This window comes from Schistocerca nitens, chromosome 1, assembly GCF_023898315.1.
Source record: "Schistocerca nitens isolate TAMUIC-IGC-003100 chromosome 1, iqSchNite1.1, whole genome shotgun sequence".
NCBI classification, from domain to species: domain Eukaryota; kingdom Metazoa; phylum Arthropoda; class Insecta; order Orthoptera; family Acrididae; genus Schistocerca; species Schistocerca nitens.
The window spans coordinates 422,656,144-422,728,232 of NC_064614.1; the positions used below are offsets into that span (position 1 = coordinate 422,656,144).

Sequence of the window (72,089 nt, forward strand, 5' to 3'; positions counted from 1 at the left end):
AATTAGAGCTGTTTGTGTTAAAAATAAACCATCATCATTTTCCGGACATTATTTGCTGAAATTCCCCCACGCGTGTGTTCATTTAGAGCTATGCTTTCTAGCCCAGTTATCGACCAAATGTCCTCCGTATTATAATAGTCTCTTTCAGTGATGAAATTGTGTAAAACACCACAAGCCTTGACAATATTAATCGCAAAGTCGGGATCCAACTTTATTTCTCTGTGGAAAAGCCTCCATTTATTGCTCATTATTCCAACTGTACATTCTACGTACCTTCGAGTGGCCATTGTTATAAATCCTCTTTGCAATCGTCAGCTGACGTCCAAGAACCGGTCGGAGAAAGTGCCCGAACGCCTCACCACCAGCAAAAAACTTGAGCACCTTGTTACTTTTTGCACTAGGAAGGCATTTTATCTTCTGGAAGTCAGTCAGCCACAGTCATTAATAATTCACACGGAAACCCGTTGTAGTTGTAATAGGTACAATGAACTATTCGGATAGACAATGCGAAGATGTTTTCCTTGGCAGCTAGTACGCAGTGAGGTAAATCGGCTCTTTGTTCTAATTTTTCAAAAGTTTCCTTCCACTGATCTGATGTGGGTACCGAGAGACACACGTGCCGTACAAACAAGAGCCCTTGATATACATCTGTGACAGTTTTGCTGAAAGTGGAAATATTGAGTCTGTAACTGTGTTGAAGATCTTTGACTGTACAACCGCTGGCCATACATCTGAAACAAACGCTCCTAATCCATGTGAAATGATTTTTTTCTAACTTTGTCAATCATGTAACGTACAATTCCTGTGTAGTAATATTATTGCAAATTACTTTTGAATTTAAAAAGTTATTATCGCCACTGTCACGAGGATGCCTAATAACGAGTAATTTTTTCACAGGGAAAGCTGTCATGAAGAAGTGGGTGAATATTCGCAGCTCACTTCAAAAGACTGAGAGGTAGCAAAGGACTGCAAGCAGCTAGAATTTTTGGGAAAAAAAATAAAAAGAAACTATTGACCACCGTCCTACTGAAGACATACCTCCAGATGATTCTCTGCCACCTACCGCACATTCTGAAAAAGACAGCGAAGAAATACACCATCCTACTTCAAGCAAGAAGTTGAAACATTTAGAAAATCGACACTACTTGAACCAATAAATGAAACCAGACCCATATGAACTAATTAGTGTCTTGAAACAAAAGCAAGATCGACATAAGCCATTTTTCAATTGGATAATTGCGTCTATGGTGGAAATCCAGCTGAGAGCGTTAAAAAACGTTTCTGAAATTAAAAACAACAAAAAAGTATCAGTAAACGCTATAAATTCTGGTGTGTCACTTGATGGTAGCAGGCACCATGGATGTCATACAGCACAGTGTAACCAGCGCCATACTCTACAGTCCCATTGGCAAGACCTCACAGGAACGTTTTGCACATCCACCTCTATCTCATACCACTCCGCATCACTCGATTCATTCAATTTATAAATTAAATATTTAAAGCTTTTCTTAAATGTCGTTTTGCTTCTGAGATCGTCAAAAGTTTGCATACTCAACCTAAAATAACTGAAAATTTTATCACCATCATTTCTCAAGTCCTCAAAGAGTATAAAGAGTGTCCCAACATCGTGTCTTCTCATGTTGATTGTATGAAACCATTCCATCCTGTTTCTTCTTCTTTTCTTCGGGCGTCTATAAAAGACCACCCACGCTAGGAATTTATTGTGATCCATTCGCTTAATTCTATGTCAAGCTTTGGAAATTGCCGCGCGGAGTAGCCGAGCGGTCTGTGGCGTCTTGTCACGGTCCGCGCGGCTCTTCCCGTCATAGGTTCGAGTCCTCCATCGGGCATGGGTGTGTGTGTCGTCCTTAGCGTAAGTTAGTTTAAGTTAGATTAAGTACTGTGTAAGCTTAGGAACCGATGACCTCAGCAGTTTGGTCCCATAAGACCTTACCACAAATTTCCTAATTTTTCTTTGGAAATTTTTGGTAAGTTCCTGTGGGACCCAACTGCTGAGGTCATCGGTCCCTAGGCTTACACTCTACTTTAATCTAACTTTAACTTTCTTACGCTAAGGACAACACACACACCCATGCCCGATGGAGGACTCGAACCTCCGACGAGGAGAGCCGCGCGAACCGTGGCAAGGCGCCACAGACCGCTCGGCTACCCTGCGCGGCTGTCAAACTTTACGAATATGTGTACAAGCACGAATATCTGACATGCAACCGTCGCTACAGCCCGTCCGATACTGTCGCCACAAGTTACAGCGCTATTTACAAGGTAGCTGGACATGTGTGAAACGATGCTCATTTAATTCTTACTGTGTTTCTGTTATGTGCAGCAAAATCAAAAGTGGAAACTTCGTTACCGACATGAACTTACTATCCGTCTCCGGTATAAGCTAACCGACTTCTCAGGTTAACGATTTCTGTATTCTCTTTCGTGTGACTTACGGCGCTGCTGTGTCGTTTAAAGTTGTAACGAGAGTGTTGTACAGTCAATGTGTGCCTCGATTATTGGCCACGTTACTCACTTGTAACACACGGTAATACGGCAGCGCTGCTCAGCGGATGCCTGCTACAATAGCGTCACAGAAACAAGAGCGGCGCGCCAGCTACCCAACGATCAATAATGTCAGACCATGTGAGTGAGGGGATATTTGTCTTCGCCGCACGATATCAAACCACGTCTACAATTGTGAAAGGCGTTCAGTTTCGATGTTGAACACGCATTTAAGTCGTTTTAGTTACAACTAGAATCAGTGCAAGTAAGAGTGCCGATTGTCGTACCGGAACACATGTCGCATTGCTGACGTGAAGTCGAGGTGTACCAAGGTAGGTGCCTGGTGCAGATCAGACGAGAATAAAATTTACAACGGCAGGTATATTGTTTGTATTTAATGGCTTGTTTTTCTTGACGTTGGCAGAAATCCAGGAAGCAAAAGTCAGTTTTGTTTTAAGTGTTGTTGGCAAAGAATAGTAGGCCTATCCGTAGCTCATAACATTTTGCCATTACTTCGTTTCAAGTCTGGCGTCAGTATTTACTGTTCGCCCTTCAAAGATGTTCCTTATGAAGCGCAAGTAAACTTCGTATGTAAACCAGAACCATCTCCCATTCCTGTTTTCCTGTGTCTCAAATTCACATAAACTGGAAATTCTACACCATCACAATTAAACCGCTAGACAGTTCTGTATTGGTAACACGTTAATTGTAGAGGTAGTAAAAGAGAGAAAAAATGCAACAGTATAAATATGCTAAAACCCTGTACACGTACACGAGTTTTAATAAGTGACAACAAAGATTTATACAGCTGCACTTCCACTGCAATGTAAGCTGTATCAAACTCACTTTAATGAAGAACTTTTTATTTATTTATATTGTTTATGAATTTCTACATTGTTCAAAAAACAACCATACACATAGGCCTATTATAAATAAGCGGCATGGAGCACTTTAAACAGATGGATTGGCAGCTCTGAATGTAAACCTGTTTGGTATTAAGTACCAAAAAATATTTTAGTTCAAGAACGATTCACCCATTGAATTGTTATTTCTGAAATAAACAATGTTCTGGAGAAAATAGAAAATAATCTTACAAAAATTTTCGTGGACATTGTTATGCATTGATCACTTCATTATGAAATTAGAGCATAGAAGTTCTCTCTGCAGAAGGAACTGCTTCATAGCTTCAGCACAGAGAAATTAGCTTACATTGTTACACAAGTGCTGAGAACTGATTGTTGGCAGCCATTTTGAATAATTTTGGCAATATTGCTGGATAAGAGTCACAGATGCTAGGTGCAACTATCAATCGTACCAACTTTGGAAAATACTTTCCTCTTACTCTGGAAAGAAAAAATGTAATGTCACATGCCTAATAAGAATTTTAAAATTTTCATGTTTGACAAGAATTTTAAAATTTTCATGTTTGCTGTTCCACCAGTCTTGGTAGTACATGAATTTCTGGTGGTTAATTTTGTTGTATTTGGCAAATACATATAATCACCTTTCATTTCATATTTCACATTCATTAGCTTCTTGAATAGTGAAATACACCTACCTTGTCCAAAGTATTGTGAAATGCCCCTACAATGTCATTTACGAACTGCAACGTTTTTATTGTAACTACTATGCATTTTGTATAACTTGTTCCTTTTGTATGCAGGCATTGCTGATACTTCAAGAACTGAGACTCTTGTAGAATGTTGTCATGGATACATCAACGATTCAAGAGTTCACTAACTGTCACAGATTTGGACCAATGTTTTGGATTGCATTGCATATTGCTTTTCTGTTACTGTTCAGTAATGTGCTGACAAAAGGTAGGTTTGTTACAAACTGCAGTATGCCTCATATATTCATTAATATGCTTATGAGAAACTGAATCAGGCACACTTACCTATTGGTGTGTGGGAAGTCTTCAGTCTCGTAATGGTGGCATTGTGTTATGATATGGTCTCAACAAGACAGCGACTAAAGCATTAGTGAACAGTCCTTATTTATGACTACTCAGCTGCTGATCACAAGACAATATTTATCATTATTTGGTGTCACCCAATACCATTATATTTGTGGAGTGTTCCTCTAACTATTCTGACATAATGTGGGAGTGACGGGTTGGTAATGCATCTTGCCAAAGGTACAGATCACACGCACAGTATCACAAACAGGATCACATGATCAGGCAGTAATTTTCTATAAATCAATTGCCATTGTGAAATGATGGCAGGAGTATTAGGGACCTGTTTCATGCTTCGTAAATGCCCCCAAATAAGAATACATCCAGAACCTGCGTGAATGTTGCTCTGTGGGATACATCACCTCATGGTTTTCTGTGAACTCATACCTTACCACTGGCATTCAGCAACATGTTTGGCAATTTGTCAGTACTGGTAATTTTTACTTATGCTTTAAGTGCCCAATGGCAGTGTGAGACCACATGCTAATTAATCACTGTGACACATGGTAATTGTATAGGACAGTGGCTTCTGTATCCTTCCAATAACATGGTTCAGGGTAATGTAGCTGCTCACTAGTTGTTATTCACTATTGAATTGATGAGTGATTTCGTGCATCACATAATCATTGCAATTTGCAGTTCTCATCACCAGCCACTACATCAACATGCTGTCATATGTAGCACATTACACAGTGGTGCATAAAAAGCTCAGTTCTGTTACATGCTTGGAGATATAGTATCTCATGCACTGAACTCCATGGAACTGACTGGTAAAATGCACTGGCGTTTTTCATCTTATTCCTCTCTATACTATTTATGCTGATGACTATTATGATATCTGAAAACACCCCACTCACTTGAGTGCCAAAGTCTTTCATTTGTCATGATGTCTGGAAGCCACTCTTACGCAACCAGAGATCAACCTTTAGACCCTCAAAGGGCCCTAATCTTATACTGTGGTCAAGAAACATGTTTCTTCTTCAAGATAGGCTAACTCAGCTGTCAAACTTTCAGGGTCTGAGATGACAAGGGCCCTACGATTCAATGTACAAATTACGCCTTGTTTCAGCAGCTCCATCCTGAAATGAGTGTTTAGGTGGATTGGATATATTTATATGTTTGGAAAATCTATTTATGTTCTCTCTTCCATGACATTAAACAACAAAAATGTTGACTACTTGTCTAAAAAAGCCTCCTGATGTCAATGCCGCCGGCTACAGTCCTGAATATTTTCTATAAGCATATTGGCAATAATAGGTGACAAAGGACTCCCCATCGCAACTCCATAAGTGTCTCTTCATAGAACTGGTCATTCAATAAAAAGTAGGCTAAGTGGAAGTCTACAAATGTCAACATTGGCTAATTCAACACCAAACCTAATGTCAGCTAACTGTAACAAATCAGGCAGAGGAGTGCAAGAGAATAAAGAGACCATATCACAACTTACTAAAAATCAGTCATGCAAATGCTCAAGGTTATCTAACCCATGAAGGGCAGTTCTACTGTTTGATCGGACAAGCAGCTTTATTTGAAAAGATGCAGTGTTTGCTGTCTGATCCAGCATATTGCAGACTCAGTGCTGACCTGACAAAAAGAGTTGATGAGAAGACTTAAACTACCTGAAGAATAGTTCATTGTCGCACCAGACTATCAAGAGACTCAACCTCTTCATATAAGAGTAGCACTTGCTATCTACATCCTCTCTTATTTGCTGGATGTATTCCCTCTCTGTCTTCTTCTACAGTTTTTACCCTCTACAGCTCCCTCTAGTACCCTAGAAGTTATTCCCTGGTGTCTTAACAGATGTCCTATCATCCTGTCCCTTCTCCTTGTCAGTGTTTTCCACATATTCCTTGCAGCACCTCCTCATTTCTTACCCTATCAGTCCACCTAATTTTCAACATTCTTCTGTAGCACAACATCTCAAATGCTTAAATTCTCTTATGTTCTTGATGCCCACAGTCCATGTTTCAATACCACACAGTGCTGTGCTCCAAATATACTTTCTCATAAATTTACTCCTCAAATCAAGACCTAGGTTATATACTAATAGACTTTTCCTGGCCAGGAATGCCTTTTTGGCATTGATAGTCTGCTTTTGATGTTCGCATTGCTCCGTCCATCGCTAGTTATTTTGCTGCCTAGGCAGTAGAATTCCTTAACTTTATCTACTTCATGACCATAAATCCTGATGTTAATGTTCTTGCTGTTCTTGGTTTTGGTACTTCTCATGACTTTTGTCTTTCTTCGATTCACTCTCTGTCCATGTTCTGTACTTGTTACACTGTTCATTCCATTCAGCAGGTCATGTAATTTTCTTCACTTTCATTGAGAAGAGCAGTGTCATCAGCGAATCGTATCATTGATATTCTTTCACCTCAAATTTTAATTCCAATCCTGAACCTTTCTTTTATGCCCATCATTGCTTCATCTGTGTATAGATAGAACAGTAGTGGGAAAAGAATACATCCTTGTCTTACACCCTTTTTAATCCGAGCATATCGTTCTTGGTCTTCCACACTTATTACTCCTTCTTGGCTCTTGTACATGTTGTATATTACCCATCACTCCCTATAGCTTACCCCTATTTTCCTCATAATTTTGAACATCTTGCACCATTCGACATTGTCAAATGTTTTTCCAGGTTGACAAATCTTATGGTGTCTTGATTTTTCTTTATTCTTCTTCCACAGTCACAGGCTTTTTTGGAGTCGCATTGCAACCCCCACCAGTAATAATAATAATAATAATAATAAATGGTTTATTTGTCCATAACAACTTTTACGGTCAGAGTCATAGTCTGTTTATAAACACATGAATATTAATAAGAGTATAGAAATAAAGATAAATTATACACAACAACATTAAAAATCCTTGATGGCATACAAACATTTATCAATTAACATTTGCTGTAATTTTGTCTTAAATATGTTTCCACTTAACAGTTTTATGTTATTTGGCAGTTTGTTACGTAAGTGTCTTCCAACAGAAAACGGACTATGATCTGTTGTTCTTTTATTACTAAATTTTATGTGGGAATCCTCTCTTTTTGTTGTATTATGATGATGGATTTCACAATTGATTATACTATGCTCCATATTTTCTTTTCAAAACAGTATAGTCCTGAGTCCATATGATGAATATACTGTTAATATGTTATGTCTAATGAAGTATTCTCAACAGTACTGATGTTTATTGATATTAGCTATTACCATAATTGCTCTTTTCTGAGCTCTGAAAGTCCTGTCCATGTATACCATTTGTACCCCATCCCAAATCTTAATGCCATATTATAGGTGGGAGTGTATAATTCCAAAATAGATTTGTCTTAAGATGGGTGCCACTATTACGCTAGAAAGGCATTTTAGGAGGTAGGTGTTACAGGAGATTTTTTTTACACATGTAGCTTATGTGCTCCTTCCGTATAAGATGTTCATCTACTATAATATTCAGGAATTTATATTAATCAATTGTTTCAACTGGTGACTCTGGCTGAGCGTCCAGTTTTCTCAATTTATAATTTAGTAGGAATTCCATCAGAATAGTATTGTCCTTATTTAGTGCCAATTTGTTTTTTGTGAGATATTCTGTGGTGAGGCTAATGGTCTCTGTATTATTTTGCACTGCTAACTGTTTTGTAGAGCCCCAACTTATGAAGGAGGTATTGTCAGCATAATGTACTAGGTTTGAATTTTGTGGAATTATTGTACCATTTTGCTGTACACAATAAACAAAAGAGGCCCGATAATACTTCCCTGAGGGACTCCACAGTTAAGAATTTTATTAGACAATTTTACTGTGTGCATGCATCCCCCAGTTGTATGATACAGCTTAACACATTGTCGCCTGTCTGCATGGCAGACTCTTAACAAATCTAATTCCACTCCTCTGACTCCATAAGTTTCTGATTTATATAGAAGAATACAATGATTTACAGAGTCAAAAGCCTTGGATAGGTCTAAAAAGCTGCCAATAACTATGTTTACATCATCAAGTTTATTCAATACCACCTGAAAAAATGTAGCTAGAGCTGTTATTGTAGACTTGCCCTTCCTGAAACTATGCTGACAGCTGTTTAATAGATTGTAACTGCAGAAAAATGATTCAAATTGATCATGAAGTAGCCTTTCCAACAACTTACTAAGTATTGATGTCAACAAAATAGGCCTATAATTTTGTATATCAGTATTTATTCCCTTTCTATGCACCAGTCTTATGTCAGTGAAGATAGGAAATGACCACTGACTGAAAGAGCTGTTTATTAAATGTTGTAGTGGCCTTATTAATTCATTACTGCATTCTATCAGGAATTTGTCTGAGATGTCATCCCAGCCAATGGATATATTTGCTTTTAAGTTGGAAATGGTTTTCAGGATTTCCAATTCTATAACACACCTCAGTAAGAATGAACTACTGGCATTATTAGGATTTAGCACATGTGGTGGGTTGATTGCATCCTCCCTACTCATCTTTCTAAGAACCTCTCACATTCTTCCTTTGGGTCACTCAGCAATTTTTCATTGTCTCTTATTATTATGTTATTGCACAATGCATTGTTGCTTCCCCTGCCTTCCTTATTTACCATACTCCATGCTGTTCCACTAACATTACTGTATTGCCTCATCTGTTCTGCATACATCTGTGCTCTAATGTCTTAAGTGCTTCCCTGTACATTTTTCTACAGACTTTGTATTTAGATTGAAGGTACTGCGGTTTGGTGCATCCAAAAAAGAATATATAAATCCTTTATATTTTCCTTTATTTTTATCTCGTTAGGGGGAAGTTTAAGGTTCTTGGAACTGTCAGTTGTCTTTAGTATTTTGACCACTGGGCATGCTTGATTAAGACAATGGGTTAATGTTGTACAAAATTTGTCCAGCTATTCATTAATGTCTTCTGTTTCATATAAGACTATCTGATACCAGTCTATGTGTGGCACAGTTTTCTTTAAAGTATGGTAGTCTAACTTTCTTTCATATGTAAATAGGTCCCCATAAGATACTATTTCCTTGCCTGTATGAAGCTTAGGGGTAATGCACTATAGTGTGAAATATAGTTCTCAACAGTTCTAACTACAAGGTTAAGTTTGTAATAACATGGTCAATACATGTCTGAGAGTCCCATGTCATTGTTGTTGGTGTTGAATTCAGAAGGGCTTAATTATAGTACTGTAAGACATCAATATATCTAAAGCAATTTATGCTATTAGTTAAGAAGTCAATGTTCACATCCCCTAATATTATATTCTGTTTTGTTATGACATGAGAGTTCATCAACAACTTCCTCTAGATGACAAAAGTATTCTTCCATGTTACTGTCGAGGAATCTGTACAGGCTAGCTATTATTAACCTACTATTTCTGAGCTTTATTCTTATTCCAACATACCAATATACATCAAGAGCTCCTTGTGACAATGGTTGGTGTCCATCCCTGGAGGTGAGTGGTGAGCAAATCAAGCTGACAATCCCCAGCGAGTATTGCTGATGTAATGGTGGAACTGTGTTTTGGTGGCACTAAATGGTGTACTAAGCAGGTAGAGAATGGTATGCAGTTGGTTTTCATGGAGACTTATGACACAGCACTGCCCGTTGAATGAGATTGACTCATAAATGATGAGGAAGAGCATCAGCTCTGCTTGTACTGACACATTCTCCCCATCCAAGGACATCTGGCTGTTGAAAATCCACACTTTCCTCTTGGCCTTGGCATGCAGAATGAAATTATGTCACCAGGAGGTATTCCACACAATTCTGTAGGCTGGAATGATTTTTGAATAGCATTAAGAATCATTATCTCTTCCCAAGTCAAGGAAGTCCCATGATTGTGAAAATTTTCATGAGTGCTTAAATTGTCACTTTGGCAGTTGTTATGATTACATTCACTACACTGCAGAGGATATGGGTATGCTCCAGTGGAGGATAGTGGATCGGGCTGAGTCCTGAGCTACTAGTAGGTAGCAGAATCCCTTTATTCATTTATTACAAACTCAAGCCCTCATCTGGCTGTGGCTGGAAGTTGGGCTTCGATCCACACACCCCATGACAGTGAAGCACTGCAGTAGGATAGCAGGTACTGCAGTGCTAAGTGTAGACAATGTGTGGTGTGGTTTTGCATCATAGACAGCTCTGGCCAGTGGACAAACTGTATCAGAGCTGATGCAGGTGGCTGATACTGCCTGCTGAGTGTAGAATGCTGAGTCCCAACTGGCCATGGCAAGTGATGTGTGCAGACATCCAGGGATTGACGACTAAACCAGTGGCTTCCTGGCAGTTACTGGGTGGCTTAGAGGGCCCCAGTTCGAACCTCAGCCCATTGGGCTGCAGTTGGACCCCTCGGCAGGCGGTCAAGTGAGGATGTTGGCAGAGTGGCAACAACCTCATGGTGGTGGCATGCACTAAGACGGTTGATGACTCGCTGTTTAGATCCATCCCCAAGCTGCCTAGATGGCTGATATTTATTCGTGAAAAACAGGTTTATTGTGGTGTTGCAACTAGATAAGTTACATATGCTGTGTGCCAAAGTGCCCTTGGTTACACTAACTATCCAGGTACTGCCCGGCAGTTAGATGATGCTGCCTGTTGATGCTGTGGCACAACACTGGGGCAATGTACCGCCATAAGTGGTCTGCTTTGTGGCATAGAGCCCTTCTGCCAAGATATATTGAAAATTGGATAGAGTATCCACAACTGTTATCTACATTGTTCATGCGAAGGTGGTGGCAAAGCTCACATGCATGAATTCCCACAGGTGTGTGAAGATTGGTGGTGAGGTGAATTTCTTTGGTGATGTGGTCAAGTGCTTAACATTAGCTACACAACTGTTGACCCTTGCCATTATGTCCTTGGCTGTTGTATCCCATAGTGTATAGCAAGTTCCTTCATTATTATCATTCCACAGTTCTAGGTGTGATAGGTAGAGGTCATAGTGTTTGAGGGATGATCATGTGTTAAACTTCCTTATTATATTCAAGCCATCTACATGGTTCTAACAATGTTTCAGTTAAGGAAGTGTCAATAGCTGTGGGAAGATTGCACAGGCAGTCAGTTTGGCCTGTTACAATATAACCACTGCAGGCCTTGAAGTATCAGATCCACAGCTATATGCTATGACTGTAAAATGTGTCATTGCCTTTATCATAGAATTTTTCATCTAAAAACATACCCCATTTTGCTGTCTGCTGCCCCCTCTGTGAGCAGCCTGACAATAATTACGTACATGTTAGTACATTGTAATGTGGCTTGGTAATGAATCAGGTAATCAGTAGTGCCCAGTGTTATGGCCAGGGCTTCATATATAATCATAAATAAGTGAGGCAGTAAATGTTTTTGAGGGGTACATGATGTTTGTTAAAATCCTGTGTTCCTCCTTTATAATAACACCACATTTACACCACTTGGTGATACATCTGTTGGTAACGTTATCGGGCAGCCAGGTGTGAAGTTTGTTAAAATGGGACCAAATTTGAGACAATGTATTAACTTGTTAATTGCTGTTTCACAGGAAGATATATTTCCTTTATTTGACTTTTACATTTTAGTTTGGTTAACAGTTATATAGTGGAGGCTGCCTGAGATAGATGTTGCTGTGGTGTAATAGTGCTTGAATGACTTCAAAAACCACAGGGGCAGAAATTTGTCAACTGCTACCACTTTCAATTCCACACTTGCAGTGCAATCCAACATTTTGAAGTTTTGGAAAGAGTGTTCCTAAATTTTTCAGATGCTATTGTTGGTTAACTCCAGAGATAATAACATCATTAAATTAGTTACTTTAGGAATTCCTTTAAAATAAGATTGAAAAATTGTTAATACGCTGGCTTTTATAAACTTGTGGCTAGTGTAACACAAAAGAATGTGAGCAATTCTTGAATAACGTGTGAGGTATAGAAGAAAGAAAATAACAGATACCTAAATCATTATAGTTGTATTCTAGTTATTATACTTAATATATTTCTTTCTTTATTTGCTGTCTGAGAATGGAAAGAATAAGAAGACACATATAAGTGTGGACTTCAGAAAATAAGTTACATATACTGAGGTGACAAAAGTGGTGGGATAGCGATATGCACATATACACATGGCAATAGTATCACATACACAAGGTATAAAAGGGGAAGTGCATTGGCAGAGCTCTTATTTTTACTCACGTGATTCATGTCAAAAGGTGTCCAATGTGATTGCATGATTGTGGCTGCACTACAGGAATTAACAGACTGTGAATGTGAAATGGTAGTTGGAGCTAGATGCATGGAACATTCCATTTTGGAAATGGTGTGAGAATTCACTATTCTGAGACCATCAATGTCAAGGGTGTGCCAAGAATTCAGGCATTACCTCTCACCAAGGACAATGAAGTGACCAACAGCCTTCCTTTAATGACCGAGAGCTGCGATGTTTTTGTAGAGTTGTCAGTGCTAAGAGACAAGCAACACTGCATGAAATAACTGCAGAAATGTAAGTGGGATGAGCACTGAATATATCCATTAAGATGATGTGGCTAAATTTGCCATTTATGGGCTATGGTGAAAGACAGCTGACATGAGTGGCTTTGCTAACAGCATGACATCACCTGCAGGATCTCTCCTGGGCTTGCGACCGTACCTGTTAGCCCCAGACAATGGCAAAACTGTGTGTGGCCTTGTCAGATGAGTCCCAGTTTCATTTTATAAGACCTGATGGTAGGGTTCTAGTGTGGCACAGACCTCATCAAGCCATGGACCCAAATAGTCAAGAAGGCACTGTGCAAGCTGGTGGTGGCTCTGTAACAGTGCAGGCTGTGGTTACATGCAGTGGACTGGATCCTCTGGTCCAACTGAACCAATCTTGACTCTAAATGGTTATGTTCGGAAAGTTGGAGACCGTTTGCAGCCATTCATGGACTTCATGTTCCCAAACAGTGATGTAATTTTTATGGATGAAAATGTGCCACCTCACTGTGCCACAGTTGTTTGCAATTGGTTTGAAGAACAGTCTAGACAATTTGTGCAAATGATTTGGCCACCCAGATCACACATCATGAATTCCATTGACTATTTAGGGTATGTAATTGAGAGGTTAGTTTTTGCACAAAATCCTGAACTGAATTATGGATGACTATAGATGCAGCATGGCTCAGTATTCCTGCAGGGGACTGCTGACGACTTGTTGAGTCCATGCCATATTGAGTTGCTGAACTACGTATGGCAAAAGGAGGTCCAACACGATATTAGGAGGCCATGACTTGTCATTTCAGTTTATGTTGTCCCATGCCAAGGCCATTGCACAACAAGAGTGGTGCATTGTCAGAAGTGAGTATGTCTTCTGGGTTCCTTGCAGACACAGTTCTCCTGCAATACTGGTAACTGGCACGTCACAATGTGCTATCAAAATACTCCAAATTTGAAATATGTGGGTCATTACAATTCTTGTGGGCAAAACATCAAAAATCCACACATAATCACTGTGAAAATTCTGGCAGTGTATGCACCAGTTGCAATGACATGTCCAGCCATAATGAAATAGTGCCAATTATTTGACCAAGGATGTACCGATGTGGATGATGCTGATTGGGAAGGAAGGAATATCTTGCACCATGCAATTTCCATCTGTTTGACAAGCTGAAAGAACATCTTGGGAAAAGTGATTTCTCTAATGAATGGCTCTCTCGCCAAAGAACAGATTTCTATCACTGAGAAACTGAATGACTGGTAGAACATTCTAATTATTGTTTATAGAGAGTTGGTGACTATGTTGAAAAATAGTGTTGTGTATTTGTGTCACTTGAAAGTGTAGTGCAACATTCAATAAAAGTTACTTGGCCTACCATAATAATGTGTAATGTACTTTTGGGAAGTCCCCTTGTATAATGCGTTTCACTTTGTAATGTAAGAAAAGGGCAAGGAGGAAAAGATGCTTTGATTTAACAATAAGATGGAAGGTAATCCAGCGTGGCTTTTTCAAATCAATTATCCTCATATTTGCTTCAAGCAATTTAGGGAATCATAATATAACACTTGTGTACTTAGCATATTTACTTGTCAAAACCATGAGTAAATTTTTCATGTCTGTTGTTCTTATAGATACTTAAAGAATAAAGCAGATATTTTTCAATATTTTTATGTGTAGGAGTTAAAATGTAACTCAATTTTTGTACCTGATACTGTCCATTAGTCTAAATGTGCAATTTTTTTTCTTTCTTTTTTTAGCTGAGCCACAATTTCTTTCTGGAAAGGAACATGTGACAACCAAAGCAGCGGAGCAGTTACCACCAATCTGGTGCTATCAGTGTGAATCCATGGAGCCTACAGGCCCTTGTGTCAACCTTTCAATTAATGCATCCCATGACTTGGGTACAAAATGTCCGAAAGAACGTCGAATGTGCATGGTGAGATTTTTTTCTGTGTTTGTATAGCATGTGTAATGTTCAAATTGTTTATGGAGAAATTGCAACAGTGTTCAATGCTGCTTGTAGAAATTGTTAAAAACTATCACACACATCATCAACTGTTTGTTTTGTGTGCAAAGGCACCTATACGAAAGTTTATGGGGATGTGGAGCCCTAGACCTGGGTGTGTGGAGTATTTTTAATATTTTGGAAGATGAATGCTGACTTGTGAGTAGCCATAAGAAAGTTCCAGTTAAAAACCTAGGCAATACTGATGTTTAAATCATTTTCTGGAAAGAAAAACATCCAACTATACTATATTTTTTCCTCTTCCTGAAATTGGGGGTTGTTTGTGTATTAGTGAAACAGGCACAGTGAAATAGCATTCCTATTGATTGTGCCTGTCTGTGACTCAGTTCCTTCTCTATGTGGTGAATAGCAATCTGCTATTAAAGAAAACTTTTAGTGAGTCCCCTTCTCCCCCCCCCCACCCCACCCCTTCCCTCCTTCAATGTGCCACTGCCTTGTCATATAAACACTATGTTTCCTAATTATTACTTCAGTGATGATTGTGAAAATTCTTGTACATGTTCAGCATATAAGTTCTCATAGAAGCACAAGTCCTATTGATTTTTGACTTCTGCTCTCATGCTTTCTTTGAGTACCTTCCCTCAATTTTGATATTTCTTTGTAATTTATCATTCTGTCCTTTCCGTTCCTGCATCTACCTCTTTGTTATATGTTCCTATATGTGTCATCTGCTCCTTGATTTATTTTATTCTAATCCTCATCCCATAAATTGCTCTGTAATTTGAATCCTTGCTGGCATGAGTAGTTATGTCATTCCACCTGATGTGGTCTAATTTCAGAAAAGAGTTCCCACATGAGCATAACAGATTTTGCTGAACTTTTGTGTAAACATTTGTACATATTCCCAATGAACGTTGGCAAAGTTTTACTTTTGCCAATTTAATATTTATTTATTTATTTATTTATTTATTTATTTGTCCATATAAATCTCTTTTTAAGTACATATATTGTACACAGGATATTGGACAGAGATGTAGCCAGTTTCTTGACCCCATATCGCAGTTATCAACAGTGAACCCTTGAGTTTTCAACAATTTTTAGACATAATATCTCCAGCAATATTTTTTGAAAGAAACAAACCGAGGCCATCTTGTACAACATTTTGTGCACTCTTAAGTGAAATAATAAGAATAATAAAAGATTTCTTGACCAATTTGCTTATGAATAATTTGAAACAAATGCATTCGAAAAAATATATATGCTCGAAAAAAATGTGAAGTTTAGCATTTTACATATACAGAAGTAATTGTGGGATCCACCTGAAACTTTGCACATAATAACTTACCAACACAAGGTCGTAGAATATAAAAATTATTTCTCCTATTGCTTTCCAGTAGCTTACAAATTGAGGGCAAATTTGAAGATTTTTCTAAACACCAAAAAAAATGGCAATTTTTGGCCAACTTTTACAAAGAAGAGCGTACTGAAAACTCTTTTAAACCTTATTCATTAGAAAGTCCATGCCCTAACCCATGTAAAAAACTGAATTTGGTTTTGCAGTGAAGCATACGAGACCCTAAAAACAAAAATGTGAAACAAATTCAGCCGAGAAACTAGAAGCTTGAAGAAAAAAAAAAGTTAAGTTTAGCAGTTTATCCCTGTGAAAGTAACTGCCAGACACGCCTATAACTTTTCACCAATAACGTACCAATACACGGTCTTATAATGTAAAATTTTATTCTCCTACTGCTTTCCAGTTGTTAACAGATTCAGGACAAAAATGAAAATTTTTCTAAAAGCGCCAAAAATGGCAATTTTAGGCCCATTTTTACAAAAAAAGAGTCTTCTGCAAACTCATTTAACCTGTTTTCATTAGAAAGACCATGTACTAAACCACTTAGAAAACTGTCTTTGGTTTTCCTGTGAGCATATGAGGCCCTAAAAATGAACTACAAAGTGGAGATAAACTGAAAATGGGTACTGAAATTAAATCTGACATCTTTCATTACATTCTTTAATTGTTTATTATTCTCTGTGGAAGATAATAGCAAAAGTCCTGATGACTAGGAAATGAGCTTGAGTCACGAAAACTGCAAGTAAGTAATCTTTTTCTTCTTCTTCTTCTTCTTCTTCTTCTCTCTATCTCTCTGTCTTTTTCTTCTTAGCAACATCTGTACATTATTCTGCTCTGCAAAATTCTTTTTATAAAAATGAAATGGAGTAAGCAATCCAATAAAAAGAATAGTTTTCTCTTCTTTTTGCTGTAATAATAAATTGAAGTAATCACATTTGAAAATTGTAACTATTTGAGTTCAGTGTTATCAAAATTTCTTCCCAAACAATGTCATCAGTGACACCATCTGGCCAGCAGTATAGTCTTCCTTATAACATTCTACAGTAAATTAATGAAACCTGTAAACAATTCAAGTAGCCTGAAGTAAACATAAGCTTAGGATCCTGAGAGAGACATCATCTGGGTTTGGTCTCTGACACTTATAGATATGTATTATCAGCTAGGGATCCTGTCTAAAGAAACCTTTTCAGGTTTGGAAACCTATGGTAAAGAAATCCACCTGGTGCTATTGTTGCAAAACTATTAGGTGCGGATCCTATGGCAATGGGGAGACTGGTTATCTTACTTTAAAAGAAACCAGCAGTGGTTAAGCCACCATGGACAATACTAAAATATTTATACTATTTTTCATGTGCACACTAATGTTCCACCGTTTTGTCAACACAAAGTATGCTACACTTTAAACCAGAATTAAACCAGCACATTAGTAGAATCATACAATAAAAAGACTTACAAATAATTCTCTATAGCATGAATCTATTCCTAAAAATGTCAGAAGTTTATAACCAGTTGATTCTGTAATTATAGCAGGAAAATGGACTGAAATATATTATGATGAATCGTAACAGAAGTTTTTCAAGTTATTTGGACTTAATGTCACTTTCCAGTCATCACAAATGTAGATATTGCCTTCCCCATAGAGTACTAAACAATTGTAGAACATAGTAAAAGATGTCAGATTTAATTCGAGTACCAACAGAATGTGAGCCCATTTTGAATGCACCTCCATCTCATCATTGCTTTTATGGCCTTATATGCTTGCATTTGAAAACCAATTATAGCATTTAAATGGTTTATAACATGGTCTTTCCAATGGAAATGGTTTAAAAGAGTTTGCAGAAGACTCTTTTTTTGTAAAATAGGGCCAAAAACAGTCATTTTTGGCCTTTTGTAGAAAAATTGTCAACTTCGCCCTCTGTTTGATAACTACTGGAAAGCAGTAGGAGATTGGTTCATTTCTTCAGTGTTCTCTGTTTCTTCATTTGAATTCTATTCAACTTCTCTGTGATCTGACTCAAAATCAGTGAAATCTGAAAATTCATTGTCTAAGTTAGAAAGAATTTCTGCCTCGTTCAACCTTCTACAACTCATTTTTTAAATCTTGCTCACAAGAAAGATGTTTGCTCTACTGTGACAAACTGCTAATAATAATGGTTCGTCTATAAATCAACAATGAAACTGAAACTTGTCAGTTAGACACTCAATACATGTATGTACAGTATTTAACAATTATTTTCTGAGCATTGCTGATGAATGAAATAAAAATTTTGTTTCTGCAGGGAATCATATACCGTAACTCTCTGGGCAAATGCCTTTCTGAGATGGATGTCTGAAATACTCCTCTGTGATACAGACAAGGGGGAGATTAAGTCAATAATTAAATCACTGAAGACTAAGGACTCCCATGGATATGATGGAGTGCCTAGCAGAATATTAAAGGACTGTGCTGCACATGTTAGCCCTGTATTTAGCCATATTTGTAATTTTTTCTTTAGGAATTGTCAGTTTCCTGAAAGATTAAAGTACTCAGTAGTAAAGCCGCTTTATAAAAAGGGAGAAAGGGATAATGCAGACAATTTTAGACCTGTTTCTATGCCATCAGTGTTTGCTAAAGTTATTGAAAAGTCTGTGTATGTAAGGATAATTGATCATTTTATATCACACAATTTGCGATCAAATGTACAGTTCGGCTTTAGAAGCCGTTTAACAACTGAAAATGCTATATTGTCTTTTGTCCGGAATACGGGGAGTAGCTCACAAATGGTTCACCTCTTATTTTAGCAACAGACAGCAAAAGATCAGTATTCACAGTGTTGAGAATGACTGTGATGTGGATTCTGAGTGGAGTATGGTCAAATGGGGTGTGGCTCAGGGATCAGTGTTGTAGCCACTCCTGTTCCTTATTTATGTAAATGATATGCCCTCTAGTATTATGGGTAACTCTAAAATATTTCTATTTGCTGATGACACTAGCTTGGCAGTAAAGGATGTCGTGTGCAACACTGGCTCAGTTTCAAATAATGCAGTTCATGACATAAGTTCATAGCTTGTAGAAAATAAACTAAGTCACAGTAAGACTCAGTTTCTAACACACAATTCAACAAAATCCAACATTTTAATTTCATAGAATAGGCATATGATTAGTGAAACTGAACAGTTCAGATTTCTAGGTGTTCAGATAGATAGTAATGGAAAGCCCACGTTCAGGATCTTGCTCAGACTTAATGCTGCCATTTTTACTATTCGAATCGTATCTGAAGTAAGTGATCATTCGACACAAAAATTAGGCTACTTTGCTTATTTTCATTCCATTATGCCATATGGTATTATATTTTGGGGTAACTCTTCTAATTCCAAAGGGATATTTTTGACTCAGAAGTCGGTGGTTCAGGCATTAAGTGGTGTAAGTTCACGAACCTCTTGTCAGCCCCTGTTCACAAGTGAGTATTTTGACATTGGCCTCTCAATATATATATATTCCTTACTCTCATTTCTTGTTAACAATATTAGCTTATTCCCAAAAATAAGCAGCTTTCACTCAGTTGATACTTGGCAGAAATCAAACCTGTATTTGGATTGGACTTCCTTAACTCTTGTGCAGAAAGGTGCGCAGTATACTGCTGCATCCATTTTCAATAAGCTACCACAAGAACTCAAAAATCTTAGCAGTGATCCACGTGCTTTCAAATCAAAACTGACGTGTTTCCTCATGGGTCACTCCTTTTATTCTGCTGAGGAGTTCCTTGAAAAATTAAGCTGATTCTTGTTATATTGTTGATAGCATTTATTTAAACTTACAGCTTGACTTTTTATATATTAATAAACATTTTACTTGTATATGTCATTACTTTTATGTTGTAATTTCGTGTACTGACACATTCCACGGACCTTGGAGATTTGCTCCTCAATTTGGTCCTACAGAATTTGACGTGTAAATAAAATATATAAATAAGGGACCATAAAATAAAAATGTACAGACAATTTTTGTCCATGCTTGGTGGTTGTAGGGAAGACAATAAGAATTACAGCCACATATAGTATATCAACCTAGGGCAAAATATGCCCTGGAGCATGAAAGTTCTTTTTTTTTTCTTTTTTTGCAGTTTTTAAAATGTTAAGCATACAAATGTACAGTATAGTACTTTATACGGTGAAAGACAAGTAGAAAAAGTCCCATAAACGTAGAAGGACATTAGTTATGATTTTATAATAGAAGGAAAATGTACAGGCAATTTTTGCCCTGCTTTGTGGTTGTAGGTTTAATGTAAATATTGACTTGTTCCACATCCCCTGGGATTTCCCTTCTAACTGGGATTTGTTTAATGCAATGAATGAATGCTACACTGAGTGTCATACACAAAGCTATTGTCTTTGCACCCATATCCTACACTCAGCTACATAAGCATGAATGATCATTCTGTACACGCTGTAAGGCAGGTTTCAGATACCATTTTAGAAGCTAGGAAGTTTGACTGTGACATAACAGTGAGAACATTTGAAAAATATTCCATAGAAGGAAAGTGATTTTTCATGTGAACCTGTAAAATTTAAACACTATGAGAGACACAAGAGGCATGCTTACCTATTGACAGTTTAGGGAGGGACCGGCAGTATCAATCTGAAAACAGTAGAAGTGGGAAAACCGAAATTAAATCCCATGTATTTTCACTATTATAGCCGATTTTTTATGTGGAGGAAAGGAAGGGAAGAAAGAATGGTCTGTAAGGTAGAACTGGGCCAATACTATTATTGGCCCAGTTCTAGGGACATTTTAAGCTAACTGAGGCTGAAGGTGGATGTAAGAAGTAGGAAATAATGAACTTATTGCCCAATTTTTACTTGCATCTTGTGGCTCTTGAGACACTGTGCCTGCTTTTTTTCTATTTCTGATTCTCCATCTTTGCTCCACTTGTTCCCATATTTGTCTCTTCCATCCCTCATAGTTTTAAGGTCCAAGTCATACAGTCTGAACTCAAAATAGCTTAAGTAAGTTTCATAGTTTGCAGTTCCATATAAAATAGTTGTACACAAAAATTTATACTTCTAAGTTCCACCTGTTACCATATTATTCTCCCACATAACAAGTGAACTGATTATGCATTTCTGTATTTGGTTCATTTGTGAGATTTTCACCAGTGTTATTTTAAAGTGGCATTTACATATCCAATGATAGGCTAGAAAATCTTGACCATCACCTAGTTGCACATTGAGCTACATCTACATTTATAATTTACAAGCATTTCTGTAGTACATGGAGGAAGATTGTTCTTGCCAATATTAGTGACTTTTGCTCCAGTTCTGTTTCTGTATGAACCACATGATTAAATATGTGCATATATACTGTGCATTGTGCCCTAAGGTGTCTTATCTCACTCTCCTTGTTCTTGTATCGTCATCAAATACAGACTTGCTAAATTTAAATTACTGGGTTTACTGGAAGGATACCACCTTTATACAATTATTCTTTCTTCTTTTATTCCAATTTAAGTTCCCTGGGCATCCCCAGGCCATTTTTTGTGGGCTTTAGTGACCAGGCATTCTACCAGTATTTTCATGAATATGTTGAACATCGTCTGTCATGCTCACTTGACAATAAATGTTGAAGTAGTAATCTAGATAGGGTCACATACTGCCTTGTATTCAATATTCCTTACATGTTCACCAGTTTCCTTTAATCCTACGGATAAATCGGTCTTTTTCTTTGCCTTCTCTGCAAATAACTTACATATATTTCCCATTTCTTATCACCTTGTAGTCCTAGGTATTCAAATAATATGATGAATTTGTGAAGTTTACCATTGATCCTGTAATGGGATAATATTAGGTTGTATTATTGTAAATTTATCCACATTTAAAGAGTGCTGCCACATGCTGTACATGAAGTCCAAATACTATCTTCTTTGTTCTGCATTTCCATACAGTCTTTCAGCAATGCTACATTGTTGTAGACAACAGCTCATCAGTCAAAAATCAGACTGTGAGGCTGATGTCATTTGAGAATCACAGGTGGAAAATATCCCAAGTAAATCACAAAAAATCTTGTTCTTCACATATCTACAATGTATTCAGTCACATATGTGAAAGGTGACAGGACAATAATGTACAGAGATACAGTCAGTGCCATGAAATTTGGAACCAGATTCTATATTCATAGATCAATAAATGCACCCATAGAAGATAAGGATGATGTGAAAGAAGAATTCTGCAGTCAACTAGAACACATTACAACTCAGTAAGTAGGCCTAATGTAAAAATAGTGTTAGGAGATATTAATGCCAAAGTAGGAAAGGAGGAATTTCACAAACTAACCACTGACAGTTTCACCTTACCTGAGGAAAATTCATATAATGGGGTTTGCCTTAAAAACTTTGCAATGACATATAGTCTCACACTAAGCAGCACAAAATTTCAATGCAAACACATTCATTTAGGGACTTCAATATCACCGGATGGGGGACTAGTGAATGAGACTGACCATGTAGCTATCCAAAATAAGATTCCAAAACAGTGTTAAAGATATTAGAAGCTTTAGGGGTGCAGATTGTGACACAGACCATATGTTAATCATCCAAAAATTAAAATGAAACTCAAAAGAAAACTAAATAGACATAGAATGGAAAATACTAGACACAACATAGGAAACCTGGCAGAAAAAAATATAACCAAGAAAAACTTACAAAAGAAATTGGAAGTAACCTCACAAAAGTTATACTGGTCAGTAGGCAACAATAAGATGTCAAAAGCAGATTGAGACACCTGAAAACAATATTCAAGAGGTAACTTGCAAGGTTATAGGAGAAAGAAAGTGACCTAACAAAATTTAGTTTAACATAAAGTGCCACGAGAAAGAGATGGAGAAAGAAATGTGAGGAAAATGTAGATTGAAAGAAGGAAAATTGAGATACTATAAATCCTGTTAGAAACACAACAAACCCTAAGACAATAGGGTAGGGAATACTATAAAAGTATGGTAAGAGAAGTACAGGATGATTTCAAGCATCACAGAGCAAGGCAGATGGATCAAAATATAAAAATATATATATATATATATTTTGGTAAATTTTCTAAAATGGAGCAGCTTACAAATGGTCAGCTGGGGAAAATACCGACCAACAAGTGTTATATACAATAAAAAATGGAAGACATACTTTTCACTAATACTCAACTTCTATAATCCACAGTATTGATTTAAATTTCAAGAACCTGGTACAGCTGATGTATAAGTCATCACCTCATCAGTAAGGAATAAAATGGAATACAGCAAGCAATAAAGAATTAAAGAATAAAAGTTATATAGTGAAGACTAGACATACACTGAGTTATTATAGAATGGAGGACTGCAGCTGGAATTAGAACTACTGTCTTTAACAGAACAATTTGAAAGACAAAAACCATACCTACAGACTGGAAACCTGCAATTATGTGCTCAGTATTTAAGAAGAATGACCCCTTTGTGTGCAATAACTACAAAGGAATTGCTGTAGTGGATATCTCTTATAAAACCCTATCAGAGTGACTGTTAACCAGACTGACCTTAATAACTGAAGAACTAATTGGTGATTACCAATGCAGTTTTCTAAGAGATAGATCCACATTGAATCATTTGTTCACTTATGATAACGTACACTGACAGACACTCCTAAATATAATGAGGAAATTTGAAACACCATCAAAGCTAATCAGATTAGTTGAAATTTGTACAGATGAAACTTCATTATATAAAGACAGTGTAGGAGAAATTGGAAATTTCAAGATGTTCACTGAATTGAGACAAGAGTATGCCATTTCACCTACTTTATTTAACCTCATCTTACAGAAGATTGGTAGATGACTTAATAAAACTAATCCACAAGTAATCCAAATGCAGGAGGTGAACATTACAAGAATTGCCTATGCAGATGAATAAGTAGTTCCAAAATAGAATTACTCAGAATGATACAAAATTATTAAAAATTGTGAGAAAACAGGATTACATGTCAGTGGGAAAGGAGAGGGGGGGGGGGGGGACATAATATTTGGTCAAACGTAAGAAAATCCAAAGTGATGTGCCTTTGGCAGCAGATTGATTCACATATAGAATAGAAATATAAATAGGTGCCCGTCTAACAACACCAAATGAAACATTTTTTTGTTTTGTCAAAATATTAAAGAAAATAATGCTTAGTAGTAACTTCAACATGTGCTCTTATCAGTCAACTGTTATACCAGTAACATTATACAGGATTGAAGCATTAGAATTCAGTTAGAAATCTGAAGAAAAACTGTTAATATTCAAAAGGAAAAAAAAAAAACAAAAAAAAAAACAAAAAAAAACAAGGAAACATTTTGGACCGGATAAGGAAAAAAAGGAGAATTTAGAGAGCTATACAAACACCATAACATCATCCAAAGTGTTACAGAAGAGAATATTGAACTGGGCAGGCCATGTACCAAGAACGACCAAAAACAGACAACCTAAAGTAGTATTCGGCAGTACAGTAGATGGAACAAGAGGGAGACACAGAATTAGGTGGTGAGTAACATCTGGAAGGATACCACTAGGCTGAAATCAACCCCAAATGGATGAACAGTGCACCCAACAGAAAAAAATGGAAGAGGCTCGGAGAACTGGCATATGGTTGATTAATCACATGCTACATGCAAAGTAACGTATGTAATATATCACTTTCACAATTATTATTTCCATGCAGACTGAAAAATACCACTTTCATTTACAAGAAAGGTAGTAAGAAAGAAATTAATAATTATTCTGTAGTCGCACTTCTTACTTCCTCCATGAAGGTACTGGAAAAGGTTGTGTATGCAAGAACAGTAACACACCTACCCCAAAATAAGACACTTAGTTTTAATTTTGGTTTTATATGGGTCTCTCCACAGAACATTCCATTTCTCAATCCATGAGTCAGGTTATACTAAACTGAAATAAAAAAATATTGGCAACTCATATTTTCTGTGACTTTTCAAAAACATTCAGTTATGCTTCACACAGTAGCATTGGTATCCAGTGAATTTAGTAACCAGTACATCGGCCATAATTCAAAATCATGTTCAACAAACTACTCTAGTATACCATTATAACATTGAGAGCTGTCTTGCTAAGTAATGCTATGTCTGGTAGACAATGCAGTGAAAGAATGCAAGTGGTCGATAAAAAAGTGGAGCAGTTCATTACTTTAATGCTACCTTCTGAACATCTACAGATATTAGAAAGGTCCAAATGGATATTCCCCTTTTTTTATCTCTTTCCTGCTGATTTAAAACTGACTTGGTTTTCAGGTCAGCATTGGTGCACTTACAGGTCATGTGCAGTCCTTTTTACAATTACTTGTGTAAATGCTGGGCTCTGAAACACTAGCACCTCACTAGCATTGTATATTACTGTTATTTCTGTCATAAATTGCTTCCTATTACACCTTATGGAGCAGGCAAGTCCGTGCTTAGGAATATAGTTTGGATGTCTAACGCCTTGTTATTTATGAAAAGTAGGTAGCATTTTAATTTAAAACAAATACTTTGGCAGCACCCCCTTTACATCCAATTTTCATTCCCATCTCCTGGGTCATTACATTCTACCATTTGACAAAATGAATCAAATCTGTAATTTTTCCCAGTCCCATTGATAAAGTTTTATACCCTCAACAATTGTCTTTCGTATTGCATCAGAGGCCGTGCACATTGTTATACTAATCATGCACTCCAGAAAGACATTTTGCGCCATGGCTGATCATGAAAAGTTGTGAGTCGGTGTACAAATTTTGATTTATATTCACTTGTTCAGGATTGCCATATGATGCAGTGTACGATGGCATTGTTGTTGCAATTCCGTGTTGTTTTCAGTGTGTTGAGATTCATTTCATGTTTCAATACATCTGTTTTTTTTAACTCTGTGCAGTTTGCTAAAGAAGGCAGACTAGGATGGCAGTGAGGGAAAGCTGTTACTGCTTGCCAAGTACCTTTGATTTGTATCAATTCAGCTAGCTCCCATTAATCACTATGCCAAGTGTCTTCAAGGAGTGTGGGAATAATACTCATTCCCACATGAAAGGCATGATCATATGTTCCACGTGATCAGTGTTGCTTTAGTAGCAGTTCTTAAAACTTTTGTTAAGTACATTCTCATATTACACTCCTGGAAATTGAAATAAGAACACCGTGACTTCATTGTCCCAGGAAGGGGAAACTTTATTGACACATTCCTGGGGTCAGATACATCACATGATCACACTGATAGAACCACAGGCACATAGACACAGGCAACAGAGCATGCACAATGTCGGCACTAGTACAGTGTATATCCACCTTTCGCAGCAATGCAGACTGCTATTCTCCCATGGAGACGATCGTAGAGATGCTGGATGTAGTCCTGTGGAACGGCTTGCCATGCCATTTCCACGTGGCGCCTCAGTTGGACCAGCGTTCGTGCTGGACGTGCAGACCGCATGAGACGACGCTTCATCCAGTCCCAAACATGCTCAATGGGGGACAGATCCGGAGATCTTGCTGGCCAGGGTAGTTGACTTACACCTTCTAGAGCACGTTGGGTGGCACGGGATACATGCGGACATGCATTGTCCTGTTGGAACAGCAAGTTCCCTTGCCGGTCTAGGAATGGTAGAACGATGGGTTCGATGACGGTTTGGATGTACCGTGCACTATTCAGTGTCCCCTCGACGATCACCAGTGGTGTACGGCCAGTGTAGGAGATTGCTCCCCACACCATGATGCCGGGTGTTGGCCCTGTGTGCCTCGGTCGTATGCAGTCCTGATTGTGGCGCTCACCCGCACGGCGCCAAACACGCATACGACCATCATTGGCACCAAGACAGAAGCGACTCTCATCGCTGAAGACGACACGTCTCCATTCGTCCCTCCATTCACGCCTGTCGCGACACCACTGGAGGCGGGCTGCACGATGTTGGGGCGTGAGCGGAAGACGGCCTAACAGTGTGCGGGACCGTAGCCCAGCTTCATGGAGACGGTTGCGAATGGTCCTCGCCGATACCCCAGGAGCAACAGTGTCCCTAATTTGCTGGGAAGAGGCGGTGCGGTCCCCTACGGCACTGCGTAGGATCCTACGGTCTTGGCGTGCATCCGTGCGTCGCTGCGGTCCGGTCCCAGGTCGACGGGCACATGCACCTTCCGCCGACCACTGGCGACAACATCGATGTACTGTGGAGACCTCACGCCCCACGTGTTGAGCAATTCGGTGGTACGTCCACCCGGCCTCCCGCATGCCCACTATACGCCCTCGCTCAAAGTCCGTCAACTGCACATACGGTTCACGTCCACGCTGTCGCGGCATGCTACCAGTGTTAAAGACTGCGATGGAGCTCCGTATGCCACGGCAAACTGGCTGACACTGACGGCGGCGGTGCACAAATGCTTAGCGCCATTCGACGGCCAACACCGCGGTTCCTGGTGTGTCCGCTGTGCCGTGCGTGTGATCATTGCTTGTACAGCCCTCTCACAGTGTCCGGAGCAAGTATGGTGAGTCTGACACACCGGTGTCAATGTGTTCTTTTTTCCATTTCCAGGAGTGTATATTAAAAGTAAACCTATACATATTGTTTTACTTACTTCTGACCAAGCCTCATCTTGACGTATATGAGAATCTACAAATCATACATGTGAGCAACTTTTCAGTTTAATTTGTCAGGGTTTTTTCATACAGTTTTTAATTCCATAAGCCTATCCTTTGATGGTGTGTGGCCAGCACATCTGCATGACACAAGATGTTTTTCTAGACAAATTGTTACTTACTGTTGGAGTGTTCACTGATGTTGATCTGACTAACTCATTAAAATTCTCATCAGAAACCAGAACACAATTACAGTCATTTCTCTTAGAGCTGATGATAGTGTAGCATTACAGGAAACACTCTTTGGAGTTAAAAACTTTAGGAGAAGAGCACTGGCAAATATAAACTGTGAGTCAGGGTGTGGAGTATGTTCAGATTACACAGTTGTTATAAGGACAGTATTACGAAAAGTGTAGACTGCTACTCACATTATAGAGGAGATGCTGAATCACAGATAAGCACAACCAAAAGACTGTGAAACAAAAGCTTCCGGCCAAAAAGGCCTTCATCCGAATTAGAAAAGATACTCACTTTCTCTATCTCTATCTCTCTCTCTCTCTCTCTTTCATGCAAACACAACTCACATGACCACAGTCTCAGTCTGCCGAGGCCAAACCGCATTTTCATTGTGGATTTTCCATTGTTTGGCAGTTGTTATAAAGTTGCCCATAACAGGTAAAGATCCCACTTCATGTCAGAGCAAAGAAAGTTAGTCCATTTACCTTAGTTTTGTAATATATAGGATAGATAATTAAATTAACTGGCACCTTTGTAAACTAAACTTAACAGTATTTTCAGTCCATTATTTTGTGAACATTTATCCAGTTATGAAGTATTAGGCCACATCCCATGTAAGAGTCAGAAGCTGCCAACAGCGAGCGACTTCTGGATATGTGACACTCCAGCAACAAGAGGCAGCATCAGGCAATACACTTTGGTTTCCTGCTTGCAAACAGCAATCTCTTGCTACAAAATGGCTACTAGATCTGACCAGCTGTTTCTGTAAAATGGCACTCCTGAACAGAGAATACTGTAGCTCGAGAGTAAGGCAGCAAAATTAGCTTTACTTAGGAAAATAAGGCGATAAAGGAGCACTGTGCATGAAATTCACAAAGGGAAGAACCTTTATAGAGAATTTCAAAATGTATATCATCAACTACAAAGTTCACAAGACAAATTCTTCGAATATATGTGGATGAGCAGAGAGAGACGATCAACTATCTCATCAATAAATTAACTATGAATGTTTGTTATATGACCAAGAACTTTCAAAAGCCAGTAAGTGCGGAAGAATTAATGACTACCGTAAATGTGGAAGAATGAGTACTGTTGCACAGGATGTGCCTATGGTGTAATGGTAACATATTAGGCCAGCAATGCAGGACATTGTTTTGTCCCAGGTTTGGGCCTGGATATTTCTTATATTTTAACTCAGTATTTTTATACTGTTCACACTGTATCTCAAAGTATATATTTTTAAGGTTTGCCAAGTATTTGATACATAAGTGTATACACACCTATCCCAATGTATCACATATATTAAATTCCTAATAAACATGTTGAACAACCATGAAATTTCACTGATAGTTGATTGTTGGGAACATAATTCATCAGCAATCAGTGTTAATGCCAAGTGTTTCAATTAATTTAAATAATCTGCATATGTAAAGCATACAAAATATTTGAAAGTAAAGTAAAACGTTTTGTCTAAAAGTAAGAAATAAAACATACTAGAGAAACATTTGATGCTCCTAATTTTCTGTAAATGATTTCAAGCATCATTCAAAATCACATCAAATGTTTCTCTGATCTACAGAGTGATCCAGAAGAATGTAGAAACTCACTGGTAGTCAATATTAATGGAACAAAATGACATACTATTATAATTTTTGCATGGGGGAAGGTTATTTTACTTGTTCAAAGTTACCTCCATTAGCACCCAAATAATGTCGATGCTGCTGAACTGTTGACCAAACTGTAGCTATCAGTGTTGCTGGTGCGGCAGCCACGCAGGACACCTCTACGGTTTTTCATAGCTTGTTCTGGCTTTTGATGACAAACTTTGTTGTTCAAGGTCTTCCATAAGTGGAAGTCAAGAGGTGTAAGGTCTGGAGATCATGGTGGGTACTCAACAGCTCTTCTTTGACATGTCCATCGTCAAGGTAGATTTTCATCCAAGTAGGCTGTGGCAGTGATGCAGAACACCATGTTGTTATAGGTAAAATCTTTCATTTCCAAACACCTCTCAGACTGATGTTTGCAGCATATGACGATACACCTCACCAGTTACGGTACCGTCAAAGGAGAATGGGTCAATCAAACAGTGCAATGACAGACCACAGCACACATTAACACCTGATAGATTAATATGTTTATCCACATGAATGTGAGGATTTGCAGGAGTCCAGTACACACAGTTGTGGTGGTTTACAGTATCATTCAAATTGATTTGCACCTCATCAGATCAGATAACCATCCCTAAAAACTGTTCATCCTTGCAAAGCATGCCTTCAAACCACTTGAAGCACTCCGTCCTATGATCGAGGTCATCCTCATTCATAGCTTGCAGCAATCTCAGAATGTATATTTACCATTTTCAGCCTTCAGAATTTGTTATATGCTTCATCGTCTTACCCCACTTTCACATGCACCATGCTTCGCAGTTTTGAGGTAACCTCGTGCACAGTCTGAACAGTACCATTGGCTTCAAATTTATCCTGACTGTGATAAATTGTATTACGGGTTAGTGGCTGAGTTCCATACACATTACACGATTGCCTTTGTATCTCCATTGTGTTTTCATACTTTCAGTACCACTTCAATATGGCTTTGCATTATCCAAGTGACAATATTACTTCATTCATTGCTACACTGTCATCTGCTGGAAAATGCGCACCAAGAGCTGTTGAGAAAACACTGGACTATGCTACCACACAAAATTGCTGTGATATGTCATTTTGTTCCAAAGATAATAACTATCAAAGTGTGTCTACATTTTTATAGACCCCACTGTATTTTTTTTTTCAGACAAATCATTTCACAACATGTTTGACTGATTTCTTTCATTCTTTTATTTTCAAGTTTTATTCTTCTGTTCTCAAAATTCTAAAGTTAGTACTTATTTGAAGGCAGCCTTTTTGACAATTAAATATCACACCAATGTATCTTTGTATGTACAAGTTAGCTAAGCCTTGAAGATATAAACTTTTTGACACTTCATTTATATAGCTAGCAGCAGCTGTTCATGAAATATTTCAGCTTTTCCTCAAATCACTAATTACGTTTTCCTTAATTACCCTGATTGCTTTCAAGCTATCAAATATTTTCTTGCAAAACTAAACCTCACGCTGGTCACTTTGACATCCCATTTGCCCATTTCTCACTTTGTTTGGCTATGAAAATTCAGACAAAAACTCTTTGTATAATTTATAAGGAGTCTTTGTTTTTGCTCCACCCAAACATTTGACAAAACGTGTCGAGTGTTAATCATATGAAAAAATACGTTCTTTTTGTGTGCTGTCATTTCCAAAAAGCCTCATTTCAATATCTTGAATTGTTTACAAAATATGATGATTTTTACAACTACTTGATTCCCAATGCGCAGAAAAGGATTCGAGCGCACTGTGAGAGACCCATCTGCAAATATAATAATAATATCTCGAGAATAAAAAGAGATATCATTCTGCTCTCAACTTAAAATACAATTTTGATATACTGGCTACATTTCATATGGAATAATGTAATGCCTAAAATGAACAATGTTTATGCAATGTGATTTTACCTCTGAAAACTCTTAAAAATTTCATGCAGTCATTCACTTAGTTTCATGCAGCAGAGTAACTATGATGAATAGTGAAAATGAATCCAGTCCTTCGTCAAGTGAAGATATCAAGCTGTAAGATGCGTAAGAATCAATTTTCTTTTCACTGAATACTTTTCTTAGAACTGGATGACAAGTATTTCATAGCATTTGTGGTGTCCTCTCCAATGATTTGCTGAGAAAACTTGTAGCTGGCTCTATCACTGTCATGCATGCTGCAGTGACAAGATTCAAACATATTTGAATTGAGACATTGCAAATTGTAGCAGAGGACAGGCAGTGCCATGAACATCACTCACGTAGAACACTTCCGTAACTATACTGGCAGTTGTGTTATGCTGTATGAAGCTGTCAGGTGCTGTCAGTTACTTCTGTCACTTACATAGGATACAGCCATAGTGAGTTCTTTCCTAGTAAAGAGTTATGTACCTGATCTTTGATATCCAATATTATAAACAATATCATCTGAGCACTAAGTTTAAAATACTGTTGTAGATTAGTAACATTTAATATATTTTCAAATGAATGAACACCTACATTGATTTTTTAAGACTTTACAATTAGTAATGGAATAGTAATATTAATGGAACATTACTTAATTCAACAAAAACTATTCTTTGAAGCTGTCACTGACTATGTGGGTATTGTTAAATAGGTGAGACGTTACTCCTACACAACAAGCACTGAGAATTCAACATCTAGTCCACGTATGTGGGCCCTGGAACGCAACTGTACTGAGAGGTGTGATGCAGGATGTATTATTATTGGTGAAAGAACCAAGCTTTATGCATGCACCTCTTGCTGTTCTACATCATTCTGCAATGTAGGATCAGTGGCAAGTGCCCATATACCTGATGTCAGGAATATTCTTACAATGGCTGTGCTACAGGGAACTGCTTATGTATTGGCAATAAACATGTTTTAATACTACCAACATATTTGTTTTCATTGTATACAATGGACTTTTGTCTGGTGCACTCATGAGAAAGAAAGTATGAGAAAAATTAGTGCATAAATTTTTGAAACTGATAATAGTTTTGCTGGCTAAGGTTTGTGTATGACTTCCTGTCCTCTAACTACTCTGTAACTCTCATGTAAACCAGTGACGTACTCTGAAATGAAGCTCAAGTGTAAAGTTGTGTTATTGTGAAACACTCACTTTTGACAAATAATTCATTATTTTATGAAAAGATGGTAGAGAAGTGATGTAAAACCATATCATTGTGACAGATGTTGTATCTACAATCAAATGTTGAAGTTTTGTACGAAATATAAATATATTTTACTGTGTCTTTATTTTTTTGGGCAATAATCCTTTTACCATAACTGAAAATGGGTTTTGGATCACTATTTATAAAAATTATGGTACAGTCTTTCATTACCAAGATAAACTTTATTATTCCTTTGTATCTGTGTCAATGATCTACATTTACCCTTTGTTTAATATCATAAATTGCGTGGCTGTGGGGGAAAATATATTTTTCATCTGTGGATTACTTTTATAATGATATTGGATAGGTCAGGCATACATATATGATTTACAAAAACATTTAGTATTTGTATAAACATAATTTTAATTTGCCCATACTCTGATTAAATTATGTTTTATGTATTCTTTGAAAATTTGTTCATATTTCAGTTTATTATTATTATTATTATATTAAATAGAGATTGCTATTACTATTCCAGTGAAATTGTCTATGTGTGATGTAATATTGCTACAACCGATAAAACATTAAAAACAATTTAGCAACGCTATGCAAATTCTGAGTCACATACAATCGATATGTTACAAACACATTAAAACACAACAAAATGCAACTTGATAAGTATTCATGAAAACAAATATGCTTTTAGCTGTCACTTTGATTTTCAATTTTCTAAGTTGAATATAGATGTAGTACAGGTCAGGGTCTAATTCCACATAATACCTTACAATGACTGGCAAGCTCATCATTAAACTGCCTGTTTCAGATCTCCAACTTTTCTAGAAGAAAATTGGTAAATAATTGTCGCTGATAGTAATCCACCTGTAAAACAATAATGTAAATTTTAAATGTGCTGCATAATGGTGGCAGACTGCAGTCTGCAGCAATACTGTTTTCTCTCTGCTGGACAATGCTACAATTCTAAAAACTGGGATTATTTGCCATAGGTTTAACACTTCTACAAATGAAACTCAACTCACACTTTATTATCTGTTTGACATCACTTCAGTAAATTACAATACATTACATTACAGACCCGGATAAGCAGTGTACATAATAATGCTTCAAAAGACAACCACAGAGAGAGTGAAAGAGAGAACCTTTACATATATAAATTGGTTGAAGACCACAGCTGAACACTTATCAGTACAATGATATTGTTAATTTTTTAAATATGTGATTATTGTCTTTGTTTTTTAAACTATTTTTTGTAATTGTTCCCATAAAACACTGTCTTTATACATTTCATGGTCACATGAGTTTTTCCATTAGTTTTTCTACATCTCACTTTATTTGCAAAAAAATGTTATTGCTACTTATTAGTATATGGATGCTATATAATTTATTATGTCAAGAATGTACTACAAAAACAAGGTAATGATTTAAAATTTATTTTCTAAATTCATACAAGTTTGAGATAAAGTTCACAGTACACAGCTGTACATATGAATAGATCTCTTTTACATGGTAAGTAAAATTCTGTAGTGAACAAGACCGTTCGCATCTCGTGGTCGTGCGGTAGCGTTCTCGCTTCCCACGCCCGGGTTCCCGGGTTCGATTCCCGGCGGGGTCAGGGATTTTCTCTGCCTCGTGATGGCTGGGTGTTGTGTGCTGTCCTTAGGTTAGTTAGGTTTAAGTAGTTCTAAGTCCTAGGGGACTTATGACCACAGCAGTTGAGTCCCATAGTGCTCAGAGCCAACAAACAAGACCGTTCACTAAGTAGTAGAAGCATTGTGTCATTGACAGACACACAAAAAATGGTGAAAACTTGCTAGCTTTTAGAAAAATCCTTTAACAAACTAGAGAAAACACACATACACACACACACACACACACACACACACACACACACACACACACACACTGAGGTTTCAGTAAGGCTAGTGGACTGGGGTGAGGGGTTGTGTCATGTGGAGTAGGAAGCAGGAGGTGAGGTTGGGGAGGGGCAGACTGTGTCTTGGAGGGAGACAGCTGGTATGCAGAATAGGAATGCAGGACGTGGTTAGCAGGTGTACGGAAAAGGATTGTAACACATGGGCACCAGATCTGGTGAGTTCGTATGGGGCACAATGATAATAATGTGAAGGTGTGGAATGGGTGGAGATGACAGGACAGAGGAAGGGGAGACTGTTGGATAGAGCGGGTAGGCGTAGTGGCTTAGTGGAGATTGAGGCCAAGAAGATAACGGGAGTAAAGGTTGTGTTGCAAGGATAACTCCCACCCACATTGCTCAGAAAACCTAGTGCTTTGGGGAAAGTTGCAAACAGCACGGGTTATGATGTAGCCATGGCTCTCTAGCATGTAGTGCCCAGGTGTGTATTGCACCACTAGGTGGTCAACCCTGTTCTTTGGTCACAGTTTGGTTGTGACCATGCATTCTGGTGGACCACTGGTTAGTAGTCATGCTCACATTAAATGCTATGCAGAAATTGCAGCAGAACTGGTAGATGACACGGCCCCTTTCACAGGTGACCCTGCCACTTACGTGATATGATAAGTCTGTGACAGGGTTGCATTATGATGTTCTGGGTGGGTGAATTGGTTAGGCATTGCTCCTTGGGCTTCCACAGGAATATAACCACTGAGGGGAGTGGTATAGGGATGGACCAGGATTTTGCATAGGTTGGATGGGCAGTGGAATACCACTTTAGGAGGGGTGATGAGGATGGTGGGTTGGATGTCCTTAATTTCTGGGCATGATGACAGTCAAAGGCCTGGCAAAGGACATGTTTCAGATGATCCAGTATGAAGGGATGTTGGACAATGAGGGGGACATTGTGTTGCAGCATGTTCTTGAAGGTGGTGGGAAGATTAGAGATGTGTGAGGATATGGCACTGGAAATCTGTTTGTAGACTTTGTTTGCAGGGTGCTGTCTTTCCGTGAAGGCCTCTGTGAGACCTTCAGCACACTGGGCAAGAGACTTCTCTTGTCACTGCAGATACTGTCCACAGGTGAGCAAGTTGAATGGGGGCTAGTTTTCGGTGTGGAAGCAGTGACAGTTGTCAGAGTGCAAGTATTGTTGGTGATTAGTGGGTGTGATGTGGACAGAGGTATGAATGGATCCATCAGAGAAGTGACGAGCCACCCGTGGAGGTGGTAAGTGGGGCTGAGAACAATTAGGTGAAAGGGATGGAGTTAAGGTTTTGGAGATATGAGGAGAGTCCTGACTCCATGTCATGAAGATATCATCAACCAGCTTGAACCAGACAAAGGGCTTGGGATCTTGGGAGGCTAGAAAAGGTTTACCTATTTGTCTCATAAACACAATGGAATAAAATGGTGCCATTGGGTGTTCTTGGCTGAGGCCTTGGATTTGTTTGTGTATCTGACCCTCAAAGGAGAACTAGTGGTGTGTGAGGATATAATTGATGAAATCAAACATGAGGAAGTCCAGATTGGAATATCAACAGCATTATGAAAATGATAGATTGTTACTCACAATGAAGATGACACATTAAGTTGTAGACAGGCACAATGAAAAGACTGTTACAAATTTGAGATTTCTGCCAGAATGCGCTTCAACAATGAAAACACAAACATTTTCATACAAGCAGCCACACCTCCAATACCAATGCTCCAGCCAAATGCCACTGTGATATATTGAATGGAAGAAGAAATCTGGGGTGGAATGCTAAAGGGGCAGGATTAGCAGGGAAAGTATAGGGGAAGAGAAGTCAGTGCTGCCTGGCAGAGTGTGCTAGAGCTAGATAGGTGGTGGCAGGATAAGGATGCCAGGACCAGTGTCAGAAGGCTGTGGGGGAGGGAGGATGGGAACAGTAGAGGAGGGTAGCAGAGAAATGGAAAAGACTAGTGGGTGTGTTGGCTGACAGTGGTGCATAGCGAGAGTGAAGGGGACATGAATTTGGAGGAGGTGACAGGACAGAGGGGTTAGAAACTGTTGGATAGAGGATGTGGGTACATTAGGTTGAGATTGGGGTGATTTCAGGATCAGAGACTGTGGTGTATGAATAATTCCCATCTGTGCAATTCAGTAAAGCTGATGACAGAAGAGAAGGATCCAGATTGCCCAGGTTCTGAAGCAGCCATTTAAATCAAGCTTGTTATGTTGAGTTGCATGTTGCGTTACAGGTTGGTCCACTTTGCTCTTGACCACAGTTTGGCAGTTATCAATCATCCTGGTGGACAGCTGGTTGGTAATCATACCAATATATAAAGCTGTGCAATGATTGCAGTAAAGCTGGTGTATGACATGACTGCTTCCTCACAGGTGCCCAGCCTCTGAGGGGGTATAATAAGTCTGTGACAGGACTGGAGTGGGTGGATTGGGCAGGTCTTGCACTTTGGTCTTTGACAGTGGTGTGATGTTGGTGGAGGTTGGGTGGGCAATGGAACACCACTTTATGAGGAGTGGGACAGATCTGGGGTAGGATGTCTCTCAATTCGGGGCATGATGATAGATAATCAAAGCCCTGGTGAAGGATGTGGTTATGTTCTAGTCTGAGGAGGTATCGTTTGACAAAGGGGGTACACCTTCATAGCTGGTTCTTGGGGGTGGTGGGAGGATTGAGTGGAAGACTCTGGAAGAGAGACGCTTAGTAGCTTGGTACAGGCTTTTGTTGAAGTTTCAATAACATACCTTCACCGAGGAGTTAAGCAATATATTGCTCCCTCCTACGTGTATCTCGCGAAGAGACCATGAGGATAAAATCAGAGAGATTAGAGCCCACACAGAGGCATAGCAACAACCTTTCTTTCCACAAACAATACGAGACTGGAATAGAAGTGAGAACCAATAGAGGTACTCAAAGTACCCTCTGCCACACACCGTCAGGTGGCTTGCGGAGTATGGATGTAAATGTAGTTGTAGAGGTATGGATATGGCACAGGAAATCTATTTGCCAGATAGGTGTGTGGGATATTGCCTGTCTGTTAAGGTCTTTGTGAAACCTTCAGCTTTCTGGGCAATGGAATTCTCCTCACTGCTGATACCCTGTCCCTCAGTGGCCAGGCTGTGTGGGAGAGACTTTTTGGTGTGGAATGGGTGACAGTTGTCAAAATGCAGGTACTATTGGTTGTTGGTGGGTTTACTGTGGAAAGACTTCCTTCTCATCCCGTACAATAAGTTTCCCTGACCCGCAGTCCTGGGAGACACCCAAAATCTACCCCTTTTCCTAGACCTCTCCAGTCCTTTTCCTTCAGCCTTCTTCCTTCCCCTTCAACCTTTCTGCCTGAAGAAGGAGTCACTGGCTCCAAAAACTTGCCAGTTACAACATTCTTTTATGTGTGTTCTGCTGCCACTTGGTGAGTAGATTTTTTATCTATTTGATGAAATAAAAAAGTTAGTATGATGTATGAGGAACAACGTACTGTGTTCACAGAGTGTGAAGGACATTGGGAGAGGTAGTGTTCAGTAGCTTCAAGATCACAGGTGTGAGGGCTGTTGATGTATAGGGAATTGGCATCAACAGTGATGAGTAGGGATCCAGGAGGTAAAGAACTGGTGAAAGAAATGGTTGGTGTCTTTGGTGGTAATGCTATATTTTGGGCAATTGGTTCGAGGTGTTGCTCAATAGGGCAAAAATTCTTTCAGTAGGTGCACAATAACCATCTTCAATGGGGTGTTCAGGATTGTTGTTGTTGTGGATTTTGGGAAGCGTACAGAAGGTGGGTGTGCAGGATGTTGTAGGAGTGAGGAGGCAAATGGATTCAAGGGGAGAGGTCCTGGCAAGGGCGTAAGGCTTTTTTAGGTTATGTTGTATTTCTGGGATGGGATCAGTATGGCAGCATTTATATGTGGGTGAGTCAGACAATTTGTGATGGCCTTCCACCAGTAGTCACTGCATTTCATAATGACAGTGGCTGTCCTTTTTTCTGCTGAAAGGTCTTCTTAGAAAGGAACCTGAAGAGGGAGCTAAGGAATTTCTGGAAGGTGACTAGGGAGTAGTTAGGTGGGAGGAGCTGAGGAAAAGGTTGAATGGTGGTATGAACTGGGAGAGGCAGGGTTAGACGTTGAGGTTAAATTGGCTTTGTTTGATAGGAATTGTTGACAAAGAAATGTTCCCATTGCAGGAATTGGGAGAAGAAAAGCAGATATTTGACAAGTCCAGCATGGCAAAATGTGGGTGTAGCACAAAAGGTGAGGCCTTTGGATAGGACTGAAAATTCTATGGAGCTGAGGAGTTTGTTTGAAAAGTTATCAACAGTGTTCTGGGATTGTTTTGGCTCTGGATTTAGTGGAGTGTTGGTAGGCAGTTTTAGGGGATGTGGCAAGTTGTAATGGTAAGCTAGCAAGGTCCAGGTGCTATGAGTGGTAGCCCAAGGTGGCAGCAAATGTCAGGAGGCTGGATAACGTATGCAGATGGTCTCTGGAATGTTCTTCCAAGTGCAGTCATGCAAGGCATTGAATTTCAGAGATGTGATGTGTGTATTAGGGATTGAACAGTAACAGTATCCAGCAGAGGTGGTCCTGGGATGCAAGTGCTATGGAGATGTGTTTGTGCAGTACCATTTTTGTGAGGGACAAGAACTGTCAGAATCTTAAAAAGTGAAGATCATTGTGAAATGAGAGTGATACGCAGAGAAAGGAATTTTTATAGTTAGTCCATTGGGAAGGCGGGATTCCGTGGTTTAGGCAGCATTTAAGGAACAGGATGTGAGTTGAGTTGAGTTGTAGCCAGGTAGAGGTATACTTTTCTGAATCAGTGCAGAAATATGGAGCAGGGTCCATTGTGGCAGGAATGGCATTGGAAACAGGAAGGAAAATAGGAAATGGGCAAATGAAGGCATTTTGTGGGCGTGAGAAGAGCTGGATAAGAGAAAAAGATGCATAAAAATATGCACATATATGAACAAGTATTTAAAAATATAGCCGGCCGGAGGGCCATGCGGTTCTGGGCGCTACAGTCTGGAACTGTGAGACCGCTTCGGTCGCAGGTTCGAATCCTGCCTTGGGCATGGATGTGTATGATGTCCTTAGGTTAGTTAGATTTAAGTAGTTCTAAGTTCTAGGGGACTGATGACCTCAGATGTTAAGCCCCATAGTGCTCAGAGCCATTTGAGCCATTTAAAAATATACACAAACACATACAAAAACATGGCAAAAAGGACAGAATGAATTAGGTTTGGGAGTATGCCTGTTGGGATAAGGTAAGAGAGAATGGGAGGGGGAACTACACTCCTGGAAATTGAAATAAGAACACCGTGAATTCATTGTCCCAGGAAGGGGAAACTTTATTGACACATTCCTGGGGTCAGATACATCACATGATCACACTGACAGAACCACAGGCACATAGACACAGGCAACAGAGCATGCACAATGTCGGCACTAGTACAGTGTATATCCACCTTTCGCAGCAATGCAGGCTGCTATTCTCCCATGGAGACGATCGTAGAGATGCTGGATGTAGTCCTGTGGAACGGCTTGCCATGCCATTTCCACCTGGCGCCTCAGTTGGACCAGTGTTCGTGCTGGACGTGCAGACCGCGTGAGACGACGCTTCATCCAGTCCCAAACATGCTCAATGGGGGACAGATCCGGAGATCTTGCTGGCCAGGGTAGTTGACTTACACCTTCTAGAGCACGTTGGGTGGCACGGGATACATGCGGACGTGCATTGTCCTGTTGGAACAGCAAGTTCCCTTGCCGGTCTAGGAATGGTAGAACGATGGGTTCGATGACGGTTTGGATGTACCGTGCACTATTCAGTGTCCCCTCGACGATCACCAGTGGTGTACGGCCAGTGTAGGAGATCGCTCCCCACACCATGATGCCGGGTGTTGGCCCTGTGTGCCTCGGTCGTATGCAGTCCTGATTGTGGCGCTCACCTGCACGGCGCCAAACACGCATACGACCATCATTGGCACCAAGGCAGAAGTGACTCTCATCGCTGAAGATGACATGCCTCCATTCGTCCCTCCATTCACGCCTGTCGCGACACCACTGGAGGCGGGCTGCACGATGTTGGGGAGTGAGCGGAAGACGGCCTAACGGTGTGCGGGACCGTAGCCCAGCTTCATGGAGACGGTTGCGAATGGTCCTCGCCGATACCCCAGGAGCAACAGTGTCCCTAATTTGCTGGGAAGTGGCGGTGCGGTCCCCTACGGCACTGCGTAGGATCCTACGGTCTTGGCGTGCAACCGTGCGTCGCTGCGGTCCGGTCCCAGGTCGACGGGCACATGCACCTTCCGCCGACCACTGGCGACAACATCGATGTACTGTGGAGACCTCACGCCCCATGTGTTGAGCAATTCGGCGGTACGTCCACCCGGCCTCCCGCATGCCCACTATACGCCCTCGCTCAAAGTCCGTCAACTGCACATACGGTTCACGTCCACGCTGTCGCGGCATGCTACCAGTGTTAAAGACTGCGATGGAGCTCCGTATGCCACGGCAAACTGGCTGACACTGACGGCGGCGGTGCACAAATGCTGCGCAGCTAGCGCCATTCGACGGCCAACACTGCGGTTCCTGGTGTGTCCGCTGTGCCGTGCGTGTGATCATTGCTTGTACAGCCCTCTCGCAGTGTCCGGAGCAAGTATGGTGGGTCTGACACACCGGTGTCAATGTGTTCTTTTTTCCATTTCCAGGAGTGTAGTTAGGTTGAGGTTCAAAAGTTCCTATAGCACACATAGGTGTGGAAAATATGTGAGGGTGGGGGAGGAAATGTGACCAATAGGTATAATTATAATTATTGGTGGGAAGAATTTAGGGCATGTTATGCTGCACCGATAATCTGTGCAGTCAGGTAGACATGTTCTGTTTTCAAATGAGACCAGTGATATATGTGGCTCAAATGTCAGAGTAAGTGTGACTTGGAAGATGATGAAAAACAGGAAAGAAGAGAGATAACCGACACTGAGTAGAGTAATGCTGGCAGAGAGCAGTGCACAGTGACGATGAGGGGACATGAACTGGGAGGAAGTGACAGGACAGAGAGGCCCTGTTGGGGGGGGGGGGGGGGAAGGGGGGGTCATTTTGTTACCATAGGTTGAGGTTGGGGTTATTTCAGGAATGGAGAATGTGTTGTAAGGATAACTCTCATCTGTGCATTTCGGAAAAGCTGGTGTAGAGGGGAGGATCCAGATGCCCAGGATTGTGAAGCAACCATTGAAATCAAGAATGTTATGTTCAGCTGCATATTGTGCCACAGGGAGGTTCTCTTTCCACTTGTCCATTGGTTGTTGGTGGCCTTGTCCTGATAGACAGTTGGTCGGTAGTCACATCAATATAAAAACTTCTGAAATGATTGCAGCAGAGCTGGTATATCATATAAAATATATCTTATGGATATAACTGATAACATGTATAAAGAAAAAGGCAGTAGGTTCAGAGTCTGAAGGATGTTGGGAGAGGTAGTGTTCAAAAGTAGCAAGCAGGTTTGTGTGTAGGGAGGTGGTACCAACAGTGCCGAGTAGAGATCCAGATGGTAGTGGGATGGCAATGGTCCATAGTTGATGGAGGAAGTCATTTGTGATCTTTGTTGTGAGAAACTGGTTGGAGGTGTTGGTCGACAAGAGTGGAGGTTCTTTCAGTGGGAGCACAGTAACCAGGTATAGTGGGACATCCAGGATTGTTGGGTTTATGGATATTAGAAGTATGTAGAAGGTGGGTGTGCAGAGGTCATTGAGATGAGGACAGAATGGGATTCAAGGGAGAGATTCTGGGATGGGCTTATGGAATTGAGAAGAGATTGGAGGTTATGTTGGACTTCTGGGATGATATCACTATGGCAAAGCTTGTAGGTGGAGGAGTTACAGCTACTATTACATCATGTCTCAGATTTGCTGAATGGAAGACAGGTCTGATGATAATCCTGGAAAGGAAAGTGTGACAAAACTGTTGGAGAACACATAATGTGTTGTTAGAAGTGTGTGCATAGAAACCTCTCTGATGGAAGAGCAAGTCTACCTGATATCGTAGGAGAGACAACAGAATGGTGTGGATGTACCCAGCACTGTTCAGTGTTCCTTCAACAAATACCACCAGTGCATAGTCATTGTAGGCACCATAGAATGGTGCCTGGAATTGGTGCTGCATGTTGCCACCTTATACATATCACTAGTTACTGTTGTCTTGGTCAACAATATCCTCACACCAAGGTAAAACCCATTCTTGACCTTGAATATGAGTTTGTACCATTGATCTCAGCAGCTGCATATTTTGCTACATAATTAGAAGCGTGCTGCTCAGTGATGAGGTGTAAGAGAAGCAAGGGTGACAATCCTGCTCATAGTCCAGCATGTAGAAAACTGTTTCTGATGGTGCCGTCTTACACTTTGGGTGTAACATTGGTCTAAACTTGTGCTGTGATCACTGCGCTACCAGCAATTGATGATGGAGTTCAGATATCAATGTGTATTCCACTGTTGTTTAGAGCTAGGATGATAAGCATATGCATCTTCCTTGGTCCATTTGCATCAATGCTGCTGTTTAGCTGATAGTTCTAGACTAAATTGTTTATCAGTTCTTAAGAAGCACTGTGCAACCTTTCACACATCAATATGACCTCAATAAAATGCAGTATGCTGCACTTACTGTGTCACATAGGTATCTCTCAAATGTTTACTGATTCAGTATGACAATTGCAGCGTCTCTTTCAGCAATTGATTTTTGTCTTCTTTGCTGAATGCTCCATAGGAATATAATGTTTCTATGTCACATATTTTGAGTAGTTCATTTTTTGTTTACCAGCAGTGTATTTTAAAACTTCTGTGATGTTTTCCCCGATCTGCCATGGAAGAAAATTGCTGTAGAATATATCTGAGAAAGAGTACTGATGTATCTTCTAATATACTACATCTGCTTTGAAAACATCTTTCTGTGTTTCTTTCCATAACATCTCCCTGAATTATTATTTTTGACTGTATAATACAGCATTTTTCTTTTTTATATAAAACCAACCAATCAGCATGTTGTATTGTCAACATATGGTCATTATGTTGTCCCACAGAAGTATCAGGCCTTACCTTTTGCTCCACTCCTTACCTTTTGCTCCTCAGTCATGCTGGACTTGTTAAGACCTTCTCTCGGTCCCTACAATGGAAACACGTTTTCGCCAGCAACCCTACCAATTAGACTCAACTGAAAACCTATACTTAACCCTGCCTGCCTCTATTCACTCCTCTATCCAACTGTGATCCATTCCCACTTCCCCAAAACACCTCCTGTTAACTTCCCCAGAATTTTCTAACCTTGAATGTTACCTCATCATTTCCCAAATTCCTCAACAAGGAAACTAATCTTACATCCATAGAAAGAACTGCAGAACCTGGCAGAGGGACTCTGCGTCTGTAAGATTTCTCCATCGAAAAACCCACAGTGACCACATATCTGAAATGCAGCAGAAGCTCCAGTCCCTCCTTAAATCCGTAGGCCAATCCCAGAACCTCTCCCCTGGGCATGTCTCTCTCCTCACCACTAACACTCCCTGCACTTCCAACCTCTACATACTTCCTAAAATCCTTTAACCAAATCACCCAGGATGTCCCCTTGGGGTCGATTACTGTGCCCTCACTGGGAGAATCTCTGCTCTCATGAACTAATACTCATAATATACGCTCCTATGTAAAACACACCTACCATTTCTTCCACTGACTCTTCACAGTTTATTGATTTATTTAACCTGGTCTGATTAGAATCATCCGGCCTCTCTTACTTTGTACCAGAATTTCACACACACAGTACCTTTTTTACATCACAGTTACCAAAGAAATAACAATTTTAATTTGACAAATAATATTAAAATGATTTTGAGTGTATATAGAGACAATTTGAGTAAATAACACAGACTAAGAACTAGTACAGTTAATACTGGCAGTACTTTTATTACTACTGCTGCTGCTTCTGCCATTAATAATAATAATAATAATAACAATGACAATAACAACAGTAATGACAGTGACAGATGTATAAACAATTTGTAGGTGTACAAAGTACTAGGGTAATCTCAAAAATAAGGTCTCCTATTTTTTATAAGTACATAGATCTGTTTATTTCTACAATGGTTTACATCAGTTTACAGCTTGAACATTTAGCTATTTTTCGACATAATCACCATTTCTGTCGATGAACTTTTTTTAAACGCTGTGGCAGTTTTTGTATACCCATGTCATTTCAGCTTGCCACCATGCTGTTCAGAAAGTTATGAACCTCTTCTTTCATATTGTAGTCGAAGCTGAGTCACTGGGACCACAATTAACGCTGACAGTTCTGTAAGACTCTTAAAAAACTCAAATGGGCAATTCAGAACTGGAGAAGAGGAATGTTGAGCAAGGGCGTACACATTCTCCATGACAATGCTCCCTCACACATTGCTCAGCAAACTGTTGCTCTCCTACAACTTGCCCCCCTTCTAACAGCCGTGTACTGCAAGTCTCTAGAGGAACAGAAGGTTCCAAATGATTGGAAAAGAGCACAGGTAGTCCCAGTCTTCAAGAAGGGCCGTCGAGCAGATGATAGACCTATATCTCTGACATCGATCTGTTGTAGAATTTTAGAACATGTTTTTTGCTCATGTATCATGTCATTTCTGGAAACCCAGAATCTACTCTGTAGGAATAAACATGGATTCCGGAAACAGCGATCGTGTGAGACCCAACTCGCTTTATTTGTTCATGAGACCCAGAAAATATTAGATACAGGCTCCCAGGTAGATGCCATTTTCCTTGACTTCTGGAAGGCATTCAATACAGTTCCACACTGTCGCCTGATAAACAAAGTAAGAGCCTACGGAATATCAGACCAGCTGTGTGGCTGGACTGAAGAGTTTTTAGCAGACAGAACACAGCATGTTGTTCTCAATGGAGAGATGTCTACAGACATTAAAGTAACCTCTGGTGTGCCAAAGGGGAGTGTTATGGGACCATTGCTTTTCACAATATCTATAAATGACCTTGTAGATAGTGTCGGAAGTTCCATGCGGCTTTTCGCGGATGTTGCTGTAGTATACAGAAAAGTTGCAACATTAGAAATTGCAGCAAAATGCAGAAAGATCTGCAGCGGATAGGCACTTGGTGCAGAGAGTGGCAACTGACCCTTAACATAGACAAATGTAATGTATTGCGAATACGTAGAAAGAAGGATCCTTTATTGTATGATTATATGATAGCAGAACAAACACTGGTAGCAGTTACTTCTGTAAAATATCTGAGAGTATGCATGCAGAACGATTTGAAGTGGAATGATCATATAAAATTAATTGTTAGTAAGGCGGGTGCCAGGTTGAGATTCATTGGGAGAGTCCTTAGAAAATGTAGTCCATCAACAAAGGAGGTGGCTTACAAAACACTCGTTTGACCTATACTTGAGTATTGCTCAACAGTGTAGGATCCGTACCAGGTCGGGTTGACAGAGGAGATAGAGAAGATCCAAAGAATAGCAGCGCATTTCGTCACAGGGTTATTTGGTAAGCGTGATAGTGTTACGGAGATGTTTAGCAAACTCAAGTGGCAGACTCTGCAAGAGAGGCACTCTGCATCGCGGTGTAGCTTGCTGTCCAGGTTTCGAGAGGGTGTGTTTCTGGATGAAATATCGAATATACTGCTTGCCCCTACTAATACCTCCAGAGGAGATCACGAATGTAAAATTAGAGAGATTCAAGTGTGCACGGAGGATTTCCGGCAGTCGTTCTTCCCGCGAACCATACGCAACTGGAACAGGAAAGGAAGGTAATGACAGTGGCACATAAAGTGCCCTCCGTCAAACACCATTTGGTGGCTTGCGGAGTATAAACGTCAATGTAGATGTAGATGTACAACAGTTTCAGTGGAACATAATCACCCACCCACCCTATAGTCCTGACTTGGCACCCAGTGACTATCACCTTTTCCCTAGGTTAAAAATAGCGATTCAGCTCCGAAGACGAGGTGAAGGAAGAGGTTCATAACTTTCTGAACAGCGTGGCGGCGAGCTGGTATGACATAGACATACAAAAACTGCCACATCGTCTACAAAAATGCATTGACAGAAATGGTGATTATGTTGAAAAATTGCTAAATGTTCAAGCTATAAACTGATGTAAACCATTGTAGAAATAAACAGGTCTATGAACTTATAAAAAAATAGGAGTCCTTACTTTTGGGATTACCCTCATAGATGTTTCCTGATGTAGCAAGTTCTGAGGAAAGGAAATTCAAGAAAACTGCATCAGTAAGAATAATCATAAATGAGAAAGATCTGGTTGGAAAAAAAGATGTACAGAGATAATGTATGGGCATGGGCAGTTGGTAGCCATTACTGTTGCTTCAGTAGATATTTCATTAAATGTCTTCTGAAACTGGAGATCTTATTCAGTTCCCCAGTGTAATGTGAAATGTTATTACAGTGTCAGGTTTCTGCTGCTGAAAAGGACTTTGCGAAAAAGGCTGAATGGTGGAGTGGAACAGAAAGAATTATGCTCTGATGGGAACAGGTGTTTCTGCCATGTTGTTCAGCCAAGAGTGTTAAGGCTAAGGAGAGATATGAGGGACACCGTATGTTGATAAGAAAGTAGAGGAGCATACTTGTCTGTATGCAGCCAGAATAGCTGTGCATTTGATGGTGAAATACATCAAAGAGTTGAACATCACAAGTATATCAGACACAGGCATTCATAACCAGTTCCAGGCACTGTGAGTTTTCCAGAGAAAGATCTTGCAGGATAATATCACTGTAATCAAGAATTTAAAGAAATTAGTGCTTGTTCAAGTTTATTTTTCAGGCAGGAAGCAGGAGATGCATGGAGAGATGCTGATGCCTTCTTGGACATTGCAGTTACATGCTCAGTCCAATTTAAATTTTCATCAATTATTAGTCCTAGACTATCAAATAATGGAAACGCCAGGTAGGGGTATCAACAATGTAGGAAAAGATAAATTGCTACTTATCGTAAAGAAGACACATCAAATTGCAAACAGGTTTGATTAAAAGACACCCACATGTAGCTTTCAGCCTCAGCGTCCATCAGTAAAGACACAAACAAAAACACACACACTCACAAAAAAAGCAAGCACACCTCATGCACACACAACCACTAACTCCAACATTTCGGACCAGAATGCAACATCTTGTGGGATTTAAGCAGCAATCTGGAGGAGGTAGGGAAGGGGAAGGGGTAGTGGTGTATGGGTGAGAAGAACGATAAATGCTGTCTGTTGGAGTGTCAGGGATTAGACTCCAACAGGCATAGCATCAGGAGGTTGTAGGGCAGAGAGGTGGGGAAAAAAGAAACAAAAAAATGAGAGGAGTGGGAAAGACAGGCTGATGTGTTGGCAGAAGGCTGCAAATAAACTGGATGGGAGACAAGAATTGGAAGGAGATGATAGGATGTAGGGGGTCTTTCTCAACTCCTCTCATTTTTTGTTCTTTTTTTCCCCACCTCCCTGCCCCAAAACACCCTGATGCTGTGCCGGTTGGAGTCTAGACCCAGCAGACTCCACAGGACAGTGTTTGTGTCTCTCCCCACCTATACACTACTATTCCTTCCCCTTTCCCAACCTCTCCAAATTGCTGCTCACATCCCACATGATGCACTCCAGCCCAAGATGCTGGAGCTGGTGGTCGTGTGTGCCTGAGGTGTGCTTGTGTGTGTGTGTGTGTGTGTGTGTGTGTGTGTGTCTTTACTGACAAAGGCTGAGGCCAAAAGCCACATTGAGTGTCTCTTAATCATGCCTGTCTGCAACTTGACGTATCTTCTTTATGGTAAGTATTACTCCTAGACTCTTTTCTGAGATAGAGAGAAGTTGATATTTGTCTATCAACCACCAGCAATATCTCCATTTCTGCAGCTGCCACCAATTCCATAGCAAGAAGTCCCTTCCACACACCCCAGCTACTTGTGGTTGTTAGATCTCTAGCAGTGACTAGTCCCTCTCCAAATACGCCAAGGGTCTCACTGTGGCCTTCACAGACTGAAACTGCCCTTCCGACTTTGTCCAGAAAAACATCTTTCATGCCCTCCCTCTAGAGTGACATACCATCTCCCACATATCCACCATCCGGCCACAAAGGAACACCGCACTCATGACTCACAACCACCTAGGACTGGATCAACTGAATGCCACTCTCTGCCAAGACTCCAACTACCTCTTGTTGTGCCATGAAATGAGGAATATCAAAAGAATACCCACTATCCTCCTCCATCCCTCCCACAGTAGTATTCCATCACCCACTGAACCTACACAATATCCTTGTCCATCCCTACGCCATCGCTTCTCCCCCCTCCTTGCTTCATGGCTCGTATCCCTGCAACAGACTGACATTCGAGACCTGTCCCATACATTCTCCCACCACCACCTACTCCAGTCCTGTCACAGACATCTCCTAGCCCATCAAAGGTGGGTTACCACTACAAACTAACCTGCAACCACTGTGCCACTTTCTATGTGGGCATGAAAACCAATAAGCAGTCTGTCTGCATGAATGGCCACCAACAAACTGCGGTCAGGAGACAGCTGAACCACTCAGTTGCTGAGCACACTGCACAACATGATGTGCTTCACTTCAGTGACTGCCTCACAGCTTGTGGCATCTGGATGCTTCCTATCAGCACCAGCTTTTCAGAATTAAGTGGGTCGGAACTCTCCCTACAACATATCCTTTGTTACTGTAACTCCCCTTGCTACATTACGTCCCCCCATTCACTAGGTCAGTTTGGCAGGTGTTAAGACTAATACCATTCACTTTTGCTTTTCTTGTCTTATAACAAGCTCGTATTTCTGTATAGTGGTTACTAAACTGCTCTGTCTTCAAGTACTTTTTTGTTTTCTCATATCCACACTGCACATCATATCATCATACACTTCTGAGTACAACATCCATTACCTTTCTCAGCTTAATTTGCCTTCACTTGTACATTGAGCTTCTAGCTCACATCTTAAAGATCACACTAGATCTTATCCATTATACAAACAATAAAATATGCCGCATTATGAGCCAAGTCAGTATCCGTTATTACCTATTATGCTTACACCATCTTGTTCAAATCTTTTTTCTAATTAATCTTATGACAACCACTAACATCACAATAATGATTAACAGAGTTGTTCCATTTTCATTGACAATATGCAATCTAGTCATAGGTTTACATGTTTTTCCCATATACTAGTATTAAGACATTTTCTTTACATATATGTGTATAATACCCTTCATTTTATGAGGAATTTCTTGAATGTTTAATATGTCACTTTCTTTAATTAAAATTATTGCTTTTGCATGGATCCCAAGTGTGACTAAATAGCTGTGTATGATCAGCTTTATTGTGATGATCCATTAAAATTACATTGTGTTAGCTTATATTCATCCTTTTTTCTGTTTCATCATTCTAAGCAATTGCTTGTCTACCTGTGTTTCATTTACTTAGCATCCTAGGATTCATAATGTGACCTGCGATGCATGAAGTCTCTTCACTGAACATCTCTTTCATTTGCCATGTGTTAAATAAAGCCTGACATAAGAATTGATACCAAATAATCCTACTCCCAATAATGTCAACATTTCTCCCATACAAGAATAATTAACTTGCAAGATCAAAAGGTGACAACTTTTGCATAAACTGCAGACAGACTTGGTGCAGTATAACACAACATAGACATGTCCTTAGGATGCCTCTAAACTTAGCTATGAGGATAGTGTCAAGTTTTGAGTGCTCTCTCTTAGCATCATCGTAAACCCAGATTAAAGGCATTGACACTACCTTCTCACAAATGTTTATGTCTGAGATGACAGCCTTGAACACAAATTTTCATTCATCTCTTCAGTCGGCATATGTACATCATAGATGTTCAAGACTTGGAAAGGTCTCTCTAACCATATACTTTCATTTGATTAAAAAAGCTATGCCTGGGTTTCAAGCAGGATCCCCCATTTCTTTTAATGCTCAAGTGCTATGCCAATACAATTGGAGAGCCTCTGCAATGCTGTTTGAGTTTAGGGGGAATGCCAAGACAGCTAGGCGAGAACCGAAATTTGGATTGAGGAGGGAGGTGTGAGTTCTGAATTTCGTGCTCATTTGAAACAGTTCCTTACCTCAGGGGCACCATATGCAACATTCCACTTACCTATAGAGTTTGTTGCACTTGATTTTGAAAGAATCTTGAAATCCCACTCTCATTCAACTGAAATAATAATGAGAACTGTTACCCAGTAGGATAGATTCAGATGATTATACTGAACATGGAATGTGTTTTAAATATGATTAATCCCAATATATTTTCACCAGTTCTGGTTTCACGAATCACAATATACACAATATACAGTGTTGAAACACAAAGTGTCAGTTTAACCAGCCCAGAAATGTGAGCTTTAAGCTAGTAATATGCAGACTTTCACACAGCTCAACATACTAATGCTATCTGAGTAAGTCCTGGCCACAAACTTTCAATTTGAACTGACATATACAGAGGTAAACAAAGGCGCATCTCCTTCTTAATAGTCCCACAAGAAAGGAGAATCACCCAACTACTAAACAACATCACAGATTTGGTTAAAGTTCGCATTGCCAGAACATATGATGACAGAATTACGATTGTTACAGCACACACAGAATAGTAAGATGATCACATAATTAATAAGACTGTCATGTAAGTATTGTTAGCAGAATACTAGCACTAAGAAGTCACAAGTTTAAAGTTTCACACATCTTCAAGAGAAATGATATTACACAGTCCTATACTTTTTACAAATGTACTTTTTATTTTATACTCTTTACAGATGTACCTATTGTATGAATTGTGTTTAATTGCAAAGTGTCACTTTTTCTACAAATGTATTTACTATGCGCATTATGTTGAAACACAAAGTGTCAGTTTAACCAGCCCAGAAATGTGAGCTTTAAGCTAGTAATATGCAGACTTTCACATGGCTCAACATAATGATGCTGTCTGAGTAAGTCCTGGCCACAAAATTTTAATTTGAACTGACATACAGATGTTAACTGTGTATCACTCAGACATGACCTCTCACAGGATCTGGCATAGGTATGTTAACTTACAGTGGCTGACCACAAGCTGGTGATTTTTGGAGGAGGGTGACTATTTAAAGACTGGCAGAAGAATCTTAGTTATTGATTAAATCATGTAGTGAGGGGTGTTATCTGATTCAGCACAGCTATAACAACAGAAGTACATTGTCAAACATCAGAATTTTACAATCATTAAAACAAATAGATGACTGAAATTAAGAGAGTCTGGACTTTTGAAGTCAATTATTTTGTAAGTTAATTACTTTTATATAATTCCAAATATGTTTTCAGTAACACGGGAGTTCTTGATTTCGAATGAGTGGTAATAATACCCTCCTGCTGCTTATTAGCTAACCAGTGTTTCTTATGTGATGTTATCATAACTTTATTTGGTTGTAAATTTTAATACTAATGCTGTTAAGTAAGACCAATGGCATATGATTATCAGATATAAGTTCAAAAGAAAATTTGCATAGACAACAATTTTACATATTCCTGTACTGATGGCATACCATGTATAGCATGAAAAAAAAAAATGAGATTGTTCTTGGGAGTGGAAAACATAACAGATGAGCTAAACCCCAACCTACTATGCGTCAGGATGAGGTCAAGAGAAGAACTAACCAATCATTATCATATTTTCCATTTACAGCATTGATCATCCTTTATTATGTTTATCAAGGACAATTAAATCCATTTAATATTATGTCAATCAGAGGGCAATAACACATGCCATCAAACTCTTTCTCACAATGGTTTTTGCTCAGCGAACAACAGTCAACCTACTGCTTGGCAGAAGTGCCAATGATGCTGCTGATATCATGTTACAGTGTTACAACATTCTCTCCCAGATAGCACAGTAAGCCGGTTTCAAACTTGTTTCCAGATGTAAAGTTCAAGTTTATAAGCTTGATCAAAGCTGGAATATTCCGGCCTGTTAGTTGGATTCAAGCTTGAAACAAACATCAAAGTTGGCAGAGTTCAAGCTATATTTCAAGCTTGACTTATCAAGTTTGGCTCCAGCTGTATCTACACACGTGGAATACAGCCTGGTATTTACAGCTTACCGAGCGAGGTGGCGCAGTGGTTAGCACACTGGACTCGCATTCGGGAGGACGACGGTTCAATCCCGTCTCCGGCCATCCTGATTTAGGTTTTCCGTGATTTCCCTAAGTCGTTTCAGGCAAATGCCGGGATGGTTCCTTTGAAAGGGCACGGCCGATTTCCTTCCCCATCCCTCCCTAACCTGAGCTTGCGCTCCGTCTCTAATGACCTCGTTGTCGACGGGACGTTAAACACCACTAACCTAACAATTTACAGCTTGTTTTAAGCTACATAATTATTAATCTGAATTTATTGAACCTAATTAATTAAATATCAGAATGGAAATGATGTGAAAAAAATTATGAAGACATGTATGTTTAAAAAATTTTATTTTCGAAGTGATTAAAATTGTTTTAATTTAAAATTTAATTATTCTGAAGCCCCTCCGGCCCCAGCACACAGACCAGAGCAGGATCAAATATCACTGACTTCTGCTGGTATAATGCTCTTGTAACAGGTAAAAGAAAATGTTAGCCATACCTAAACATAAAAAATGTAAAACGTTGAAACTGATCAACCTAAATATAATTTATGCCCCAGATTAGCAAAATAACTTCAAACTCACTGATGTTGTAAGAATCATTAACTAGTATAAACATCACTGAGTAAGCAGCTGCTTTTAGTGACTTCATTCCAAACAGTTTTTAAAGTAATTTGAAATAACATTTTGTTTGAAATTTTGAAAGTAAAGATGACATTTGGGTAATTTTGCGATGACTTCATGAAGAAGCCACACATCACTATTTCTAACAGTTTCAGGACCATTTAATCTGAATTATAAAGAAGCAATTACTTGAAATCATATACACCTCATACTGTAAGCTTATAAGGAAACTACCGTTTAGAAAAATGTAGACGTTTTATTCTATCCACTATTATATTTTGGTGAGTAAAACTGAATCAAGATGAAATAAAAGATGAAATCGAAATAAATCTAAGAAATTACCAGTTCAGTGGAACTGAAATGTAAAAGAACAAAAAATGTTCTCCTTGTCATATTTTAATATTGCATTTTATTAGATTTCAGCCACATTACAAATAGCCTAACAATAAAAGTAAGAAATACCAGTAGGCCTTGCAGTATTATTTCACCTAGGGAACAACAAAATTAAGAGCAATTGAAGACCAGTCAAAGCTATGTAATTAAAAAAGACTGACACCTATGTAGTGACTGGTTCTTGATGCACTTTTCCCATTCACCATGTCATTACTATTTGTATTAGCAAAGAAACTTTTCACACTTCATGATTATTCATTCATGGTGTGACACACGCAAGTATTTACAAGTAAACAAATGTAATAGGGCGATATATATATAAAGGCGAGATTTTAAAAAGGTAAAATAACATTAAGTTTTAATTTATTGGTGCCACGTACTAGAGAGCTAGTTTAAAATGACCTCTTTTTGCTGAACAACTTGTAATATGTTTTCTTAGCTGGTAATCCATTTCACTTTCATCCAGGTTCAATTTTTCTACGTAAAAGAATATGATATTTCTTTATGTTACATAATAATATTTAACATTTGTAATATTAAAGTACCACTAGAGAAAAAATGCACCAGCGTACCTGTAATACACTATATATCTTCTTCAGATCCGGTGTAGCAGTAAGGCAGGGGACGCCACACACTTTCCGAAATATTTTCCAGTATAAAACAAACTTCACAACAGTCAACAATCATCAACGCACGTCACAAAAATAAAATGGCCATAAACCTTACTGAGTCAGTGCAACTGCAAGGCTTATAAACGTTTGTGGCACTTCCTGTGGACACCTATTGCTATTCATCTGCTGTACAGCCTTCCAGGGAAATTGCAGTTTATTTCAAGCTTGGGAAAATTATTTTAATTCAAGCTAAATTTTTACAGCTTGACGTAAACTGTGTAACAGGTTGATTTTTCAATCTTGAATTTTCAACTGAACCTAAACTCAATATCCACCTTGAAATAAGCTATGTAACGGGTTGATTTTTCAATCTTGAATTTTCAACTGAACCTAAACTCAATATCCACCTTGAAATAAGCTTGAGTGCTAGCTGGGCTATTGATATGAAACAGATACAAAAAAACACATTTAAATGCAAAATATGCCCACATGACCACAATCACCAGTAGCTCAGGCAGAGTGCCAATCATTGTATATATGGCAATCAAGTGTGCTTGAGGTGTGCTTGCTTGTGTGAATGAAAGTGTGTGTGTGTGTGTGTGTGTGTGTGTGTGTGTGTGGGTGGGTGGGTGGGTGGGTGCACGCGTGCATGTGTGCGTTTCCTTTTCTGAAGAAGGGTTTGGCCAAAAGCTTATGAGTAAGTGTCTTTTCATTGTGCCTGTCCAACTCAATGTGTCATCTTCATGGTGAGTAGTAATCTGTCTTTTCCTTATATTGTCAATATTCCTACCTGGATTTCCCATTGTAAACTTGCTGATTTTTATTACTTGCACACACCCTGTAATGGTCACAATGAAACACTAAACCAGTCTCTGCTAATGCATCCAGGAGGCTACAGACTCTGCAAATTTTTCCAAAGGAGTAAATCCACTGCTTTCTCCTCAAGACAAATTGTGTCTTCCCATCTGTAACAACGTGCCTGTAGGAATTTTCTAACTGACAAAATTTACGGTTTACAACTTCCATGTGATCTTTCAAAAATTCCTACATACATCATTATCAGTATAAAATACCTCAAACTTAGCACAGCTTGTAACTGTTTGCCTTCTTTATTTCTTTGTTGATTGTCCTCATTGTTGACATACTGCGTTGCTACACTACCTGAAAAACAGGTTGTGGAAATGCAACACTGACTACTTTAAATTATGTAGCTGACAGATGCACAGTTGCATTTCACAGTCTTGTACTTTCACTGTTCACAACCCGCAATATTACACAGTTATATGGCCAATGTGCTATTGTTAAACTTGTGATAAGCCTCATTAAAAGGTTGCAGGTGAACATCCACGTACAGCTACAGTAGTTTCTGGTGAACATCTACGAGCCGTACAAGCCTAACCACATAGTTTACATTTCTTGAAAAATAAAAAGATACATATGGAAACAGACACTGTCATTGCTTTAACACATGGCCTAATTGTGTTACATTTATTTCAGAGTTAAGATGAAGCATTGTTGTTGTTGTTGTTCTAACCAACACAGGTTTCTCATCTGAAACTCGGCTGTGGACTGACTGTCTCAGGCCAAAAATTGGGGCCTTACATATCCTCACAATAATAGGTACTGAAACTTAACATTGTTCGATGTTTAATTTACAGAAATTACAATTAAAACTTAACTCATTAAATTAAATCTATATATCAAAATGGTTCAAATGGCTCTGAGCACTATGGGACTTAACTTCTGAGGTCATCAGTCCCCTAGAACTTAGAACTACTTAAACCTAACTAACCTAAGGACATCACACACGTCCATGCCCGAGGCAGGATTCGAACCGGCGACCGTACCGGTCGCGCGGTTCCAGACTGTAGCACCCAGAACCGCACGGCCACTCCGGCCGGCTCTATATATCAAAAAATTGTTGTTTTTAACAGTTTCATCTACTACAACAGTTAGGCCAAATTATTTGTTTAAATGATGAAATTAACATATATCGTTACGCAAACAATACTTTCGGGAAAACTGTCAATTATTTTGGAATTAATTAAGAGCTAGCTTTGCTAACATGTTTTTGAATAGATCCAAATAGATCCTTTAAGAATACTATTAGTTGTTCCTCCTAACGTTTATACTTAGTACAGAATTTATATTTGTTTATATGTCAACAATAGAATTTACCTTATGAAACAATAACTGATTTCACCCCATAACAAAAGATACCAACTAGAAATAGTTAAAATAAATTAGAAAATCAATTACATATGTAAAACTAAGCACAAAATTAGATCTGATGTTATATTCTTTAAAACTGAGGGTCAAACTTTCTCTTTTATGGACATGCATATTATACTCACGTTTGTTTATGGTAATTAGTCAAAATTGAAAAAATTAATTTTAAGGAGGCAGATGGTGAAACAAGTGGGGAAGTAAAAATTACCCCAGCTTGCTTCGTCACAAGTTTCATCATTTAAACTGACTTACACAATTCACTTAATAATTTCTGACCAAAATTGATACTAGATAATCTAGTGTGATGTGACCAAAAAGGAAATGAACATGAATAACTCAAAAATTAATACTCCAATCACAATATGGCACTTACCCTCGAATATAATGTACAACTAAACCATAGTACCAAATTTGGTGTTCATAACCTTAACCTACAGTGGAGTACAATTTCAACTGGACATAGATGAAATGATAATAATTTATCAACTATTGATTAAAGTAGTGTGAAACTCCGGTTCTAGGGGTATTAAGAATTCCTAAACACAAATTCATTATGAAGATAATAGGTCATTTTAGTAAGCAATTTAATAATGGACATATTATTAACAGTGGGATTGAAAAGTTACCACTCGCTGCCAGACAGTACATACTAATGTCTAAATAGACTTATTATCCCCACATATGTTTCACTCATTTCTCACCTATTTCTGTCCTTTCGTGTCCTTCAGCTCATAATTGCAGGTTGGCTTCTGTACAAGTTGTAAATAAACTTTTCCTCCCTGCATTTTATCTGTGCTACCTTCAGAATTTTGAAGTGAATATTCCAGTGAACATTGTCAAAAGCTTTCTCTAAATTCAAAAACGCTTTCTATGTTCTAAGGTAAGTTTTAAGATCAGTATTGCCTTGTGTGCTCCTACATTCCTGCAAAATGCAAACAGTTCTTTTCTGAGACTAGCTTCTACTAGTTTTTCCATTCTTCTGTTAATAATTTGTGTCAGTATTTTGCAGCAATGACTTATTAAGTTGATAATCCAGTAATATTCACTCCTATCAATGCCTGTCTTCTGTCTTCTTTGCTACTGGAATTATGACACTCTTCTTGAAGTCTATAAATATTTTTCCAGGGGTTGCATACCCAGTGGAATGTTTCCTACAGGATCATATTTCCCATATCACCTTCAGCTAATTTCTTTTCTCATCCTTAAATATAAATTTCGAGTTCATTTTCCTTTAATAGCCCTTCTTGTAATTCCTCTCACCTTTCAGCTTCCCCTTCTTTGCTTATAACTTGCTTGCCATTTGTGCTCCTAACATTCATGGAGTTGTTCCACTTTCCATCAAAGATCTATTTAATTTTCCTATTGGTGACATATGTGTTTCCCATAATCCTGCATACCTCAACATCCTTTCATTTGTGCTCTAGACCTATATTATATTGTGGGGTGTACTGGCATTTCTACAGGGTGTTGTATTTTACTGTATTTGATTCTCTGCTACCCCCACAATTTCATCTCTCAAAGCTACCTGTTAGTCACCTGTTTTATACCTTTCCCCTATTGTGTCTACTGAAGCCTAATGCTTGCTTAACTCTCAATACCTTTAGTTCCTTCAATTTATGTAGGCCCCAAGAACTTAATTTCCTACTTTTTTTGCAATTTCTTCAGTGTTCATCTGCAGTTTGCAACCAATAAATTATGTTTGGATTCCAAACATTTTCCTGGCAATGTTTTACTGTTTAAAATGTGTCTTACCAATACATAATCTTTCTGAAACTTCCAATGACTCCAGGTTCTCTTCCATGTACCTAACCTTCTTTTATAATTCTTAAACCAAGTGTTAGCAATGATTAAATTAGGCTATTTTTTTTCAGGTTCAGAACCCTGCTTATACTTCAGCACCTCTTTAAAAAAATTGTTGCTAATATAAATCTACAACAATCAATGATATTTTTAGGGTGGGCATAAAGTACCTCCCACCTAATACACATTATTGAAAACATGTTGGTGTTTATATGGTTAAACTGATGCATTGGTATTTTTCAACTTTATCACCATTATTCTTTTTGTGCTATGACTTGATAATTCAGAGGCAATACAAATTTATTTACTCATGGAAGAATTAGAACATGAATGAGAAAGTGTTTGGATCTTTTTAAAATACACAGAAAATTTCATCCTGTAGAGACTTTATTCTGAATTTTATTTAAGATTCTCTTTGTTTCAGCTGTATCTGTTTTGTGTATATAAAATGATTTTTGTAACTGATAAGAAATTCTATAATTACCAAGAATAGAGTTCATATGTAAATAACATGAACTGATTGAATGATTGTTAAAAGTGATATCAGTATTATTGTATTGAAAGTTACACTGGCCACACGAGGGACTAGAACATTCACACTTCCAGTCTTTTTTTGGATGCTGTGAGTACAAGGTTTTGGTTTCTGCTAAGCCTCTCATTAAGACAGTTTCACTCTGTTTGCTAATGTTATTAAAGTTTACAATTTTAGGTTAAGAATTTCTTTGGTGTATATATTTCAGATTTGTGTACAGACTGTTTGAGAAATGTGGTAATTATCTCTTGCTAATTTCTCCAGGAATTCTACATATATTTTCCACAATCTGAACATTTTTTCTGTCAGTTGTTTCCCTTCATAAGATAGACATACATAACTTAAAAATGTTTTCATTTGAAAGAAATTGGTCATATTGCACTAAAGTATGTAAACAGTGTCTTATAAAAGGTATTATACCTGTCTCCAACTTTTTTCTGTGTAATATGCAACTTTACAAGTCTCATATTGCACTGGGAACTCCAAAATCTCTAAATATTTTTCATTTACACATCTAATTCCTCCCATCTCATGTATTTTTTGTGCTATAACCCTGTATGTAATACCTGGATACACACCACAGCACCACGGGCTACACTTAAAATATAATGTCAACGGCACCTGCCTGGGCCAGCCACCAGAGGCCACCTGCAGTGGGTCACATGACTTCTGCAGGCAGCATGACATCCACAGTGCCATCTACCAAAGACCTCCTTTTTATAAATGCAGTGCAGCAAGCTCTCGCTCTCATATTATGTTTTACTTACTGTCAGCTACTGCTTGTATCAGTACCTGAATTGTCTTTATGTTTGTGTCTATGTTCTCAGCTACTGTTCACTTGTATGTGGAAGAAGAATAAACTTTGATTCATTGTGACCATATTGCTTCTTGTGTCTTACAGTGCAGTACAAATATTGATGAGTGTTATGTTCACTTCCGCATGCTCAGCCTATTTGGTTATTCCTTTGGTTCTTGCCCATGGGGGTAGGGCTCTAATCTCTTCTTTAGCAGCAGTAGGCAGTTAACATTGTCAGATGCACAGAATATGCAGGCTTCCACTCTGTTGACATACTCACTGCCCTTTTCCCCTTATGACTATGCAGCGAAAGATTGGGGGAGGGTTATGAAAACCAGATTTGCCAACACTTCTGCACTTTTTGTGACACTAACACAAATATGTGTCAGACTTGCTTCCTTTCTTGGATTTCTCCTCAGATCTACCAGTTGTTGTGCCCATTAGCCCCACTCCAGGGACCTGTGTCTCTTTCTTTCAACAAAATGTGTAAGTTGTTAACAAATTATCAACATAAATGCATGCATTTCATTGCAGTGCATGTAGAGTTTTATTACTGTCATAAACAGCTTAGATGGCCAAGCTCACAGTAGTCGCAAATGTTAGTTTGATACCAATGCTTGTCCTGATTCATATGTTGATTGCACGGTCTGTGACACCATCATTCGGTTGGCTTCTAAGAAGGTGGTGTGTCAGTGCACACCACCGTGTGAAGATCCATCTTTGGCTGAAATATTGCTCACTCTTTCAGGGTATCACATGCTGCTGGTGAACAGATTGATGGCTTGGTGTGACATCGCCACAGTGTCTCCTGTTCCTGGTTGTTGGGCATCAATTGGGTATCAGGGGAAGGATGACATGGCAGCCCTACGAACACAGCCTCCATGCTGCACTGGGTAGCAATGTGCTAATTAACAGCCACAGCAATGACATAACGCCACACTCCCAGCTTGACCGAACTGTTTCGTAAAATGTGACAGCTACATGCCCTAAGCACTGGGTGACTTGGAACAGCTGTAGGAAAAAAGGACATACAGTGTCTGACTATTGTTCCTCATCCTCTCTTATGGACGTGGACATGGATGTTAATTGTGTGTCTAGTGCTTACAAATCATAACAAACTGTTTTTCAAAGTGGAAGTATTGGACGAAGTGCTCAGACTACAAGTAGACACAAATGCAGCCATGACTTCATTGCACTCACAAACTTACCTAGATTTGGGATCTCCATCAATGTCTCTGAATACTCAATATTTGGTGGATTACAAAAAGCAGCATATTCCAATTTTGGCGAAGTTTACAACTCCCACTATCAATAAATCTGTGGTTCATTCTTTGACTTCTCTGGTAGCATATAATGCTGGCACCGATAATTTGCTCAGTCTGTAGGCTTTCAGTGCTTTTGGTTTTTCCATTTCCGATATGGTGCACCTTGTTTCTGATCAAATCCCTTACCAGCAGTTAGGTTTTCTGTGTTCTGAGTTTTTGTCTCTTTTTCTTGGGTGGGTTAGGTTGTGCTATTAATTTTGTGACCCACATTATTTTGAAACCTACAGCACAGCCACAGTTTTCCCATGTGCACCCCGTTCAGTGGCTTTGTGTGATCAAGTGAAATCAGAGTTTAACAGGCTGACATTGTTGCAGGTCACACAGCCTATTATATTGAGTGAGAGGTCTACTCCCCTTGTGACTGTTAAAAAACTGTCTAGTCAGCTTAAAGTTTCAGTTAACACACAATTTATCATTGGTACCTACCGCTTGGCCCGTCCAGCCGAGTTATTGCTAAGCCTGCTGGGGGCCCATTTTTCTCCAAAACTGGTTTAACTATAGCCTGTGTACAGGTTCCATTGTTTTTTTTTTATTTTTTTCTATTTTTTTTTTATGCCACTTCTGGGGTGCACCACCTATCTCGATAACATCATCATGATGGCTCTATTTTTTGATAGAAGAGCATTTACATAAGTTGTGTACCTGGTTCACAGTCTTATATACTGCAGGGTTGAAGCACATCTTGGCCGAGTCACACTTTTTCAGCCATCCATTATGTATTTGTGGTGTCACGTTTCCCAGAGTGGTGTTAATCATTTACATCATCATGTCACCACCATCACAGCTCTGCCTCATCCAACAAATGTCAAGTACCCCAAGTATTTTTAGGTACAATTGCTTACTTTTACAAATTTACTCTGGGTGTGGCCACATTAGCCCGTCCCCTCTACAAGAACATTCCTTTTCAGTGAATGTCAGTCTATGAGTGTGTGTTCATTCTTTTGAAATCTTAATTATGTACTGCCCTTGTTTGGCTACTTTCTATCGTGGCCACCACCCGGTTTTCACTATCCTGGCCACCACCTGGTTTTCGCCAAGGGTTGCCTCTCAGTATGGTCTTGGGGCCATTCTCACACATTGATATGAAGATGGTTCCAAGCATATAATAGCTCACATATCAAAAAGTTTGCTCAACAGTGCTATTTCTGTGTTCAAGAGGAAGGTATTGCTATCATCTATAGCCACAAATAGTTTCATGTGTTCTTGTATGGTTCAAAGTTCCACCTCATTACTGACCACAAGCCCTTGGTTTCACTGTTTAATCCTTGTGCTTTGTTGCATGATAAAGCAGCTTGTTGCCTCCAGTGTTGGGCCTTGTTTCTGTCTCACTACAACTATGAGATACACTTTTGGCCTACCACACAACATGCCTATGCCAGTGTGCTGTCCTGGCTACTGGTGGGATCAGATCCTACTTTGATCAGGATGACGTCCTTTGTTTCTACTTAGATGTAAGGTGCAATGAATGGTGAATGGGTTTTCCATTATGGGCTCCTGGATCGTATATGCTGTCACTGCCAATCCAGTTTTGCTTCAACTTGTTCACTTTATTCCTCCAGGCATGGCTTCTGATCATTTTCACAACCATTTTGCTGTCTATCATTGCCTTTCAGTATTTAATGGAGTTGTTCTCTTAGCTACGGACAGGCTGGCACCCAGGGTTGTGATCTCAGCCACTCTATGGTAGGATGTGCTCCAGCTCCTACATCAGGAACCTTGGGGGATCTCATGTACCAAGCTGTTGGACCACTGACATATGTTTTGCCCAGCATCAATGGTGACATTGTGCATCTTATCGCAGCCTGCTCTCAGTGTGCTTCCGACAGGCAGCACTGCGGGTGACACTCTCTCATGGCCTGCACTGCAGCATCTGTGGGAACTTGTCCATGCTGATTTCACATGACCCTTCCTAAATTCTTTTTGGTTGTTGGTTTCGATGCTCAAAATTTCCATATGTTAACCACTGTCCATCAATGTCAGCCATACCTATGCTTCAGACCATCTCCAATTTTTTTCTATTGAAGGACTGACTTATACCCTTGTGACAGATAATGGTAGACAGTTTGCGTCTCAGACCTTCCATGATTTCTGTGCCTGTGAAGCCATTCACTATGTGACTGCCACCCCTTTTCACCCACAATACAATTGTGAGACAGAACATCTCATCCACACATTCAAGGTTCAAGTGAAGAAGTGTCCATGGATGCTGTCTTGACTCTCTTCTTGACTTCCTACAGGTTTACGTCAGTGGGGAATGAGAGTCAAGTCGAGATCCTCCGCTCCATGGTCACCAGCCATGCACCCTCCTGCATCTGCTGATGCTGCCCCACCAAAGCTGTTGGTGTGGCCCTCATAGTTGTTTGTTCCTGGTTCCAAAATCAGGAGCTGAGGATTTGGCTGCTGACTGAAATTTATTCTGGCCATGGTCCACAGCTGCTGAGGCTGCCACCTGTTTGTGGTGAACACCAGTGATGGCCTGGTGGCACACGGCCATGACTAGTTGCATCTTTGCTCTACAGGAAGGGATGCAGGTCCACTGCTGCACTGCTGCAGCCTTCGCCTTCTCCCCCAGCACCTGTCCCGGCCTTGTGGGGTGTACCTGCTGGAGGTACCACCTCCTGCCTCTCCCCTGGATCCCTGCCTTCCAGCACCTCCTGCCAGGCCTTCCTACGATGCTTCACTGCAACTGGAAATTCTGTTGCTGTTGGGCCAGTGCCTTCAGGTCTTCAACACCAGCATTGCCAGCCGAGCAGCTGGCACTTTCACTGTCGTCAAAGTTCCACCATGTTGAGGAACTGGACGTTGAGATGCCACCAGCACCATTGTCACTAGACCTCTTTTAAGAAATAATTGACAGTCTTTGTTGTGAAGGTGCCAGCCCAACCAGCAGCACAATTTCCACTTGCAGCAAAGCATCACAGGAAGACCTGCAGTCCACGTTTATGGTACTTCCTGGGGAGCAGCCACAGCATGTGTCCACAACTACACCACCTCCACCACTACTCACAAGTTCTGGATTAGAATCTCTCTCTGCTGTTGCCACATGCTGCATCAGCCGTATGTTTCAACTTTCTCTCTGATGCCACTCTTGTGCTGCACTTCAAATATTCCATCAACAGCATCTGCTCATTCCAGCTGCAGCTGGCTGCCTGTGGTGGACCACATGACTTGTGCACGTGCTATGGCACCTGCCGTGCCATCTACTGGAGCTGTCCTATTTATAGCACAGTGCAGCAGGCACTTGCTCTCATATTGTGTTCATACTTATTGTCAGCAACTGCTTGTATCTGTACTTGGATTGTTTCTATATTTGTGTCTCTCAACTGTTTTTCACTTGTATGCAGAGGAAGGATAAACTTTGTTTCATTATGGCTGTGGTCTTGTTTGTGTCTTACAGTATGATACACTTTGCAAATCATGAATATTCGGTATTTCAGTTTTCCCACCTAGGTGAGAAGAGACATGAAGGTTAATTATATTAGCTCTAAAGTTATCTTCATGGGTGTAGATATGAACTGTACAGTTAGAGGTGTGTTCAGTTAGTCCAGTTGATCATTTACTTTGTCTAATAAATTATAAGAACACATAACATCATTTAACAGTTTATAATAATAATAAATTAGAAAAATCTACATTAAAATCACCAGCTGTAAGAATTCCTATATTCTTATCAAAATGCATGAATAGTTTTTTCTGTATTTTCAAGCAATGGAAAATACAGGATGGAATGTAACAATAGTTTCAGTTGCCTGAGATTGCAGTCGTGTGTGTGAGTTGTGTTTGCGTGAGTGTATGTGTGCGAATGTGTGTATACTGCTGACAAAGGCCATATGCTGAAAGCTTTAAGTGTGAAAATCTTTTTGTTGTGTCTATCTGTGACTCAGCATTTTTTCATATTTTGTTAGAAATCATCAACTGTACCACTATGAGATCTGTACTAGGCACTTTTGTTGGCCACTTGCCTTACTGATGATATTTCAGATGTCATTTCTGTGATGAGATCAAATTCCATTTTATGTGCAGCAATTGTCTTTACAACATATCCCTGCCCCCCAATTCTGCGTGTTGGTAGGATTATATTAATAGAAAAAGCATAGCTGTCGAATTCTCTCACATTAATGAACTTATCAGACGAACTATATTCTGTAAGAATGATTAAATTTGCATTCTTTCCCATTTGTATGTATCTATTTACAGTTACTGCTAGGATGCTGAATATCTTTGAAGGCTGTTTTATTTTTTCAGAACATTCTTCATGAGAACCTATCTTTTCAAAGCTTTACTATGTTCATTAATTTTTCAGTTCAGCAGAATTACAGATTTTTTCTGCTCGATATTATACAGTTCACCACTCTCCTCAGGATATATTAGTTTCCACTGTTTATGATTTTGCAGATATCCATCTACAGAGATTGGTTTGAACTGAGTCTCAGGCATATAAATCTCATGTTATGGCAATGCAGTCAAATGCATACTTCCCTTTGCTCGACAACTGTCAAATTCAAAATATTTTTAATTTATTTGTTGAGTTGATACGTTCTAATCACAGAATGCACATCAACGTTTCAGTTGAAAATCTCAATTTCTTCTTTTTTTTTTTTTCTTTTTTTTTCTTGTTTAGAGTGTAGCCTGTTGTCAGATATTTGTTTGTGTGGCACTGTTTTGGGTCTTATCAATTACTGCAACTCACTTCTTCCATTTTTCCCTGCATATTTCATTTTTTTGAAATATTATTGGAAACACTGCCAAAAATTTGTTTTTCATCAAACCCAGACTGAATCATGTATTTTACAAATACAAGACTCTGACTCTCATATTGGTTACAGATTCTTTTCCTGTAGTACTATAATTTCTTTTTCAAGGATTTCCTTTCACTTTAATAGCTTTTACACATTTTTCATATAGCTATCAATTGCATTTGTCACAAAAGATTCAACATATTTTGCACATTTCTTACACAAACTCTGGATTTTTGGCTTTGTGTTGAGAGAAATGTCTACTTTCACTGACTCATTCATACCTTGATGCTCAGATACCAGATCTCATCATGGAGAATGTACATGGATGTTGAACAACCAAGGCAAACATGTATTACCTACTGGCTTATAGGCACCTACCTACTAGCAAATACAGCCACCAATTTTCATCACTGATGATTGCAGTGTTATATTGTAGCATGGACTCAATGAAAAATGAAAGCTTTGTGGAGCTATCATGATCCATGAATCCTCAACTGCCCTCTACTCCACAGAGATTAATTTGAACTGAGTCTCAAGCATTTACATCTCATGCTATGGCATCCCAGATGAGCTATTCAGGATTGAGAGCAGGTGACCTAATTTTCTGTCCTTGGGGTGGAGGGAAGGGATATCAGTGGCACAAACATACTCATACCTGTGATTTGTTCCTGAGAAAACTGTAATATAATTTGAGATCAGTGTGCTGAGAGGTCATCTTGCTGAATGCTCCAGGCAAACAGAAGCACATAATCAGACAGCAGGATTCTATACAATACATCTGCAAGAACTGCAGGATTCTATACAATACATCTGCAAGAACTGATAGCAGATGTAATTAGTGCCTCCATCCATCTCATATAAAAGTTTTCCTTGTCAGAATAACTCATTCTGAAAGGTGACATGTTGGCAAACAGGATCAATCACTTTGTGGTTTTGATGTACCCTGTCTGTAACGTATTCCCACATGTACTGCAACACATCAGTCAAAATGACCATTCTCTATAATTTCAGCATCCAATACTAAGCAAAGTGGCACAGTGGATGCATACTGCACTCACATTTCGGAGGACAGTGGTGCAAATCCCACCCCTTCTGACCATCCAGATTTAGGTTTTCTAAGGTTTCCCTAAACTGCTTAAGGAAGAAGTCAAAATGGTTCCTTTGAAACAGCATGACCACTTTCCTTCCCCATGTTTCTCTAATTTGATCTTGTGCTCAATCTCTAATGACCTTATTGTCAATGGGACATTAGGCCCTTATCTTCCTTCTTTCCATCAGCATTTGAGGACAGTGTTCCTGTGCCAAAGTAGATCTTTATGCTGTGTGATATGCAGTGTCAGACATGAGTGAAGTGGTGATTTCATAGTGATAAATTGGTTCTGGTTGGTATGGTCATTCACAGATTGTTGTTTTTGTCGTTCAGTGTCAAAAGCACTTTGTTCCACAATGAAGTGTATTTTCTCTGTGATAACCTACAGTAAAATAAAAATCAGCAGCAATGATGACCAGACCAATGACCTCTCTGTTTGGACCCTTCCTCCAAAATCAGCAAACAAACGGTGACTGAAGACTTTGGTACAATGAGTCAGCCACATTCTGCCAACCATGTCAAAGAGGGCAGAGAAGCAGACTGATTTTCAGGGCAAACTCCTGCTGTTGGGGCAGAAAACTGCCTCTAAAAGGCAGAAGTATTAGCAATGTTCAATGGCATGAGGCTGCAGAAGGCAATGGAAAACACTGCATCAAAGACACCCAATGTATATCCACAGGACATGTGATTTGTAAATGAAAAAGTCTCTATTCGTAAAAGATTCTGAATTAGCGGACCATTCATATCTCCAGGAGGGTACTTCCAAGGTGGAGGTAACCATGAGAAAAACATTGAATAACCAGCAAAATAACTCATTCAGATATCCAGGAGGGTACTTCCAAGGTGGAGGTAACCATGAGAAAAACATTGAATAACCAGCAAAAGAATAACATTCTACGAATTGCAGTATGGAATGTCAGAAGTCTGAACATGGTAGGAAAGCTAAAAAATTTGAAAAGGTAAATGCAAATTATCATTCTAGATTCAGTGGGGGTCAGTATATGAAATGGAATGAAATAAGGATTTCTGGTCAGATGAATATAAGGTACTGACAACAGCAGCAGAAAACGATATGACGAGAGTAAGATTTGTTATTATTAGGAAGGTAGGAGAGAGTGAGAGAACAGTTCAATGGTAGGGTTGTTGCTATCAGAGCCAACAGCAAAACAATGACAGAAACAATAGTTCAGGTATACATGCCGACATTGCAAACAATAGGTGAAGAGGTAGAGAAAATATATGAGGATGTTGAATGGGTAACTGAGTACGGAGGGAGATGGTAATCTCATAATCATAGGGGGTTGGAACATGGTATTAGGAGAAGGAATGGAAGAAATAATTGCAGGAGAATATGGGCTTGGTAGCAGGAATGGTAGAGGAGTCAGTTGGAGTACTGCAACAAAATTTCACCTATATATGGCGAATGCACTTAAAAGATCACAAAGAAAAGGCCAAGAGACACAGAAAGATTCCAGTTGTATTACAGACAGAGACTTCAGAATCAGATATTCGACTGTAAGGTGTACCTAGGAGCATATATAAACACATCATAATTTAGTAATGATGAAGAGTAGACTGAAGTTTAAGAGACTTGTCAAGAAGAATCAATATGGAAAGCAGTGGGATACTGAAGAACTGAGGAATGATGAGCTGCGTCCAAAGTTCTCTATGACTGTTGATACTGTGAAAGAGAGAAGACTGGAATCTCCCATCTGCTCTACATCTCTACTAACAATTTTTTTTACTGTAATTGCTTTCTGATTCTGATTTTGTATAACACATGCATATAGTGGAGGCACAAACTTATCAAATTATTATTTAGACCCGATTACATTCAGTTTTGCTGTTCCAGTTATAGTCTAAGATCAGGTGACAGGTGATTGCAAAGATATAATTAGTTTCATTTAAAAGTTATGCACAACGGAACATTCTACTACAGTACATATTGATGAAAACATGTCGAGCCAGTAGATAGATTTGATAATGGTGACACCACTCACTAGGAAGATCGCATCCAGTCTTTATAGCAAAGTATTTTGATTTTACTGAAATGAATTAACAGATAAGTTCAAACATACCTACATTTTCCATTGCAAATTTAGCTACTGAGCTTGTTAGATTCCAACTTATTCTGCCATGCTTCTGTTGCTCTAGCTTTCCTGGACCAAATGACATCCTTCACTGAGTAATGAAGCCATTAATTAAGAATTATCTAAAATTGGCATAATGACTATAAATCTAAATATGGCACCTCTGCTTGTAAATGGGGTATTCCCATCTTGGTTGCATAACATGGTTCCATGATCTTTTATAGTTTGCTAAACACCAAATAACATGTAAAAAAGATTACTGTCATAATACAGAGTCTGTCTGAATTAGGAAAATCTAATCTAGTTATTTCTCAAACCAAAATGAACCATAGTTTATGGAATCACAATACATTCATGCGTCAGTCTTTATGTACTTCACTCCACTCCACAATAGTCAATCCTTGACCAGAAAGCACTCATGTAACACCTATTTAACATATCTGTGAGATTCCCAGTACGTAAAATTGTATAGAAATTGGCCACCAGTGTTGTTCACTCAAGAACTATGAGTAACTCAACACGTTAACTTCGACAAAATTTATGATTCTGCACAAACTTCTTTTGAATGGGTGTACTCTTTCCGTACTACACAGCCACTGTATTCCATTTAATATAGTGTTCAAAAAGGACTATAACTTCATTGTGTGATTATATTGTAAATGCCTCTTTCACGTACAGTGAAATAGTGGTTCCTACTACCGTATAACATTTGTTGTGATACTGGCTGGTCATCATAATGTCTATGATGATGCTAAACACGGAAATAATAATACTATGAAAAGGAAAGTCGCTACTCACAATATGGTGGAGATGCTGAGTCACAGATAGTCACAACAAAAAGACAGTCACAAATAAGCTTTTGGCCAGAAAGGCCTTCATCCAAAATACACACACACACCCACCCACACACACACACACACACACACACACACACACACACACACACACACACACACACAAATGCAACTCACACACAGATTACTGCAGTCTCTGGCAACTGATGTCACAAGCATGGAAATAGCCACCTTACTTGTAAATTTTTGTAGTGTACATCATTAGTACAATTCCTTCAGCTCAATGCACAGTTGTTCTACAAGACTTTGGTCATTGAGACTCCAAGGGCTCAATGGACAATGGAGGTAGGCACCATCGCAACTACAACTGTGAGGACGATGTACAGGACATAAAATCCCGTCTGAGGCCTGCAATCATTTTTATGTTAATAACTGGCAACCAATGCTGTATAATCGCAATAAAGTCATGAGATGTTCAATTAACTCTTTTATTAGAACATGTTACGTGTTTCGGGACTACACCCATCATCAGACATCTGTTACAAAAAAGTTCAAAACAGAAGCGAACAGCACACTCAACACATCTCAACATGACAGAAAATGAGATCAGGCCATATGAGTTACATACCACAAACTTCAACTCCTTCCGAACCAATCAGGAGTACAGCCTTGACAACTCAAAGAAAGTGTCCAAAAACATATCACTATAACTGTGACACAAGCAGTCTTGAAGCAGAGTGTGTACTGAGTCTAAACAAGTCAACTAGCAGTGAAGCGCCCTCTGTAGGGGGCACTGCATGGTCATGTGCTCCATGTGTTCACATGTAATTTAATAATAACATAGTATATAACATCTAACAGGGTGTAATTATGACTAGCAACCCAAATGTTACTCCATACAGGTTAACAATAAAGGGTTTTTAAAAAAAATTTTAAAGTCCATAATTTTTACATTGCCGTACTATACCTATAGCCAGTAGTGGCACTAAGCACAACTCAAACCATACGTCAGTATAAAATAAATAATAGGGGAGGGGGGGGGGGAGGGGGAGTTGCTTCATGAATAAACCGTTCAACCTCCTAAATCTCTAAATGAATCCCACCAATTTAAATATAACCAACATTATCCATCATAAACTAAAACCCTATGATCAGCTCACATATGCAAACATCTTAGGTGCCATCTTTTAAAGCCAACAGCAACCACGTTGGCAGCAGCCCTCTGCCAATCGAAGTACAGCCAAGTGATATTCATGGCCCATGATTGCCCAAATAGAATCCTTCAATCAACAGCTTACGCCCCTCTACCACATGGAAACAGTTTAATGATGAGAGGAAGAACATTTTCATAAAATCCCAAAACACACAAGTGGGTTATACCTCATATATTCCTTGTATAAACTAGTGGCACAACAATTGCCCAAGTCCTACCTATGCTATCCAGATACTGGAGTGAGCTAGATTTTTAAAAAACAAAAAACAAAAGATTAAAAGCCTTAAAGTCTAATCAATAAAATAAACCATTGTGTCACCAAGGTCCACACAAATGGTATGGTGGTGAACTAAACCATATATGCCAACCTATCTACCCATCTAACTTTCCCCATATGACATTAAACTAGCCAACCACTCAGCAAAAAACCTAGGAAGTGGGAATGACTTTCAGTTTCTGATTATCTCCATCTAGGATATTCGGGAATCAAGCGGGATGTTCGTGTCGTTCTCGCACGATATTTCAACATCGCGCCTCATGTGCCTGAGACTCAGGTAGCACCTGAAGAAGACAGTGAGGCATGCTGTTGAAATATTGTGTGAGAATGACACAAACATCCGGCTGGATTCCCAAATATCCAGGATGTCAACAGATCACTGGGAAATCATGAAGAATTATATCTTTATCTACTTTGTAATCTGTGACAATTTTATAACCATTTTCAATCACTTCTGAAGTAGGTGGTAGGGCAGCATATGATGCTAGTCCTTCTTCTTCAACATCAGCCAAACTGGATTTCACTTCTTCCCGAGCAGGCATTATTTAACTCTTGATATACACCTTTTGGCTAACCTTATATAACACTCATGGATACAAAACTGATTGATGAGACATGATTTGATATGCAATATTACAGCATGCTGCCCACCCAGTCTTTAAGGCTTCCAGTGGGAACAACTGGTTTTTTGGTTTGTTTGAATGGATACTATTTTGAGTTTGGTGTCTGTTACCACCCTTCATAAGAAGATATGATAGTGCATTTTATAGGAGCTGG

General features: G+C 39.2%; 1 protein-coding gene across 2 annotated transcripts; it reads left to right on the plus strand.

Annotated features, from left to right (window-relative positions):
* The first annotated feature begins 2,622 nt into the window (after positions 1–2,622).
* LOC126235888 (uncharacterized) lies at positions 2,623–32,871 on the plus strand. 2 transcript variants are annotated; one of them, XM_049944820.1, is made up of 4 exons: positions 2,623–2,837; positions 4,169–4,325; positions 14,647–14,825; positions 32,263–32,871. In XM_049944820.1, the coding sequence occupies exons 2-4, from the start codon at positions 4,214–4,216 to the stop codon at positions 32,530–32,532; spliced, it is 561 nt and encodes a 186-aa protein (XP_049800777.1). In that variant the 5' UTR covers positions 2,623–2,837; positions 4,169–4,213; the 3' UTR covers positions 32,533–32,871. The 2 variants fall into 2 exon arrangements, with proteins under 2 accessions (XP_049800777.1, XP_049800786.1); XM_049944829.1 differs by lacking the exon at positions 32,263–32,871 and adding an exon at positions 18,489–18,596.
* The last annotated feature ends 39,218 nt before the right edge of the window (positions 32,872–72,089 follow it).

Coding starts and splice junctions, on each gene's coding strand:
- LOC126235888 (XM_049944820.1), top strand. CDS start 4,214: ATGGATACATCAACGATTCAAGAGTTCACTAACTGTCACAGATTTGGA. Junction 4,326..14,646: donor CAGTAATGTGCTGACAAAAG/GTAGGTTTGTTA, acceptor TTCTTTTTTTAG/CTGAGCCACAATTTCTTTCT. Junction 14,826..32,262: donor AAGAACGTCGAATGTGCATG/GTGAGATTTTTT, acceptor ATTGTTAAATAG/GTGAGACGTTACTCCTACAC.